Below are 67,385 nucleotides of genomic sequence, written 5' to 3'. Positions count from 1 at the left end.
TAGGGCTTCTGAGGTCCCCAGTTGGGCCTGGGAGGTTTTTTTTTATTATTATTTTTTAAATTACTATTTGTTGGAATTGGCATACTTCTCAGGAGCTCAGGAGACCCTGTGGAGCTGGAACGGAATCCAGGCCTCCCGCATGCAGACCTCCGTCCCTTGAGCCATCTCTCGAACCCTGGGGGAGAGGTCCCGTGGTACCTGATTCCCAGTCTCACCTGAAGAGGCGCGGGCCCTGGTCAGCCAGTGCCCTTCTTGTGGGCAGGGGCGAGGGAGAACACGAAGTCACGTGATGCCTCGAGGGCCACTTCCCTGTTGGCTGGAAGCTCAGTCCTGGCCAGGCCTCTGGGTCATCAAGCTGTTACCTGTCACCCGCTGCGGCCAGCGGCCTTTCCCTCTCGGACCCTTCCCCTGGGACAGGAACCCCTCCCTGTCTGCCCAGCCCTCCTCCCATTCTGCGGGGACATGTCCCATCAAGCAGTCACTCAACAAACAGGGTGCAGGGGCTTGTCTGCTCGGCCCTGCCTGGGGGACTGGGGTCAGTATGGGAGGGCGTGAGGGATGGGGTCCAGCGCAGGCTGCCCTGACCCACGGGGTCCCGCCTTCTGCACAACACTCTCGGTCAGTCTCAGCCAGGGGACGGGAGAGAGGACACATGCGGGGGGGGGGGGGGGGCGTGCCCTGAAGCAGCTCAGCCCTTCCCCCAACTCCCTTGTCCCTGGCCCCGGCCACACCCTGGGTCAGTGGTCAGCATTTCTGAGGCTTGGTCGCAGGGTCCCACACCACAGCTCAGACTTGCCCCATCTGTCCTGTGGGGACGTTTCCTGTCGTCACACCCAGATCAGGCCGTTGCGGGGAAACGACAGCTGAGCAGCTGCCTCTGGATTGCACCTGTGGCAGAGACACGCACACATACGCGCACACACATACATACCCACACACGCACATACACAACGCATGCACACACACATACACATGCACACACGCATACGTCCCACGTGCACACACATGCACACATGCATATGCACAAACATGCATGCATACATACGCACACACACGCATATCCACATATGCACATACACAACGCATGCACACACACATACACATGCACACAGGCACAAACATGCACACACATACGCCACACATGCACACACACATGCACACGCACACACATACCCACACATGCACATACACAATGCATGCACACGCACACATACACATGCACACAGGCACAAACATGCACACGCATACGCCCCACATGCACGCACACATGCACACATGCACACGCATACACCCCACATGCACACACATGCACACGCACACACGTACACATATATGCACACACACACACATATACACACATACACATACAAATGCACACACACACATGCACACACACGTGTGCGCATACACACCATGTATCGCATGTGCTAATGCTTGTTCTAAGAGGTTTGAAGGAACAAATTCACTTAATCCTCCGAGCCACCCTCTAAGGAACTGTGTTCCACTTGCAGATGAGGGGATGGAGGCATGAGAGATTCCCACCCCTCCAGGAAAGCAGTGGCCCCAGGCTGGTCTCAAATGAGCCTCAGGCCTAACCTACGGTCCTAGGCAGCCTCCATGCCCCGTGACTGGCCTGCCGAGGGCCTGGCACTCAAGTGCCCTTCCCGGTACTTTAGAGAACTAGAAACTGAGGCCCCGGCAGTGGCAAAGTGAACTGGAATGTAGTTCTGTTTTTGTTTTCTTCTTGTTCCTTGGCCATGGCTGGGCATTCTCGGAGTCCAGTGCAGGTGTGAGGCTGGACATTGCTCCCCAGCATGCTTGGGTGAACCGTTTGGTGCTGGGGCTTGAACCCGGGACCATGCAAAGCCCATGCTCAGTGCTCTGAGCCCTCTCCCCTGCCCGGAATCCAGATTCATGTCTCCCACGCTTCACCCTGATGGCCACCCCTACCCCTGCTCCCTATCCTTCCTGGGGAAGTCTCTGGAGATGCTCACGGCTCTTGGAATAGGAAAGGAGGACGAGTTGACAGCAGAGGGGAATTTTCTAGAAAACCCACTCAGGCCTCTCAGTACCCCCTGGCACTCACAGAAATCTTTTAAACTGGAGCCAGAGCTCAGCTAATGTTGGCCTTCTGCATTGCTTCACCAGGCAGCCCCTGTGAGCCTCCCTGAGCCTCAGTTTTCCCACCTGCGAGTTGGGAAGATTGCCTTTGAAGTGTCCCCCTTCCTATGTATGGTTAAACACACACACACACACACACACACACACACACACACACCATCATCGTCGTCATCAGGAAACACTCAAGTGCCACTTTTCTCTTTTCCCTCTTTGCTTTCTTTTTTCAGCTTTGGGTCACCTGGTAGTGCTCAGGGCTTCCTCCTGGCTCTGCGCTCAGGGGTCACTCCTGGTAGGCTGGCGGGTGGGCAGGGGGCCGATATTCTCTGGGGTGTCCAGGATCGAACCCAGTTTTAACTGCACGCAAGCCCAACGCCCTGCCTGCAGTCCTGCCGCTCCTGCCCCAGTGCCAGTACTTTCTCATCTTACAGCTCTGAGAGTCCGTGTCCGCTAAACAACAGCCCTCCTGGGTGACCACGGCCCCACTGTTTGTTTTATGAAGTGAGCGCTTGGGATACTGCACATGCCAGGGACGTCCGAGGTATTTGTCTTTAGGTGATTGGCCGGCTTCACCGAGCAGGAGCACGGCCTCAAGTTCACCCACGTGCTGACACAAGATAACCGCCTGACCCGTCAGGCTGAATGATAGTCCTGCAAGTGGACAGCGTTTGTTTACTCACGGGCTATGGTGGAGGATAGGGGATAAGGGCTTGGGGTGGTTGTTTTGCGACCCTGGTTGGATCCCCGGCATTGCATGTGGATCTCTGCGTACCACCAGGAGTGACCCCTGAGCATAGAACCAGGTGTAGCTTGAAAACCTCAAACCCCAAACAAACCCGTAGAATATCAGATATTCGTGTGGGGTTGAACATCTGCTTTGCTTTCCTTTTCCTCTATATTTTTGGTGGTGGTTCCGTGTGTGTGTGTGTGTGTGTGTGTGTGTGTGTGTGTGTGTGTGTGTCTGTGTGTGTCTGTGTGTGAGAGTTTTCATTACTGGGCTACACCTGGTGGTACCGAGGGCTTACTCCTAACCCTGTGCTCAGGAATCTCTCCTGCCAGGGCTCGGGTGTCATATGGGATGCCTGAGACTGAGCCCTGCAAGGCAAGTGTCTTACCCACTGCACTCTCTCTCTGGCCCTAAATTGGTTTTTGTTTGTTTTTAGTTTTGGGGGGGCCAACAACACACCCGAAACCACACTCAGTGCTTAAGGGTTATTCCTAGCTCTGTGCTCAGAAGTGACCCCTGGCCATCCTCTGGGGACCACATGCAATATTGGGGCTTAGAACTGGGGTTACAAGGGAATTTCCTCCTGTACCCTGAGATCTTACTTTCAATTCCCTTAGATACTTGGGGAGGGGGTGGGGAGATGACTGAATCACCTGATCATTCTCTTTGTTTTGGGGTCACACCCAGGACTTAACTCCTGGCTTTATGCTCAGAGATCACTCACGCTGGGACTTGGGGGGGGGGAACCACATGGGATGCCGGGGATTGAACATGGGTCCGCAGCATGCAAGGCAAATGTCCTGCCCACTGTACTATCTCTCTGGCCCCCTCACCCGATACTTCTGTCCTCCTACCGGAAGGCACCTCGCAAACATTATCTCAGTGTTTTCGATCCCACAACCCGAGCCGTGCTCCAGGCCTCTGAGATTTCCACATCCTTGCCAATCTGTTCTGAAAGGACCCAGAACAGGGTCCCCCCCATCCCTCCCCACCTCCACCCCCGCTACGGGCCAATGTGGGCATGTGAATAAGTGGAAAAGGCAACCAGTGAGGCCAACATTCTCCCCGCCCTTCCTTCTGAAGCAGGCAGGCAGGAAACGGGCAGTGAATTTCAGAAAGTCAAAACCCGAGATATGACTCCTCCAAAGGAGGCCCAGCCACTGGCCAGCCCCACCCCCAACGTCAAAGGAGGGTGCCAGCTCCAGCCCTTAGGCTGAGACCCATCAAGGACCCCAGACAGTGACCTGCCTTGCAGAGGACCCTGGGCTGGGGCGGCATGGAAAAGCCTAGAAAAGCAGCTTTGGCCCAAGTCAGCACCTGGGAGGAGGGGGTTGCCCTCACCCTGTTCCTCTGGTCCCTGACTTCTTCCTTTAACTGGAGCGCTTCGTTAGGTGAGGGAGTTACCCCATTCCAACATGGGGTACACATGCGTGAGTCCTTTCAGGGGTGTGTTCTCCCCTTCTCTCTGCTGGCTTCTCTCTCTCCTTCCCTTTCACTTTCTTTTTTCATTGAAAGTTGCTCTCAGGGCTTTTTTTTTTTTAATTTTTATTAGTGAGACATCATGAGGTACAGTTGTAGACGTACAAATTTTTGTGCTTGGGTTTCAATTATACAATGATCCAATACCCATCCCTCCACCAGTGCCCATTTCCCACCACCACGAATCCCAGTATCCCTCCCCCCCATCCCCCCCCATCCCACCCTGCCTCTGTGGCAGGGCATTCCCTTTTGTTCTCTCTCTCTCCTATTGGGTGTTGTGGTTTGCAAAAGAGGCAATGGGGGACAATCACACATGCTAGGGGAAAAGGGAGTTCAGATAGAGAAGGGAACACCAAATAAAGGGTGTTGGGAGGATCCTCCCAGGATGGGAGAAGCATGCTGAAAGTAGACTATAGCTCTCAGGGCTTTTTCTTGGCTCTGTGTGGGATCACTCCTGGCAGGGCTTGGGGGAAACCAATGGGGTGCTGGGATTGAACCCTGACCAGCAAGGCAAGGCCCCTTCCTGCTTGTTTGATCACTGGGACTCCCAGAAATTCTCTTCTGGGATAATAGACTGTGAACGTGGGGCAACTGCCCCCTGCTCATGTGCTCAGGGGGCTGTGGCCAGCACCTGTCCGGTGGCTCCCTGGACACAGGAAGGAGAGAGGGAGGGGCCTGGCCCCAAAGGAGAGCTCAGGGGAGACCCCTGTACAAGGTGACCCATCTGAGGGACCTGTCCTGAGAGGCGCCCCCCTGGTGGGAGGCCAAGGTCCATGTCCTCTCTGTCACACTGCCCACTGCCCACTGGGGTCTCACGTCTCAGTGATCTGTTTTATTATCAGTGCAATAAAAGGTCATGGGACCTGAATGGGCAGCGGTGGGGGACTTCCCAGAAGAGAACCCTCCCTGCGGTCTGCGCTTGCCTTGCTCCCCAGAGCAGGGCTTCCCCGCGGAACTCAGTGGATGCCCTCAGGGGAGTCTCATGCAGCCTAAAGCTCTGGAACTTTCTGTGGCCTCCCCCGATGCCTCTTCCAGCTCCCCAGCACGAGAGGGCCAGGCGTCACCACCCGGCTCAGGGGGTGCTGAACTGAAAATCCGAAGTCCAAGAGCAAAGCCTTGGTCCACACCTGGGCATCCTCTGCAGATCAAAGGCTTAGCCTTGGTGTCCTGACTCCCCCACCCCCACCCCAGCTGGGACTGGGGTGGCCAGCAGGAGTGTGTGCGGGACTGCTCAGGCATCCCTTGGCTCTAGACAGTGGCCGGCAGCCCTGGAGCGAGTGGAGACATCTGTCAGTGACTGCAGGAGGCCTGGGTGGCAGGTCGTGGGCTGGGAGGAGGACCGGGTCAGGGGTGGAGTTGGGGTGACTGGAGGGGATTCCCCCCACACACACCCCCAAGAGAGAAGGGCTCAGCTGGCCGGCCCCTCCTCCCTCCTCTGGGCTCTGTCGTGTTCCCTCCCCCTGCCTAAACCCAACACCCTGGCAATCGCCCTGTGGCAGCTCAGGAATGTCAAGTGGTGCCTCTCCCTTTCCAAGCGGTTTGAGAGGCCTCGCGGCTGGCTGCTGCCCTGCCATGATTTGGGGACAACCGAGTCCCAAGCCCCATCCCCCACCCCACTCTGGGGCTTTTGGCTCCGGCTCTGGGCTCCGGGGTGGCTCAGGGTCCACAGGGGGGTTGAAAGTCTGCCGGGCACGGCGACCTCTGGACACCGAGACGCAGGGCACTGCGGGCCAGTGCTCACTGGGCCGTGGGGAGGCGTGAAGGGCCCGTTTCACCGGAACAACAACCCCTGCCTGCCGGGTGATGTGGCTAGAATGTTTCAGGACCCTGAGTCTGGGCCTCATTGGGGGTGGCAGGTGTGGGCGGGCAGGGTGTGGCTACCTATTGGGGTATATCTGACCCCCCTGAACCCCACAGCCACCACCCACACTTGGCGGAAACCAGGCCCAGGAAGGGCTGCGGGCCATGCCCTGCTGCTGCAGGGGGTGCCAGAGATTTGGGGCCAGGAGGTGCGTTTCCTCTAGGCGCCTCCTTTCCTGTGTAAACAGTCGGCGGGGGCAGTGGTCCCCCACATCAGCCGCCAACTCACTTTCTCCCCAACATGGGGTAGGGGATTCAAAGCCACCCCGTGGGCACGATTCGGGGCCCCACTCACCGGGTGCCAGGGAAGACCCAGAGGGGAACAAGCACTTAGAAGCTGCTGGCAATCAATCCACTGACGGCCCCCAAGACTGACATGCGGAGCCCCGTGCTGGGGCTGGGTGGGCCTGCCACGGTGGGCGGTGGAGGGGGGTCCTGAAAAGAGCCGGGGTGATTCCTGAGACAGTTCAGGGAGACCCCCACTGTTAGGCAAAGCCCCTTTAGCCTGTTCTTGCTGGCTGTGAGCTGAGTTTCAGGAAGGTAAGGGTGTGTGTGTGTGTGTGTGTGTGTGTGTGTGTGTGTGTGTGTGTGTGGACTATAGTCTCCAAAGGTCTTGCATTTATGTGAATAAAGGCAGGACCTGGCACTGGGCGGACCCCCGCTTCAATCTTCAGCACCCCAGCTCTGGCGAGCACCCAGGACTGATCCCTGAGCACAGCGGAGGGAGTTGCAAGCCTTGAGCACCCTGGGGTGTGGCCCCAAATCCTAACCAAAATAAAAAAGAGAGAGAGAGAGAGAGAGTGGGGATGGTGGTGGCCGGGTGTAGGGCACAAGCCACCCAGTCCACCTCGGCAGCGGGGATGGGGGGAGCGCCCCCAGCAGCTCCTCCGCGCGCCCCCCCACCCCCACCCCCACTCCCGACGCACGCCCCACTCCCGACGCTGCAGCACAACAGGAGGGAGGGCCCCCACGCCACGCGCTCCCCGCCCGCCCCTCCGAGCAGAGCAGACGTTGGGCCCTTGTCCGGGAACTGTTGACAGCCGCCTCGGGGGAGAGCCCGGGCCCGGCGCGCTCCTCGGGCACTCGAGGTTCCAGGACGCGCAGCCCGGGCGGGGCCCGGGCGGGGGCCGTGCGCGCGGGGCGCTCGGGGCCGGGGTCCCGGGCGGGGGGGTGGGGGGGAGGCGGGGGGGGGGTGGGAGGGCGGGGGGCGCGGCCGGCGGGGCGGGGCGTGTCCGGCTGGGCCAATGGGGGCGCGGGCGCGCTGTCGGGCCGGGTATAAGGCCGGTCCGGCGGCGCCGGGCAGCGCGCGCTCCTCGCACGGCCGCGGCGCAGGGCGGGGCGCGGGCGGCGGCGGCGGCGGCGGCGGCGGCGGCGGCGGCGGAGCAGCAGCCCCGGAACGCGCTGGGCGCCATGGGCGGCGGCGGCGGCGACCCGCAGCCGTTGCCCACCTTCCGCTGGGAGCAGATCCGTCTGCACAACCTGCCGGGCGACAAGTGGCTGGTCATCGAGCGCCGCGTCTACGACATCAGCCGCTGGGCGCAGCGGCACCCGGGGGGCAGCCGCCTCATCGGCCACCACGGCGCCGAGGACGCCACGGTACGGAGTGGGGGGTGGGGGGGAGTCCCCGAGCATCCTGGCCTCGCGACCACCCCCCGGGCCGCCGGGGGACCCAGCCCTGGCAGCGGGACCCGGCCGCCGCCGAGGCCCGGCCCCGCTGGGCGCGGGGGGAGGGGCGGGTGGGGGAGGGGGCGCCCGGGCCGCGGGGCGCCCCGGTGGGTAACGGCCGCTCCCCTCCCCGGGGCAGCGGGGCTGCGGCGCTCGGGGGGTGGGGGGGTGGCCCCGCCGCCGGGGCGGGTCCCCCGGGGGCGGCCGGGGATGTGTCATGGGACGCGGCGGGGAGGGCGGCGGGCGCAAAGTTTGGGCCCGGCGGGCGGGCGGGCTTTTTCCCACGGGGTGGCCCCGAGACGCGGGGGGCCCTGACTCACCCCTCCGCGCCCAGCCGCGCCTGGGAGAACTTGGCCTCGGGGCTGGGGTGCGGGGCGCCGGGGCCGGAGGGTTAGGGGGGGGACGGGGACGCTGACCCCCCGCGGGACCTGACTTCCCCTTCCCAGCCCCCTGTCTAGACGGACGGGCGCGTCTTGGCCCCCACCCGCACACGCCCCCACCCCCCACCCCGAGGCGGGATGTGGCCTGGTCCAGTGGGACATCTGGCTGGAGGAGACGCCCCCCCACCCCCCCCCACCTCCAATCTGGACAGGAAGTAGGGCGTGGGGCCCCGAAGCTCGCTCATTGGCCACGCACACTTCTAGGTTGGCCACTCTGGGGACCGGGAAGGGCCTGGGATTCCAGGGAACAGATCCCCCACGCGGGGAGGGGAACAGATCCCCCACGCGGGACTGGCTCCTGCCCGGGGAGGGAGTGGGGGGGCGCTGCGTGGCCCAGCTGGGGGTGCCCTCTGCCTTTCCTTCCCCCCTCCGCAGTGGGTGGGCTTCTCTCAGGCTGGGGTGTGTGGGTGGGTGTCTCTGGCGCTGCCCCGCTTCCAGGCCAGTAGGTGGAGGAGGAGAAGAGGTTAGGAGCCTCCTGAAATTCTGGAAAGTGGCAGCCTGGTGGCCACTGCTGAGGGGACAGGTCGTGACCATGCAGCTGAAGCCTGTGCGGGCCTCTGAGTGTGCAAGCCAGTGTCTGGGTGTGCAAACCCGCGGCTGTGGCTGTGCAAACCCAGGCCCCGTAGGTCTTTCCCCATGCACATCTGCCCCGGCCACCCAGGCCTGGCAGAGCCCTGGGACAGGCCCCTGGGTGTCTAGAGGGGCCGCAGAGCGTTGCCTGCTGCGTAGCCATGCAGAGTAGCTGGGGTGTGAGCAACACCTGCCTTGGCTGCTGGGGGGGCCCCGACACCCCGTTTGATGTCCTGTTTATCCCGAGTCCCCGAGGCGTGCGGTCTGTTTGCCCCCGTCCTGCTGGATCCTCTGTCCTCCCTGGGCCCGGGTCCCGGCTCCCGGCTCCGCTGTCAGATCCCATGGGTGACCTCCTTTGCGCCTCAGTTTCCTCATCTGTGAAGTAGGGGAGCTGCGCCCGGGGCCAGGCCTGTGCCATCTCCCCCGGGGTGGGGTGGGGGGGCCGTGATGCAGACGTTCACCGCCCGGCCTCGGCTGGTCTGCCCCGTCCATCTGTATATTAACAGGAAGGCGCGCGGGTCAGTCATCTGCCCGCCTCTCCCAGGCCCCGGCACCCGGCGGCCGAAGTTGCCAGAAAGATGGGTGTGTCCAGGCCAGGGGGGCCGGAGTGGGGGGGTTGACCCTTCTCCGGGAGCCCCGGATTTTGTCCACGATGGCCCCACGGGGCTGACTGGGGCCTGAGACAGCCCGGCGCCTGTCGGGCCAAGCCCGGGCCTGGGCCGAGCCTAGCGCCCCTCCCAGGCCCCGGGGTGCAGGTGGGGGGGGCAGGACCGTGCCACCTCTCGCCCGTCCTGCCGCCCATCAGCTGTTCTCATGTCCAGGCAGCAGAGAACCCTTCCTGCCAGGAAATTCCCAGAGTTCCTGTACCATGAAGTCAGCCTGTGGCCATCCTGGGATACAAAGCCGGGTGCCCTGGGGAGAGTGCTCTGGGCCCTGGGCCAGGTTTGCAAGAGAGTCACAGCGCCAGGCCGGCGTGGAGGCCGCCCCCCCCCCCCCCCCCCGCCTTGGCCATTGGAGGTGCACCCAGGCCGCGCCCACCGCACGCCAGGCACCCCCTGGGCGCTGACCCTTGTCCATCTCCTCCCCAGAGCCCTTGCGGTGCCCGCAGCTGACGGGGCTGCTGATTCCTGCCTGCATGGCCCTTGCAGGGATGGTCACGGGGGCAGAGAGTCACAGCGGTCACTCACGGGGGCAGAGGGTCACAGTCGGGAGCTGGGGTCTGGAGTTTGGGATGGACCGGGCTGCCCGCTGCCGTCCACTCTTGCAGCCCCTTGGGGGCGTCCGTGGGCCCCTTTGTCGGGCCTGGCTGGAGGGCAGAGCCTTGGCACAGGAGCCCACAGGATTCTGGGGTGCAGGCTGGGTGGTCGGGCACAATAGTCACTTCAGCCGGGGGGACAGTGGCCGCTCCCACTGGCTGCTCTGTCCCCAGAGGCCTGGGCCTGCTGGGCATGGGCTAACTCCACCCAGACAAGAGGTCACAAGCTGGATTTGGGGGTGTTGGGGGGGCTGCATGGGGGTGGGGCGGGGCCTCTGCCTCTGGGCTCAGGGAGGGGCCCCTGGGTCATGCTGTCAGTTGGCAGGGCAGGGCAGGGCAGGGCTGGGCAGGCAGGCGGGCAGTCCAAGACTCTGGGATGGCCGGGCCGTGGAGTGCAGGGTGGCCCCTGGCCCAGGACCCCTGCCTCAGGACTCCCCCCCCCACACACAGCGGCCCCTCTGGGTGGGCTGGGTGGTGTGGACAGCCGCATCCCTTCCCCGGGACAGTGGGCAGGGCCTGGGGCCCAGCAGCCCAGCTCTGGCCCTGGTCCCCGGCATCCCCAGCCACCCTGCCTCTGAGCTTGGGGGGTCGTGGGGGGCGGGGCAGGGGGGACTGTCGGGGATCTGGCTGCTTTGGGGACGCTCCAGGCTCAGTGCCCCGTAAGAGCTGTGGGTCGTAGGGACCCGTGTTGTGCTTGGGGCTTGGTGCTATTTGGTCTGTGCCTCCGTTTCCCCACTCTGTGAAATGGGCATAAGGGTGGTGCCCCTGCAGCCTTGGGCCTGTGAGTTGATCTTCCCACCCGGGAGGGTCGGCGGAGGGGTCGGATTCCCAGGTTCCCCGAAGCCGTCTCTTGGGAAAAGCCTCTAGGACCCCGAGGACAGGACCCAGAGCCCCTCTGCCCTCTCCTCCATCCCTGGGCAGGGGTGTATGTGTGGGGGGTCACTGCGTGGCAGGGGCTGCCGAGCCAGGAGCTGCTACCCCTCGGGTTTTTTCCAGCAGGCTGGTGCCAGCGCCCCTGGGGTTCCCCGGGGACCTGGGTGCCCTGATGTCTGGGGGTGGACAGATGTGGGGGCCGTGTCCCCGGCCCCTCCCGCTGCGCTCTCCTGGCTGGGGGGGCCCGCACCCACGTGTGGGCTCTGCTGGTGTTTGGAACCAGGGGCTCTCGTCTACCCAGTTCTGCTCTGGACCTGTCACCAAGGGTGTGACCAGGCCACGGGTGGGCAAGGCGCTCCAAGGGAATCCAGGGCCCTCCCGCTCTGCCCCACCCCACCCCCTGGGCTGCTCAGGGTGGTGACTCGCCCCATGGGAGCACCCTGTGCCCCGCCCAGGGGCCCCCTGACCCCTGACAGGACTGGCCCTGGTGTAATGTGACAGTCGTACGTGACGGTCCTACGTGACTTCCCCCTCCTAGTCTGGTCTGAAGCCGGGCCGGGCCGTGGGAAGGAGAAGAACAGATCTGGCTGGGCCGGTGCCCTCCCAGTCTAAGGGTAGGGACCCCTCAGAACCTCCAGCCGCCTTCCAGGCTGAGCCCGGGGTCACTCCCACCGCAGAGAGTGGGACCCGTCCTGGTTAGCCCAGAACCGCCCTGGCCCCCGAAGCAAAGGCGGCAGCAGGGAAGGGGACCTCCGGGCTGGAGGGTTTGGGGGTCCCTCCCCCTCGGAGCGTGGGGCAGGGCTGGCGGTGAGCTCAGGGCCGGGCCCCTCGCGCCGGAAGCTGCTGGACTCATTAGCAGGAGCACAATGGGAGGACCCAGGTCTCCTCTGCAGGTGCTTCCTGCTGTGGCCCCAGGGGACACCCCCCCCATCACCGCCCAGCAGTGGAGGCTGCTGGGGACCAGAGAACCCCAGCACCGTGGAGTTCGAGCAGCTGTCACCCTTGTCACCCCCGAGTCTGGCCGGTGGCACCCCCAGGCTTCCTGCATATACTTGGGAGACCCCCCCACCCTCCCCACCCCACCATAACAAGACGGAAAGAGAAGCCTGTTGGCTGCAGATCTGAGCCAGCCATGGGGCCAGGCGGACGGGCCCCCCTGGGCAGGTGGGGTTCCCCCACGCTCCATCCGCTCCTGCCCACAGCCCACCCCACCCCACCCCCGGGAAGGCCACGATCATTTCAAACTGACCTTAGACGAAGATGCTGTTTTCTGCTCCGGCTGTTTATTTATTTATGTATTTATTTATTTATTGGTTCTTGGGCCACCTGCGGCCGTGCGCAGGGCTGACTCCTGGCTCAGCCCTGACTTCTCGAGGGCTCGGGGGACCCTAAGGAGTCTCGGAGAGCAAGCCCGGCTAGCCGCGTGCAAGGCCAGCTCCCGGCCTGCTCTACCCTCTCTGTGCCTCTGTCCCTGTTTAAAAAAAAAAAAATCGAGGGCCAGAGTGATAGCACAGCGGGTAGGGCGTTTGACCTGGGTTCGATTCCCAGCATCCCATACAGTCCCCCAAGCACCGCCAGTAGTAATTCCTGAGTACAGAACCAGGAGGAACCCCTGAGCATGGTTGGGTGTGACCTAAAAAACAAACAAACAAAAAAAATCGATGTGATGCTAGTTTGTAAGACAAACTGTGGTGTGAGGGCCAGTTTCTCCCCTCTCTATCCACCTGGGCCGGGACTGTGGTTCCAGTGAGTGCGAGGCCTGGGGGCTTAGTCCCTGATGCCACGTGAACCCCTGACACCACTACTGATGTGACCCTCACTCCCAAGTTCCACCAGATTCCATCTCTATGTAGCACTGTGGCACTGTCCTCCCGTTGTTCGTCAACTTGCTCAATCAGGCACCAGTAACGTCTCACAACAAATTGTGAGACTTGTTGTTACTGTGTTTGGCATATCGAATACGTCCCGGGGAGCTTGCCAGGCTTTGCCGTGCGGGCGACTCTCGGTAGCTTGCCAGGCTCTCTGAGAAGTCCATCTCTATAATCTGTTTTTATTTTTTGATTTCTGTACTACACCTGGCAGTGCTCAGGGCTCACTCCTGGTGGAGCTTGGGGGACCTTATGAGGTGCCAGGGATCCAACCTGGACTGACGCCTGCAAACACCCTACCTGCTGTATTATCGCTCTGGCCTCTCTAAAGCCCAATGTAAAAAAACAGCTGATTGCTAAATGATGGATCACTCCTTCCTTCCTTCCTTTCTTCCTTCCTTCCTTCCTCCCTTCCTCCCTCCTTTCTCCCTCCTTCCCTCCCTCCCTTCCATCCTTCCTTCCTTCCTTCCTTCCTTCCTTCTTCCCTCCCTCCCTCCCACCCTCCTTTCTTCCTCCCTCCCTCCTCCCTCCTTCTTCCCTCCTTCCTTCCTCCCTTCCTTCCTTCTCTCCCTCCCTCCTACCCTCCCTCCCTCACTTCCCTCTTTCCTTCATTCCTTCCTTCTTCCTTCTCTCCCTCCCTTCTTCCTCCCTCCTCCCTCCTTCCTCCCTCCTTCCCTCTCTCCCTCCTTTCTCCCTCCTTCCCTTCCTCACTCCCTCCTTCCCTCCTTCCTCCTTCCTCCCTCCCTCCCTCCCTCCCTCCCTCCCTTCCTTCCTTCCTTCCTTCCTCCCTCCCTCCCTCCCTCCCTCCTTCCCTCCCTCCCTTCCTTCCTTCTTCTCTTCCTCCTTCCATACTGGAGGGCAAACCCAGGGAACCATGTGCAGGGCGAGCACTGTCCCTCCCCACTCACCGTGCTTCTCAGATCAGATGCGTTTCATTCAGCCAGAGACAGTGCAGGGCGCAGTTAGGACGCTTGCCTGGGCTGTGGCCGCCCTAGGTCCAAACCCCGGCACCGCTGGGCACGGTTGCCCCCGAGGGCTGCCCCCAAACGCATTCAAGCCACCGTCCAGGGATCTTCCTCGCGAACCCCAAGAACTCCATTCACGGGGCCCTTGGCTGACCTGCTTTCCCCAGCCCCCGCGCCCCCGGTCCAAGCCTCCCACCCACATCTGACCTAGTGCCGGGTAAACCGATCGCTGCTGGCCCTAGGGCCCCATCTGATAGCAGGCGGACAGCAGGCCACTTCCAGAAGCCCTTTTAGGGACCTGGGCGGCCCCACTCGTGAGAGGGCTCAGTTTCAAGGGCCCAGATTTGCTGCAACGCCCAGGTGTGGAAAAGGGTCCTCCCCACCCCGAGCTCAGGGCAGGTCAGCGGGCTGGGGACCAGAACCCGCCTCCCGGAACCGCCGCCTCGGACTCCTGTCACCTGCTGCTGGCTGCTCTGCCCCGGGCCGACGCACGCTCTAGCCCTCTCCTCTGCCTCCTCCCCCAGGATGCCTTCCGCGCCTTCCACCAGGACCTCACATTCGTCCGCAAGTTCCTGCAGCCGCTGCTGATCGGAGAGTTGGCCCCCGATGAGCCCAGCCAGGATGGACCCCAGAATGTGAGTGGGGGGAGTAGGGACTGGGAAGAAGGGGGTACCGTCTGCAACAGCTCTGGCCATCACTTTGCTCCGAGGGGACGGCATGTTTCCCCCCCCCCCCCACCGCACTCCCTCCCACCACTGCAGGCTCACAGGCCCTGGAGGGGCACCCACCTGGCCCCCCGCCAGCCAGATCTGGCCAGCCCCTCCCCTGCTTTGGGGGCCCTGCACTCCTGCTCACGGGCTGGAACCCGGCTTCCCCCATCCCAGCCGCCTCTCGCTTTTCGGGAAGTCGGGGAGTCCCGGCTCCACCTGGGCACACCGTTGGCATCGTTGGCATTGGGGGGTAGGGGGCGCGGCCCGGGTCTGGCTTCCTCGGCTCACCGGCCGTCCCCCTGCGCCCCGCTCAGGACCAGCTGGTGGAGGACTTCCGGGCCCTGCGCCGGGCGGCCGAGGACATGAAGCTGTTCGACGCCAACGCCTCTTTCTTCGCCTTCCTGCTGGGCCACATCCTGGCCATGGAGGTGCTCGCCTGGCTGCTCATCTACCTCCTGGGCCCCGGCTGGCTGCCCAGCACCCTGGCCGCGCTCATCCTGGCCACCTCCCAGGTGAGCTGGCACTGCCGGAGGCCTCAGGCCAGAGCGGCTGGACGTCCTGATGAGTGAATGGATGGATGGATGAATTTTTTTTTTTCATTTTGACTTTTCGGGTCACACCCGGCGATGCTCAGGGTTTACTCCTGGCTTGGCATGCAGGAATCACTCCTGGCGGTGAGCGGGGGACCCTATGGGATGCCTGAGATTGAACCCGGGTCGGCTGCATACACAGAAAACGCCTTCGCCACTGTGCTATCGCTCTGGCTCCTGGATGATTTTTTTTTTCCCCTTTTTGGGTCACACCCGGCGATGCACAAGGGTCACTGCTGGCTCTGCACTCAGGAATTACCCCTGGCAGTGCTCGGGGGACCAGATGGGATGCTGGGGATCGAACCCGGGTCAGCTGTGTGCAAGGAAAACGCCCTCCCCGCTGTGCTATTGCTCCAGCTCCTGGATGACTTTCTATGTTCCCTTTTTGGTTTGTTTTTGGGTCACACTTGGCAGTGCTCAGGGCTTGCCCCTGGCTCTGTGCTCAGGGATCACTCCCGGCGAGGCTCTGGGAACCCTTTGGGGTGCCGGGGATGGAACCCGGGCTGGCCGTGTGCAAGGCTGCTCGCTGCCCGGGCGCTCGGCCCCTGAGTGAACAGGAACACCGCTCACTTGCTATCCAGAGTAAGGCTTGTATTGGCAGGTCACGCTGCACTTTGGGTCTTTGGGGTTTTGTTTTGTTTTGGTTTGGTTTTGGGCTGGACCGAAAGGCTCTTGGGCTCCCGTGTCGCTGGGATCGGGCCTGGGGCTCCCACAGGCAGAGCCTGGACTCCAGCCCTTTGCACATCTCTCCAGCTGCCTTTCAGGGGTTTGGTGGCCACACCGGGCGGTGCTCAGGGCCCACTCCTGGGGCCACTTTCACCCCTGCATCAGGACTCCCTGCCCCCCCAGGCCGTGTTTTTTTTGGGGGGGCACACCCGGCGATGCACAGGGGTTACTCCTGGCTCATACACTCAGGAATTACTCCTGGCGATGCTCGGGGGACCATATGGGATGCTGGGAATCGACCCGGGTCGGCCGCGTGCAAGGCAAATGCCCTACACGTTGTGCTATCGCTCCAGCCCCCAGGCTGTGTTTTTATGTATATATTTGTGATGAGGCCATACTCGGCGGTGTTCAGGGCTGACTCCTGGCCCTGTGCTCAGGGGACCCTGTGGGATGCCGGGGATTGAACCCGGGCCAGCTTGTACTGTGGTCCGGCATCTCAAACCAGCAGAGGAATTTTCTTAATCTCTTAGTTCCGAGCAAGCACGGGGCAGGGCCAGAAAGAGCTGCCCTCCTTGACCCCCCTGCCGCTGCCAGCCCCCCCAAGACAGATAGGGTCAAGGCTCTCCTCAGAGGGCCGAGTCCGTGCTGACTCCCGGGAGCCCAGGTTCGGCCCCTGTGTCACCTGGTACCCCAGCATGAGCCCCAGGACCACTGGGTGCGGGTCCCCCCTTCAAAGAGCAAACAAGGGAAGGGCTGACCCTTCCCAGGGTGGGAGAGGCACAGAGCAGGGGGGAGGGTATTTGTGGAGGGCTCCGGGGTTCTGAGCTGGATCCTGGGGGTGGTGGGGAGCTGAGCTGGACCTGGGGGGCTGAGCTGGGCTGTGAACTGAACTGGACGCTGGGGAGTGAATCAGACCCTGAAGCTTGACCCCGGAGGCTGAGCTGGACCACGGCGGGTGAGCTGGATCCTGGGGGCTAAGTGCTGAACCCCAGATGCTGAGCTGGATTCGGGGGGCTGAGCCGGATTTGGGGGACTGAGCGCTGGACCCCAGGTGCTGAACCGGACCCCGGGGCCTGAGCCGGGCTGCCCTGCGTCCCCCTCCCAGGCCCAGTGCTGGTGTCTGCAGCACGACCTGGGCCACACGTCTGTCTTCAGGAAGTCCCGGTGGAACCACCTGGCCCAGCAGTTCGTGATGGGGCAGCTGAAGGTGAGGGGTGGGGGCGGGCCGAGCGGGAGGGGGCGCTGGGCCTGCCCTGGTGTGCAGCCGGCCCGGGCCCCCCCCACCCTGAGCCCCGCGCCCGCCCCGCAGGGCTTCTCTGCCCACTGGTGGAACTTCCGGCACTTCCAGCATCACGCCAAGCCCAACATCTTCCACAAGGACCCCGACGTGACCGTGGCGCCCGTCTTCCTCCTGGGGGAGTCGTCTGTTGAGGTGCGTGGGGGCGCTGGGCCCCTCCCGACGCCCTGGCCCGGTTGGGGTAAGGGTGGACTCCCCCTCCTCCCCGCCCGCCCCCTGTCCCTGCCCCTGCCCCTGCAGGGGAGGGGCGCAGTGAGGGCGGCTCTCCCCAGAAGCACCTTGTCTCTACAGTACGGCAAGAAGAAGCGCAGATACCTCCCCTACAACCACCAGCACCTCTACTTCTTCCTGAGTGAGTTCCCGGGGCGCCCCAGGGGGCGGGAGGGAGGGAGGGGTGAGGCGGGGAGGGGCTGGACAGCCTGCAGCCCTTTCTGGGAAAGACGCCAGCTGGCCGGCCGACAGTCCCCAGCCCGCCGCCCCCCTCCCCAGCAGTCGCCCTCCCCCCTTACGCGCAACCTTTGCCCCCGCCTTTTCTTGCCTGCGCCCTCCAGCTGGTGCCTGCCCCCGCCCCAGCCCACCCAGACCCCCGCGGCCACCTTTCTGCTCGCAGCCTGGCCCCCAGAGCATGGGGGCCACTTGGGGGAGCAAGGTGTGAGGAAGGCTGCCCCCACCTCCAGCAAAGGGACCCCGAGGGGTTGTTCCGGGGAGACAGCTTAGGGGTGGTGGTGGGCGCCTCCCCCACCCCCCCAACCCCGCGGGCCCCTCCTGAGCCCTGCCCCTCCCCCCCGCAGTTGGCCCTCCGCTGCTCACACTGGTGAACTTTGAAGTGGAGAATCTGGCGTACATGCTGGTGTGCATGCGGTGGGCGGTGAGTGGCTGCAGGGAGCCGGGTCCTGGGGGGCGGCGGGGGACAGTCCCCGGCCACAGGTGCTCACAGGGGCGCCAGGAGACTGTCGGGAGGGGGCGTGAGTGACATGTAGCTGCAGGCAGATGGCACGTGACTGCAGGCGGGTGGCACCTGACTGCATGTGTCTGACATGTGACTGCAGGGGTGGGACACGTGACTGCAGGCGGGTGGCATGCAACTGCATGTGTCTGACACGTGACTGCAGGCGGGTGGCATGCAACTGCATGTGTCTGACACGTGACTGCCAGTGTGTGGCACGTGACTGCAGGTGGTGACCTGTGACCGCAGGGGACGGGGGTGTGTAGGCAGCACACCACTGGGCATGTCCACCGTCCTCTCCCCTGCATCCCCCTCACCTCCTGGTCAGCCCCATGGAGCTGCCAGGGTCTCCCCGCTGTCCTGCCCGAGAAAGTGGCCCAGAGCATCTGGGCACGGGCTCCGAGACTGAAGGGAGAGGGCAGGGGCCCTGAGCCCCCGCTGGGTGCCCTGAACGCCCCCCCCCCCCCCGCCCTGACCCCCGCCTCCTCCCCACCCCGGCAGGACTTCCTGTGGGCTGCCAGCTTCTACGTCCGCTTCTTCCTGACCTACGTTCCCTTCTACGGAGTCCCAGGGGTGCTGCTGCTGTTTGTGGCTGTCAGGTAGGAGTCGTGGGAGACGGGGGGTGGGGTGGGGAGGCCTAGGGAGGTGACCCACCCTGGGGAGGGGACAGCAGGCAGCAGGCTTTTCTCCCTGGGCGCTGGGGGGGGACGGGGGGGTGGGCGGCCCTGCGTGCCTCCCTCTTCTCACGCTCAGAGAGCTGCTCCCCACCCCCTGCACCAGCGAGTGGGGGAGGGGGGCTTGCCACAGGCCCACGGTGCAGAGAAGGAAACTGAGGCCCGGGTGCAGCCCACATGGGGAGCTGGACGTGGGCAGTGCCTGACCCTCACACAGGGTCCTGGAGAGCCATTGGTTCGTGTGGATCACACAGATGAACCACATCCCTAAGGAGATTGGCCACGAGAAGCACCGGGACTGGGCCAGCTCTCAGGTGAGGCCGCCCGCCGTGAGGGACCTGGCGGGGAGGGGGTGGGGCGGGCGCCCTGGGGGTCTGCGCCCGCCTCCCTCACTGGTGCCTGCCCTCTCCCCCTGCAGCTAGCGGCCACGTGCAACGTGGAGCAGTCCCTCTTCAACGACTGGTTCAGCGGGCACCTCAACTTCCAGATCGAGCACCAGTGCGTGCCGGGGCGGGGTGGGAGGGGGAGAGGGTGTCCCCTGGCCCAGTCTTTCCTCAGGGAGACCAAGATGGGAGGCTCAGGACCTGGGAGGTGCTGGGGTGGGGGGCAGGGCCGCTCACGCAGGTACAGACCCCCCCCCCGCTCCCTCGCAGCCTGTTCCCCACAATGCCTCGTCATAACTACCGCCGCGTGGCCCCCCTGGTGAAGGCGCTGTGTGCCAAGCACGGCATCAGCTACGAGGTGAAGCCCTTCCTCACAGCCCTGGTGGACATCGTTGGGTAAGCCCCTCTTCCCCCGACCAGACCCCCCCAACCTCGAGATCTTTCCATCAGCTTTTTAAAATTTATTTATTTAATTTTTGGGTCATACCCAGCGATGCTCAGGGGTTACTCCTAGCTCTGCACTCAGGAAATCACTCCTGGTGGTGCTCAAGGGACCATATGGGATGCTGGGAATCGAACCCGGGTCGGACGCGTGCAAGGCAAACGCCCTACCCTCTGTGCTATCATTCCAGCCCCTCCATCAGCTCTTTAAAAAAAAAAAAAAAGAACAAAACTATTTATTTTTAGTTTGGGACCACACCAGACAGTGCTCAGGGCTCACTCCTGGCTCGGGGGACCAAATCTGGGTCAGCCTGACTGCCCTCAGTCTGGACCTTCCGGCCACCGTCCCCGGTGCCCAGGCTCCTGGGGTCCTGAAGGCATGAGACACTCCCGAGTCCAGCAGGACCAGGGGTGGGGGGAACGGTCCGTGGAGAAAGAGAGAATGTTGGGGTGCAGGCTAGAGCCCTGGAGGGCTGGGTCGGGGCGCAGTGTTTGGGGGGCGTCGGTGGTGGTTCTGTTCTCGCAGCAGACTGTCCGCATGCAGGGTAGCTGTTGCCTCATCCCTGGTCCCCATCTGTTGTGGGCTGGCGTGGTCTGAGATGGTGATGAAATGGGCAGAGGCGGGACGGCTGGTCTCAGGGGAAGGATGTTCCCTGATGCTCAGGCAAGGGCCGGGGGTGCCATGCCCCGGGGGCAGGGGGGACGGTGCAGCCCTGCCCACTGCGCTCTGGCACCTGGCACTTGCAGTTCCCTGTGCCCGGACGCCCTTCCCTCCCTCCTGCAGTCTCAACCGCTGCTCCTGCCTGCCCAATGAGGGGCTCCTGGAGGGGTCCCATCCCATTGCCCCTCTTGGGGGTCAGGAGGCCCACCCCGGTCCCGGCCGCCGTCCCTGACACCCCCTCCCGTCCCCAGGTCCCTGAAGAAGTCTGGTGACATCTGGCTGGAAGCCTACCTCCACCAGTAGGGGTGGCACCCAGGGCCCCCCAGCTGGGGGCCCCCCGTCTTCCCGGTTCTGCTGCCGTCCCCTCAGCCCCCACCGTCTGCTCACAGCCCCCCCGGGGCCAGGGCTCGGGGCCAGGCCTCAGGCCACTTGGTGAGCATATGACGTGTCTCCCTAGAGCCAGCACGGGGGGGAAGCTGTTATTTTTATATTAAAGAAAAATCAGCTGTTCTGTAGAGTGTGGACTTTGTGTGGACTCTGGGGCCGGCGTCCCGGGGCTTGTGGGGCCCCTGGGCCCCTGGGAGTGTTGAGGGCTGCAGGCTCACAGCAGCCTGGACGGAACTCAGGTGCCCCGGCTTGGTCCTCCCTTGGCAGTGGACAGAACAGAGCTGAGGGTGCCCATTGCTGGCCTGTCCCCCGCTCTCCCTGCATCCCCCACGGTAAGTGCCTGGGAGGGGGGTTGATCAGAGAGCCCCAGCGGAGGGCCCAGCCCACCAGCACCAGGCCTGGGGGGCGGGGTGGCAGCAGGGTCACCGGAAGTGGGGCATGTCCATCCGCCGCTCTGCCCCTCACTGAGCCTTGCGCCCCTGATCTGGAAAGTGGGCTTTCCAGATGGTTGTGGGCTTTTCTGATGGTTCTGGGGAGCTTTCTCTTGGGGCTTCTCAAGGTGGGAAATGGGAGGTGGGCAGTAGTACCCGCCACCCCAGCCCCCCTCTACACAGACACACAGACACACACAGACACACACACACACACACCCCAAACACCTGTTGGATATTGCCACCTGCTGGGATCTGAGACCAGACCTTTGCCCTGGCCTGCAGAAAGCCCACTGTCCTGGGGAAACCCAGGTTGCCAGTGCAGCTGAGGCAGCAGCGGGACCCTCCGTCCTAACCGGGCAGAGCGGGCCTAGGCACCTCCATGGCTGGCAACACTCCTAACAACCCCCCCCCCCCCACGGGAAACCATGGCCTCTAGCACCACCCAGAGGCTCCCAGGGGCTCTGCATGGATGTGGCAGCCACGCCGCGTGCGCCCCTAGCGGTGGCCTGGGGGAGCGCATGCAACCTCTCCCCTCCTCCCCCCCCCCCCCCCCCCCCTTCCCCGATCCATCTGCCTGGCCTGGATCCTGAACTCAGGGTCTCTGCTCTGCCCCACAGCGCCTGCCACGCAACTTAGGGCCGGATTTGTGAGGGGAAGGAGGGCAGGGCCCGGGGGAAGCCTGAGAGGCCGATCCACAAGAACCAGCAAGTGTGGAGTGTCACGAGTGGGTCTGTGACTGAACTTTTACACACATACTCACAGACACACATTCACATACATATTCACACACGTTCACTCACGCAAACATACACACATGCACAAACACATTCACACACATTGACTCACACACGTATATTCACACAGTCACATAAACACATTCACACATGCACAAACACATCCACGCATTCACTCACATACACACACATACACATTCATATACATTCAGTCACACAAATACACATTCACTTACGCACGCACACATACACATATACATTCACTCACACACACATACACACGCACTCACATCACACCCCTTAGGCCCTCGCTGCCTCCCTCTTTCACGAATTCTCCAGGAGCAACAACTGGAGGGGATGGACAGGGGTGTGTGTGTGTGGGGGGGGGAGCCAGACACAGTAGTCCTCGGACTCAGGCCTGCGGGCACTTGGACCACAGCGCCCTGCCACGTGTGCTCCGGGAAGCTGCGTGGCCCAGAGAGGGCCCCTCTCCCGGGCCGTAGCGGGGGACAATCCCCAATCCCCGTCTCCAATGGCCTGGGGGCAGCTGTCCCGGCCTCCACGGACCCCATGCCCAGAGGCCTGCTGGACGCCCGGGAAATAACTGCCGGGCCTGTCTTGGGGGCTGTAGGGTCACCCACAGCTCTGCGTGCTGCCCCCACCCCCACTTCAGGCTCAAGCATCTGGTGCTCCTGTGCCAGTGCCAAGACTGCCCAGCCCCTCACTCTGCAGTGACCCCTGCTCTTTCCCTCTCTGGCCCAGTGCTGGACATGGGTGTGAGCTTGCAGGGGAGGGACCTACTCTACAACTTCCCCAGAAGCTTCCCTGAGGTGGGAGGCAGGTGTGGTCCCCAACCGCCTGCCTGGGGGAACAGGTGGCAGGCATGGAACTGTATCCTGGGACCCTAGAGCCCTCATGGTACAAGGGGGAGCCCCGAGAATTAGAAGGGCCAAGCACTCAGATCTCAGCCCCTGGGGACCAGCTCCAGGGATTCTGCTGTCCAGGCCGGCTCTCAGGGGCCCAGGAAAAGGGAGGCCAGGGTCCACCCTCGAGCTTCTGGCCCGGAGACCCCGTTTGGGGCCCCCGGCCATCCCCTGCTCCTTCCCCAGGCTCAGGCATTGAGGGTTGAGGGACTGAAGTGATAGTGCAACTGGGGGGGCGGGAGGGGGGTGAGGAAGGAGGACGGGCATTTGCCCTGCATGCGGCCAGCCTGGGTTCAATCCCCAGTACCCCATCTGGTCCTCCGAGTCCCACCAGGGGCAACTCCTGAGTATGGAGCCAGGAGTAAGCCCCGAGCATCGAGCATTGCCCAAAAACCAACAACAACAACAACAAAATTTGAGTGTCAGACCAGCCACTGTGCCACTACTTAGAGACCTGAGACATTAGGCCAGGACTGGGCACGCAGCCCACCCCCAAATCGCTAAGCAGGAAGTGGTGGCCTTCAGGGCACAGCCCCTTGGAGGCCAGGGCATCCCTTGCCCCTAGAACCCAGTCCTGAGACACACCGAGGCTCAGCCAGCCCTGCTCCCCCAGACAACGCCCAGAAAGTTTCTGGGTCCAGGGGTGCTGGGCTGCGCCTGGGGGGACTGGGGGAGTGGCCGGACCACGGAGCGGGAGGTCAGGCAGGAAACCACAGGGTGGAGTGGGGGGGTAGCAGGGGGCACCCCCAGCACCGAGACACAAGCCCAGCGAAGGCATGAGAATAAAATTACTTCTTTATTTCCTGAAAATCACAGAGCGGGGTGGGGAACCGAGTGATAATGAAGGGCGGGTCCCGGCCAGTTCCGGGTAGAGGGCACGGCGGCTTCAAGGCTGGGGTGTTCCTGGCAGGGGCCCTCCCAGAGCAGCTACCGCTAAGGGGGTGGGGGGGTCATCTCACTGTGACCCCCGAGGCGCTGTCACCCGAAGGCCCCCCCATGCTCAGTGCTGTCTCCCGGGCTCCAGCCCAAGTTACAAACGGGTTAGTGGGGTTAGATCCCAGGGCACCCCTGGGCCCTGGCCCCGGGTCTCCTCACGTCACCCCCCACTTCCTTCCTCAGCATCCCTGGGTCACTTCCTCCCCCCCCCCCCACACCCGGGGCGAGCCTGCTGGTGGCAGAAGGTAAGATTGTCAGAGGCCCAGCACCCAGCATCCCCGCCTGATGTCAGGAGAGATGCTACAGCAAAAAAAGGGTTACCAAACCAGAAAAAAGGTGTGAGTGCAGAAGGCAGTGAGAAGGGGTGTGCCTAGCCGTGGGGGGTGGGATGGGGTGGGGTGGGGTGGATTCCACTGAGCCCCAGGCTCTGAAGGGGTCCCAGGGGGCACCTGCTAGGGCCCCCACTCAGAGCCTCTGAGGAAGAATTGGGGGAGGAGGGGCTGTAGGCCCCGGGGGGGGGGGGGATGGGGCGGAACCAGAGGCGCAGGAGGGGAGAAGGGACGGGAAGAGGGGGGACGGGGCCAAGCCTGCTGTGGCCGCCAGCTGCCGCCCTGCCCCCGCCAGGCCGCGGCTTCACTTGTGGAGGTATGCATCCAGCCAGAGCTCTCCCGACTTCTTCAGGGACCTGCACAGATGGAGCGGTCAGGGGGCCGGGCAGGGGTGGGCACTGAGTCAGCGCAACGGGTGAGAGCCCCCCAGGAGCCCTGCACAGGACACACGGGAGGGCTGCCACCCCCGCCCCCTCCCCCGCGGCCCACCACCCCACCCCGGGCCACCCACTTGACAATATCCTGCAGGGCCCTGAGCAGCGGCTTCTCCTGGTAGTCGATGCCATGCTTGGCACACAGGGATCTCACTAGCGGTGCCACCTTGTGGTAGTTGTGGCGGGGCATGGTGGGGAACAGGCTGCAGACAGAGGGGCGGGGGCACGGTCAGTCCAGGGTGGGAGCAAGTCCCTGGAGAAGGGGCGGGGCAGGGGAGGGCGTGAGACGGGCCAACAGGGCACCCCACCCCCTCCCCCGCCGCCAGCCCCGGGGAACTCACTGGTGCTCGATCTGGAAGTTGAGGTGTCCGCTAAACCAGTCGTTGAAGAAGGATTGCTCCACGTTGCACGTGGCCGCCAGCTAGGGGGGAGGCAGTGGTGGGCAGTGAGTGGCCCTGGGGCCAGACCACATGCCCCCTGGCCTGTCCATCCCCACAGGGCTGCCATGCCAGGGGCCGGGCTCTGGACCTCACCTGGCTGCTGAACCAGTCCCGATAGGGCTCCCGGTCAATCTCCATGACGATGTGGTTCATTTGCGTGACCCACACGAACCAGTGGCTCTCCAGGAACCTGCAGGCATGGGTGGCTCAGTTCCCTGCAGGGGCTCGCCCCCCGCCCTACCCCCCTCATCCCCACCGGCCCTCCTTCCCGGGTTGAGCTGGCACCTGATTAAGTTGAGGAAGAGCAAGGCCCCCAAGACGCCGTAGAAGGGGGTGTAGGTGATGAAGAAGCGGGTGTAGTAGCTGATGGCCCAGGCCAGGTCCTGCGGGGGGGGGGTGGGGGGGGACACGGACACTGGATGAGGCTGGCTGCCCCAGGCACCTGCAGGCAGTGGGTGGGCACATGGGCGACTCTGCAGGCTACAGTGGCCCTTGTAAAGGCAGGGGCGGGGCTGGAGTGATAGCACAGTGGGGAGGGCATTTTTGCCTTGCAGGCAGCCGACCCGAGTTTGATTCCCAGCATCCCCTATGGTCCCCTGAGCACCGCCAGGAGTAATCCCTGTGCATCACCAGATGTGACCCAAAAAGAAAAGAAAAAGAAGAAAAGGCAGGGGCTGGCTCTGGGGGATGCGGGAGGGAGGGTGGTTTCTGAAGGTGCCAGTGACCATCGACACATGGCCCTGACATGGGGCAGGCCCCCAAGCTGCCCTTTAGCCCTGCCCGGGGTTCCTTCTGCCCTGCAGCGGGACAGCGTGGCAGGGCAAAGGCCAGTGGGTGCCCCTGAGCCCACACTGCCCACCCGCCTGCTCCCCATGACGCCCCTCGGGGAGGGGAGGGATTTGCTTCCTGGCAGGTACCGGGTCCCAGCGCACCTGCTGGACACGGTTGCAGCTCCACACTGGCCTGCTGCTCCCCTGTGGGCACCCCGGAGCCTGGACTACCCTCCGGAGCTCAAGATGGCCCTGATCCCCACCACTGTGACCTACCTGGACGAGCCTGTCTTGTGTAGTGGGAGGGGGTGTGATATTTGTGTGTGTGTGTGTGTGTGTGTGTGTGTGTGTGTGCATGGTGGAAAGACTGTGCATGCAGTAGGGGGTGTGTGTGTGTGCAGCAGGGGGATTTGTGTATCAGAAGGGGTGTGTGTGTGTGAATGTGTGTGTGTGCGTGCGCGCGTGTGCATGGTGGAAAGGCTGTGTGTGCGCACAGCAGGAGGATTTGTGTATCAAGTATCGGGAGGGGTGTGTGTGTGTATGTATACACAGTGCAAAGACAGTGTGTGCAGTGTGCAGTAGTTATGTGTGTGTGTGTGTGTGTGTGTGTGTGTGTGTATGTGCGGTGCCTGCGTGAATCTGGGGAGGACTGCGCTCACACATTCCCACCGGCTCAGTCCACGAGGGCCTCCACTGGCCCATAGGCCCTACCCCCTGGCCCCTCCCCCTGCCCCCGTGCGGCAGGAAGAGCACCAACAGATGCACCCAAATGGTCTTACTAGTTTCCTGCCAACTGTTGATGCAGACACCAGGCTATTTCAGTCTCTCGGGCAGGAAATGACCAGGGGGTGGGAGGGACCCCTGAACCAGGCAGCCCCCAGCCCCCCAGCCAGTGAGGAGAGAGACTCTAGGCTGATCCAGGGGCAGAGGCTGCGGCATGGTACCCCCCCACCCCCCACCACTCCAGGCATCGGCGGCTCAGCTGAGAGTGAGGACAGAGCAGTGGGCAGGGCTGGGGGCCACTGGCCAACCTGGGCCCTACCACTTCCCCCAGGAGTGAGGTGAACAGCAGGGCTGGGCTGCTTAGGGGAGAATTTTCAGAGGACGGGGGGAGGGAACCCCCCAGGATGGAACCCCCAGGACGGGTCCCGGGGTCTGTGGGGCTCAGCCTGAGACGCTTTGGGGGTTGCTCGACCCTCACACAGCCAGGGAGGATAATTCTTATCCATGGGGGGCGGGGTGGCCTGACCTGGGCTTGCTGTGCCACCTGCCTGGTCAAATGCCTGCTAGAGAGAAGCACACCCCCCCATCCCCCGATAGGCACCAGCAAAGCTGCCTGGGGCCGGAGGCAGAACCAGAGCATTAGCTGATCCCGGTTCGATCCCCGGCACCACAGAGGGTCGGTCCCCAGAGCCCCACCGGGAGTGACCCCTGGACGCAGAGCCGGGAGTAAGCCCTGAGCATCGCCAGGTACGGCCCAGACTTCCCTCCCTCCAAATAAAAACCTGTCTTTAGATACTGCCATATGGCCGTCACAACTGTCTTCCTGCGACTGCCCACCCAGGTGCCCACAGTGCGGGCGGCTGACTCAGAGGACAGAGCGTGCCTTTGCCTGTGTGGGCACAGGCAGGGATACGAGGAGCCCCAAGTCTTTGCACAGGCCATGGGGGGGGGGGCGACAGCAGGGAACAGCCACACAGGAAACAGAGGCCCTCCCATGTGGCCCCACTGCCCTGCCGGGCGAGGGCAGGGCCCAGGGCCCCCAGAGGGCTGAGGGGCCGATCATATTCCCTGGTTTTGCCACCTGAGCCTCTGAGTGTCTGAATTTCCTCCCCCACCATTGGAGGCTTTGTTCCTCAGGGAAGGAGCAGAGGAAGAAAAAAAAAATAAATGAAATATTCATGTCCAGAATCATTTGTCATGAAAGCCGATTAAAATATCCCCAGCCTCCTCCCCGCCCCCACAGCAGGCCCGGGCGGCCACTGCAACTGCCGGCCTGGGCTCGAGTTTCCTCCATCGAGCTCACCGCGACCACACAGCCTCTCGCCCGGGCCCTGCACCCCTGGGGTTCAAGAACTGAGCCAGGCTGGCAGCGCCTGGCTGTTCCTGGCACATGTATGTCCCGCGGGAAACAGCGCGTCCTAGAAGTGAGGTTACATGGGTTCACCTGGGCCGGGCCTGGCTCAGTGTCCAGGGAGCCTAGGGGTCACCACGGAGCGTCACTCAGCAGGGGCAGCCTGAACTTCATGTTTTTGTAGGAGGGGGCTACTCTGTGCCCCACCCCCCACCCCCCTCCGCAACCACGACTATGGTGCCAGGGCCGAAGCCCCGGATGGGAGGTCAATCCACCCCGGGGCGCATTGCGCTGGCCCCGAAGGCCTTATTTTTAGGGCCAGTCCATAAAAGTACTCGGAAGCCCTTCAAATGTCAAGGCCGGCGGGAGGCACTGAGGTGTGGGGGGGAATCAGAAACATCCATGTGGTCACGTAGGAAGAGAGGCAGAGGGACAGAGAGGGAGGGACAGGCAGGGCTAGCAGGGGGAAGCCAGCAGGCTGCAGCTTTGCGTGGGGAAAACTCGGGTCCCTTCCCCAACGCCAAGCACGGGGTGCCCCCAGGCCAAGAGTGGCCTCCCAGGAGGCCCCGAATCCAAACCCACACCGGCACAGAGCAGCCAAACTGACGGAGGCTCTGGGGCATCTGCTGGGCCCTGAGACCCACTTCCAGCCTCGGAAACTCACCCAGGACAAAAGTCAGGGACAAGCTCCGCCCTCTCGGCCCCTCACTCACACCCCACATGTCTGTAGACCCCCCAGGAGGCACATAAGCCCCCCACTGTTCAAGGAGCACCCCCCCCTACCAGGAGCAGAAGACTTGCTCAGATGCTGCCAAGCCTGGGCTAGAGTGTCCCCACCCATTCCCCGCCAATCCCCAGCACACACGTCCTGAGCCCCAGATTGCAGTGGGGTCCCTGTAGAGGGGACCAGAGCAGGGGGAGGTCTGCAGGAAACTCCCCCCACTCTGGCCCAGTGTCCTTAGGAAAGGGGCGTCCGGATGCAAAGCCAGACATGCAGGGGCGGCTGGTGGCCCTGTAATCTTGGGATCCCCCATCCCGACACCCCCCAGGACACAGTATCCGTGTATAAGGCTGGGAGGAGCCAGAGCCGCCCGCTGCCCACCCTGCCCCAGCCCAAGACTCACCACCCAGTCCTTGCGCACGATCATGGTCATGATGATCTGGTACTGGAAGTACATGGGGATGAGCAGCGGGGGCCCGACTGCAGGGGGGAGAGATGGGTGCTGGGGCGTGTCCACGTGTCCGAAAACTCGGGGAGGAGGCAGGGCGGGCGGCAGCGAGGGAGCTGTCGCTCAGGTGGATGAGCGGGACGGGGCCGGTGAGGATGGGAACCCCCCCACCCTCCCCACACACACGCAGTCGGGGCCTGGGGGTAATTCTGGAGTGTCCCGTCCCCCCATCCCACCCGGTGGGGTGGGTGGGTGGGGTCCATGCAGGGCGTGGCTGTGGCCCCACCCGACGGGGCGTGAGGGGCACCAACGGCGGGGGTCCTGGCACTCACTCAGGAAGAAGTACTCATGCTGGCGGTTGTAGGGCAGATACTTCAGCTTCTTCTTGCCGTACTGAGGAGAGATGGAGACCCTGAGCTGGGCGCCCCCAGACCCCACCCCACACACCTGCCCTGGACTGGCCGGGTCCCTCCCTGACTCCCTTTCACCCAGGACCGGGACCACCTGTATCCCTCCACACCCCATCAGCTCTGAGAGCAGGAGATGCTGTTCCTGTCAGAATGTTGGGGGCAGGGGACGGGTCTGTACCCCGCCTCTCACTGAGCCCCATGGTCCACCTGATCACAGACTACTAAGAGGAGCTCCTGAACCCAAGGGTGCTTGACCCCTGCTGAGGGGCCACAGTGAGCTGCGGGGCTGCTTACGGCCAATGGTGGGGCAGGAAAGACAGCCCCACCCCGGGTGGGAGCGCTACAATGCACATCCCACCTGCAGCTCAGCCTGGTGAGACCCCCGGCATCCTCTCTGGTACCCGGAGCATGGCCAGGGGTCACTCTGGTGGTGAGTGGCCAGAAGTAAACCCTGAGTCACTCTGGGTGTGGCCCCACAGCCCAACATCCCCCGCCCCCCCATCCCCAAAAGGAGCCGTGGGGGCCCACGCTGGGCTGGCTCTGAGCAGGGTCACGCGTCCCCAAGCCAAGGCTGGCGGCAGGAGGGGGGGGGCCCCCGCCACCCCTGAACTTCGCCTGGCACAGACTCGGGCTCTTGATAAACCTCCAGCTTCGGAACAAAATGTCTGAGGAAGACAAGAGTGTTCCTTGTCCTATTGCTTGTCTCCTGCTCGCCAGGAAACCACAAATACAAGGGGGCAACAAGGGCCCCCACACCGGGCAGGAGGCTCTGTAGGGGGCGGGGCCCGACCAAGGGCCCGTTGCCAGGGACACGGGGACATCGGTTAGGACAGCCCGAGGCCCTGCCACACGGCCTCCGGGAAAGCGGAGCTTTTGTCTCACTTATCAGAAGGACGAGGGGATCACTGTGATCAGCTGGGACACCATAAAAGTGGCCGCTGACCAGCTGTTCCCTGGCACCCAAGAGCCAGCATGTGTGTGGGCCCGGGGGCTTCCCAAGGCCCCAGGCTCGGCTCTTGAACTCTGACGTGACAAACCTCAGTGGAAAATCCCAGATTTCTGGGCAAGATTTCCCTGGAGGTAGGCTCCAAATACTAGGGGTCTCACCACACAACACCTCACACCACCTCACACAAAACTAAAGTTTTAGTTTTCCTCAAAAACTAAAATATGGGGAGAATTTGTTTTTTTGGGGGGAAGGTAGGGGTCACAGCCAGTGATGCTCAGGGCTTACTCCTGGCTCTGCACTCGGGGATCACTCCTGGTGGTATGGGGGATTGAACCCGGGTTGGTCGTGTGCAAGATAAACATCCTACTCACTATATCATCTCTCTGGCCCTGGGGGAGGATTTTTTTCATCAGGCTGGGAGGTGGGTCAGAGGGCTGGAGGGGGCTTCCCATGCGGTATGATCCTTGGTACCAGGCGGTCCCATAAGAACCAAAAGGTGGGGCTGGAGTGAGAGCTCAGTGGGTAGGGCGTTTGCCTTGCACGCGGCCGACCCGGGTTTGATTCCTAGCATCCCATATGGTTCCCTGAGTAATTCCTGAGTGCAGAACCAGGAGTAACCCCTGTGTACTGCTGGTGTGACCCCCCCCCCCAAAAAAAAAACCCAAAAGGAGTCAGCACATCAACGGCCTTGATCCAGAGACTCCCAAATTAATCTCAAAATGGATTAGCTAGCTCCCTACAGTGATGTCTCTGGACCCCAACCATTCACAATTTTATTTTTATTTTTGCTTTTTGGGTCACACCTGGTGATGCTCAGGGGTTCCTCCAGGCTCTGCACTCAGGAATTACTCCTGGTGGTGCTCAGGGGACCATATGGGATGCTGGGAATTGAACCCAGGTTGGACGCATGCAAGGCAAACGCCCTACCCGCTGTGCTATCGCTCCAGCCCCAACCATTTACAATTTTAGAATCTAGAAGCTCTCATGATATTCATAATAAGCAATAGAAAATAAATGATCTAGCATCTGCCCCTGGCAGGCAGGCTTGAATGGTGGTGGGAACATTTGAAATAATGGTGGTGGGACAGTGTCAGGGTGGTGGGATTGGTGTTGAAATATTGAATGTAATCGATTAATGTGAACAACCTTATGAAAATATAATAAAAAAAAGAAAAAAGAACTGCGAGGAGAGACCCTCTTGCTCCCCCCATCCTCCCTTCCCCGACATAGAAGCCCTCCAATGAAGGCTGTCCCCCACACTCATCAAGATCAGATTTTCCTCTTTCCAAAGAGGGGGCGGACACTGCCCACCCTCCTCTCTGGTGAGGAGGCAAGGGGCAGAACGGAAACATCTAATTCACTTTTTTTTGCTTCTCAACAAAAAATAAGAGCAGATTTCTACAAATGTCACAGAAACGATCTGGAAGGCCACACAGCATGGTGTCCCCAGGGGCCTGCAGGTGACAAAGAGTGGGTGCTTGCGGCACAACTTCTGGTGGTCAGAGATGGTCAGTTTGAGAGAGAGAGGAGAAAAATGGGGGAAGGGAGGGAAACTGGGGACATTGGTGGTGGGAAACTGCACTGGGGAAGAGAGAGTGTTGGAACATTGTATCACTGAAATCCAATCATGAGCAACTTTGTAACTATGTATCTCAGCGATAGGGCATCAGGCAGGATGCTTGCACAGGGCATGGCTTGCTTTGCAAACAGCACTCTGGGTTCCATTCCTGCCATTCCACACGGTCTCCTGAGCCCGCCAGGAGCGATCCCTGAGAGCAGAGCCAGGAGTAGCCCCCCGGCAGCATCCCATACAGTTCCCTAAGCCCCATCAGGAGTGATTCCTCAGTGCAGAGCTAAGGGTAACCCCTGCACATCACTGGGTGTGACGCCCAAACCGTAATAAATATATTCTTTTTTTTTGTTTTTTGTTTTTTGGGTCACACCCGGCGATGTTCAGGGGTTACTCTTGGTTCTGTACTCAGGAATTACTCCCGACAGTGCTCAGGGGACCATATAGGATGCTGGGAATTGAACCGGGGTTGGCTGCGTGCAAGGCAAATGCCTTACCTGCTGTGCTATCACTCCAGCCTCTAAATACATTTAAAAAAAAATGTCAGTTTTGTCGATTTCTGAACAAGTAACTGCCACACATGAATTTCTGAACCACTTACACATCTGCTTCTGAACCAATACGTGCTACAAACATGTTTCCATAATGAAAGTGACTGCAGGAGAGTAGTTGCCCCTGGCAGATTCCCTGCAGCTGGCCCATGGGCCCCCAGTTCCCTCCCCCCTGGGGAGGACAGGCCCTCAGAGGCCGCAGAGACTCGGCCTGAATAATTCAGGGCGTCCTGGATGGGTTTCCGCGTCCACATCGGAACCAGCTGTCTCTGCCAATGCACCCCAGGGCTCCTGGCTCCCTGCCCAGGCCTTACCCGTCCCCTGGCCCCTACCTCGACGGGCTGCCACTCGCCCAGCACGAACACGTGCAGCATGTTCACGTCGGGGTCCTTGTGGAAGATGTTGGGCTTGGCGTGGTGCTGGAAGTGACGGTGGTTCCACCAGTTCGCCGAGGCGCCCTGCGGGGGAGGACAGGTGAGCGGGCAGCGGGCGGCCTTGAGGTGGCCCTGGCACCTGACATACCCAACGCCCACTCCCCCCCCACACACACACGGTCTCGGGTCCGAGAGTCCAGAGATGACCCTACCAGGGTTCCGAGTGCCGAAAGGTACCCCAGCCCGATCCCCAGGAGGGAGGAGAGAGGCCCATCGGGGAGGAATTCTGTGGGTTATGGGGAGGGGCCCTGTGCTCCGCTGACCCCAACCAGGCCAGGGGATCCCCGGGTGACTGTGGGCAGGGCAGGGCTGTAGGACAGGGAAGTGTCATGGTTTAAACAGAAACAGACAGGCCCAATGCTCACTGGCAAAGGCGTAATATATGGGTCTATGCTGAGGCCAGGGGGAAATGAGAGCCGGAGCAGTGTCAAACATGAGCATTCCCGGGGGTCCCCACGAGCAAGGCTTCAAAACAACCGAACATGGAGACGGGCCCACCCGCCCAGAAGCGAACCCACCTGACCAGGAATGAACCCGCCCAGCCAGATATGGAGGGTCCATTAACCACGGGCTGGAACAACCTGCAGGAATGGACCCCCTCACCCAGGGACGGACCCACTTACTAAGGGATGGACCCACTCACTAAGGGATGGACCCATTCACTAAAGGATGGACCTATTCACTAAGGGATGGACCCACGTGCCCAGGGATGGACCCACTCACCCAGAGACGGACCCACTCACCCAGGGACCCATTCACTAAAGGATGGACTATTCACTAAGGGATAGACCCACGAGCCCAGGGATGGACCCACTCACTAAGGGATGGACCCATTCACTAAGGGATGGACCTATTCACTAAGGGACGGACCCATGCGCCCAGGGATGGACCCACTCACCCAGAGACGGACCCACTCACCCAGAGACGGACCCACTCACCCAGGGACGGACCCACTCACTAAGGGATGGACCCATTCACTAAAGGATGGACCTATTCACTAAGGGATGGACCCATTCACTAAGGGATGGACCTATTCACTAAGGGACGGACCCACGCGCCCAGGGATGGACCCACTCACCCAGAGATGGACCCACTCACCCAGGGACGGACCCACTCACTAAGGGATGGACCCATTCACTAAAGGATGGACCTATTCACTAAGGGATGGACCCACGTGCCCAGGGATGGACCCACTCACCCAGGGACGGACCCACTCACTAAGGGATGGACCCACCTGCCCAGGGATGGATCCACCCACCCAGGGATGGACCCACTCACTAAAGGATGGAGCCATTCACTAAGGGATGGACCCACTCACTAAGGGATGGACCCATTCACTAAAGGATGGACCTATTCACTAAGGGATGGACCCACGTGCCCAGGGATGGACCCACTCACCCAGGGACGGACACACTTACTAAGGATGGACCCATTCACTAAGGGATGGACCTATTCACTAAGGGATGGACCCACGCGCCCAGGGATGGACCCACTCACTAAGGGATGGACCCATTCACTAAAGGATGGACCTATTCACTAAGGGATGGACCCACGCGCCCAGGGATGGACCCACTCACTAAGGGATGGACCCATTCACTAAAGGATGGACCTATTCACTAAGGGATGGACCCACGCGCCCAGGGATGGACCCACTCACTAAGGGATGGACCCACTCACTAAAGGATGGAGCCATTCACTAAGGGATGGACCCACTCACTAGGGGATGGATCTGCCCGCCCAGAGACAAGGGGACCGCTGCGGAAACAGAGGCTTTAGGGGCCAGACAGAGAGGACAGGGCACAAGCTGAGTCCAGTTCGGTCCCCGCCACCACATAAGCTCCCCCGAACACCACCAGGAGTGATCCCTGAGCACCGCTGGTTGTGACCCCCAAACCTAAATGAGCGGAACAGATGGTTTATTACCAGAGGAGGCTGCAGGTGGGAGGAGCTCAGGCAGCAGCAGGCTCTGGGGTGACCCCAGACCCCCGCTAAGCAGGAGGGGAATGTCAATAGCCCTCAGGGCCAACAGTCAGCAGAGCCTTCCGGGTGTGGGCTGCCTCCACCGCAAGAACCAAACTCTGGAGGGATGGGGGGATTGGGGGGGGTCCCAGCACTGCCTCTGGCTGTGAGCCTTCTGCCCTCCCAGAACCCTGGTCCGTCAGCCCCGAGGCCGGTGTGCCAGTCTCCCCTACCCAGAACAGCAAATGGGATGCAGTGAAAGGCAGGGGTGATGAAACAGAATGCTCTAGTGTGACTGACTGGCAAATCCACACCGGCACCCATCTCATCTCCCGGAATTCTGGAAAGAAACCAGATTTTGCGGCCATGGCCACAGGCCAAGTCAACCACCCACAGTGAACTGGCCTCAAGTTCAAGAGCGGGTCAACCCCAGGAGGGACTAGTTTAACCCTGATGCCAAGCTTTCCCCATGCCAGGGAGGGACATCTGGAGGTCCAGGTCCTCTACGGGACAGCTGGGCCCCGGACACAAAGCTTCCTGGAGGAGGCTCGGGTCCCAGGACTGACTTCCCAAAGCAATGAGAACATGTACCTCTCTGCTGGGCATGAGGGCCCTGACCTCCTGTCCCTCATCCACACGGAGGATGCTCTGTGTGTGTGTGTGTGTGTGTGTGTGTGTGTGTGTGTGTGTGATTTAAATGTGTGTGTATTTTTTTTTCTTTTTGGGTCACACCCGGTGATGCTCAGGGGTTACTCCTGGCTCATGCCTCAGGAGTTACTCCTGGTGGTACTCGGGGGACCATATGGGATGCCCTTCTGAGCTCTCAACACCTCTCGTTCTGTCTCCTCCTCGTGCTGCTGATGACCCCTTCTCGAAGGACCGTGAGAACAAACCCTACTTTTCCTGCCTCTCCCACCCCAAATACTTCCCAAGGGGGCCTGCGGGGGTCTGTGGGGAAAAGATTCCTAAGAACCAGAACTGTTCCAGGCTGGAGCTAGAGTGAGGAGGGCGCTGGCCTTGCACACTGGCCCCCTCCTCCCCGGAGCCCTCCAGGAGTGATCCCTGAACACAGAGCCAGGAGCCAGCCCTGAGCACTGCTGGGTGTGGCCCCCCAAACAAAACAATAACAACAATAAGAATGGTTCTCAGGAGATATGGAAGGAAAGAAACTGGAACGGGAGGGAGGGTCTGCAGAAGCAGCAGGAAGCCGTCAGATGGAGCCCCGACCAATCTCATTGATGTTTTCCACCCTCTGCCCAGGGAGAGAAAGGAGCCAGGGAGACCCCGGATGGCTCGTGTGACCCCGAGGGAGTTACCCCATCAACAGAGCTCTTCTTCCAGACCCCAAAGGAAAAGAAAGGGACCAGTTAAACCCTCACCCGAGAGCTGCGAGGGGGCAGGAAGCCCATGAACACTGGAGGGGGGTCCCCGAGACACGGAGACGGGGTGCAGAAGCTGTGAGAAGTGGAGAACCCGAGAGGCAGGAGTGACAGTGCAGGGGCCGGAACGATAGCACAGTGGGGAGGGCATTTGCCTTGCAGGTGGCCGACCCAGGTTCGATCCCTGATATCCCATATGGTCCGCTGAGCACCCCCAGGAGTAATTCCTGAGCGCAGAGCCAGGAGTAAGCCCTGAGCATCACCAATTATGACCCGTCCCCCCACCCAAAAAAAAAGCCACACACATACACATTTAAATCACACACACACACACACACACACACACACACACACACACACACACACACACACGCCTTCTACACAGCCTTCTACACAGTTCAATCCCCGCCCCCCCGCCCCTACCTGAACCCCATTAGGAGTGATCCCGGAGCACAGAGCCAGGAGTAAAAGCTCTGAGCAGGGCTCACCAATGAGAAGATGGAAAAGGAGGAGGGTTCAGGGCCCCACCCCACCCCTGCATGGAGAAAGGAAGATGCCGTGGCCCCGAGCTGGGACGGTTGCCCCCTACCTTCATGTGGCCGATTATGAACTTGTGCATGAAGTGATTCCACCTGGACTTGGAGTGGACCGACAAGTGGCCATAGTCATGCTGCAACCATCCAGCCTGGGCCTGGGGATAGGGCACCACAGCCTCAGCCCCGGGGCTCCTGGGCACCCGGGCAGGGGGGTGGGGAGGGGAAGTGGGGGACTGGCAGCGAGCAGCCAGGGGACACGCCCCCCTCCGCCTCGCCTCACCTGAGAGGTAGCGAGGATGAAGGCCGTGATGAGGGTCGGGATCCAGCCGTTGCCGAAGTAGGAGAGGGTGAACCAGCCGATGCTCTCCAGGACGAAGATGTGTGCGAGGTGCATCAGGAAGAAGAGGTGGTTGCTCTTGAACAGGTTCATGTCCTCCGCCGTCTTCTGCAGGGCCCGGAAGTCCTCGGTGATCTGAGACTGCAACACGGAACAACGGTGGGCCTGGGCCCTCTGGGGAAACCGAGGCGCCTTGGGGGGAGGAGGGGCCAAGCGGTGTCCTCAACACCCACAGGGCAGCCCCCCAAGATGCTCTGGCAAAAGGGGCTGGAGCAATAGCACAGCGGGGAGGGCGTTTGCCTGGCACACGGCCGACCCAGGTTCGACCCCCGGCATCCCATAGCCGGGTCCCCTGAGCACTGTCAGGAGTAATTCCTGAGTGTAGAGCCAGAGGTAACCCCTGTGCATCGCTGGGTGTGACCCAAAAAGCAAAAAATAAATAAAAGAAGCTCTGGCAAGAGTGGGCCACACCAGCAGGCACCTACGGCCGCACTACCCAGACCCACTGCCCTTCCGGTGTCTGGCACCATCCCAGAAATGACGGGTTGGTTCTCAGCTGGCTCAGGGCAGAGAGGAGGCGTTTGCTGCTGGCAAAACCTCCTCTCGGGGCTGGAGGGATAGCACAGCGGGTAGGGCCTTTGCCTTGCACGTGGCTGACCCAGGTTCGATTCCCAGCGTCCCGTATGTTCCCCTGAACACCACCAGGAGTAATTCCTGAGTGCAGAGCCAGGAGGAACCCCTGTGCATTGCCGGGTGTGACCCCAAAAGCAAAAACAAAACGAAACAAAACCCTCCTCCCAAGCTATGTTCCCCCATTCCCCGGGGGCACCAAAGAAAGGGGCCAGGCTCCCTGGGGTCTGTCCAGAGATGGGTGGGGTGGCTGGGGCAGGGACAAATGCTCAGATGGCTGGGGTGCAAATCTTGCATGGTTTTTGCTTTTTTTTTTTCTTTTTTAAATTCTTGGGCCAAGGCTTCCTCCTGGTTCTGCGCTCAGGGATCACTCCTGGCAGGGCTCCGGGGACCCTGTGGGGTACTGGTAACTGAGCCTGGGTCGGCTGCATGCAAACCAATGCCCTTTCTGCTGTGCTAAGGCTTTGGCCTGGGTCTTGCACGCTTGAGGCCCTGGGTTTGGACTCCAGTGCCTCATGACATGCCCGAGCACTGCTGGGTGTGGCCCCACTGGTCCCCCAGAACCTCCCCACACCCCCACCAGCAAAAAATAGAAAGGAGGGGCCGGAGCGATAGCACAACGGGTAGGGTGTTTGCCTTGCACATGGCCGACCTGGGTTCAATCCCTGGAGTCTCATCTGGTCCCCCAAGCACCGCCAGGAGTAATTCCTGAGTGCAGAGCCAGGAATAACCCCTGAGCATCACTGGGTGTGACCCAAAAAGAAAAAAAAATAGAAAGGAAATAGTGACCCAGGTCACCTATGGATGGACTCCAGACCCAGGTCACCAAGTGAGTTGGAGTCAGGGCCGGGCACAGACATGGCCAGGGTTCCTTCAAGGAGGTGCCAAGAGACGGCCCATCCATACACAGGGAGCAGAGCCGCGTTCTTAAGTGGGGGGAGGGGAGTGGGGCAGCGTCTTCGGGGGAGGGGGGCTTGGAGCAGAGTTTTAGTTTGGGGCAGTGCCACACGTGGGTGATCACTGTGCTCAGAAACACAGAAATAGAGGTGCAGATGGCTACTGAGGCTGAGATGGAATCCACCTTGCCATGCCCACACATGGGCCTTCCACTCCCCCATGGCACCTCTCATCCTCAGCATGGGGGAGGGAGGTGGTGGGCAGCACACAAGGCCCTGGGGGCTCCAGGGAGTGGGAGGAGCTGTGATGGGGTGGGGGGTGTGGGCAGAATGGGCAGGGCCGGGCAGGGATGGGCAGGGCAGCAAAGCTCGCAGGGAGGGGGTGGGGGGAGCCTGCAGGAGGAGGAAGAGGGGGCTTCGAGAAGGGGCCTGGAGGCAAATGCCATCTCCTGGGGGTCGTGGGGTGAGTCTAGGACATGGACATACACATACACACACACACACACACACACACACACACACACACACACACGCACCAGCCTGGCCAGCCTGAGGGGAGTGAGTGAGTCATTCTAGGGGGCATGACATGCAGCTGGCAAGACAGGACCCTCTCTACCACCACCATCCCCCTTGCTCCCCGGCAGGGCCTGGGTTCTTACGTTCTTGTTCCGGTCCTGGCTGGGCTCGTCGGCCGCCAGCTCCCCGATGAGCAGAGGCTTCAAGAACTTCCCCACCAAGTTCAGGTCCCGGTGAAAGGCACGGAAGGCATCCTGGTGGGCGGGAAGGAGGGAAGTGGTGAATGGGGGACTGACTGCGAGCCCAGATCCCGACCTCAGGGGCCCCCTGTCCACCACGCAGGGTGCTAGCTCATTTGCCCAGAGAACGCCGAATCCTTCTGTGAGTTTCAGTAAACTCACACACTAACATTCCCGACCTTCTTCTAATGAGCAAATACGAATACATTTGTCCCCACTTAACATACAAATCTGTTTGTCCCGAGGGGAAACCAGGGGTTTTCCTGTTGTGGGCAGGTCTAGGGCACCAAAGCCCACTTTTACCTTGCAGAACGCCCCCATTTGATTCAGGAGGCCCCCTTAAAATCACACCTATTTCTCTTTCATGCATGCACCGCCCCCCCCCCCACAAGAGCAGACCCACACTGGTACCCAGGGGAGAGCATCTCACTTCGATGTCCCAACAACAGCAGCCCCACAAGCCATGAAGTAAGGACCAAAAGCTGCTATTCTGAGTGCGGGGAAGTCTGTCCCCTGGGCCACAAGAACTACAGGGACCCCAGAAACAGCCTCTGAAACTTCCAACTTGACTTCCTTCCTGGGGTACCGATAAGACCTAGGTTCCAGGTGACCTCACCTCCCAGGAACCAAGCCACCACTGATTTTTATTTTTTCCCCACACTGCTGGGGGTGGGGTGGGGGGAGTTAGGCTACATTTGTAAGGATCACTCCTGGCGGCGTTCAGTGGGGGCTAGGTCATGCCTAGGATGTTGCTAGGGTCAGCTGTATGCCACGTTGTATGCCTTAACCCTTGTACTTTTTCTCAGAATCAAATATTTCTCTTTTTTTTTCTTTTTGGAGTAACCCCTATTATTATTTGGAGTAATCGCCAGGGGTTACTCCTGGCTCTGCACTCAGGAGTTACTCCTAGTGGTGCCCAGGGGACCATATGGGATGCTGGGAATCAAACCCGGGTTGGCCGCGTGCAAGACAAATGCCCTACCCGCAGTGCTATCTCTCCAGCCCCAAATATCCCTTTTTCTTATAGGGAAGGAGTCTGGGCCACGTCTGGCGGTGTTCAAGAGCAGACTCCTGACTCCGTGCTCAGGAATCACTCCTGGTGGGAACAAAACCAAGGTCTGCCTCATGCAAGGCAAGCAAGCACCTTACCCACTGTACTATCTCCCCGGCCCCCATGGCCTCTCTTAGGGGCATCAAAGGTACTCAGTGTATGTTAGAAGCTCTTGTTCATGAGAGGAAATAGGATGATGAGGCAGCGTTAAGATATGACTTTTGGGGGCTGGAGTGATAGTACAGTGAGTAGGGTGTTTCCCTTGCATGCGGCCGACCTGGGTTCGATCCCCAGCATTCCATATGGTTACCCGAGCATCTCCAGGAGTAATTCCTGGAGTGCAGAGCCAGGAGTAACCCCTGTGCATTACTGGGTGTGACCCCAAAAGCCAATATATATATATTTATACATATATTACATAATACATATATATATACATAATACATATATATTACTTTTTTGGGGGGAGGGGCAGTGCTCAGGGCTTCCTCCTGGCTCTGTGCTCAGGGATCACTCCTGGTGGTGTGTGGGCACAGGGGTTACTCCTGGCTCTGCACTCAGAAGTTACTCCTGGCGGTGCTCAGGGGACCATATGGGATGCTGGGAATCAAACCCGGGTCCGCCGCGTGCAAGGCAAACGCCCTACCCGCTGTGCTATCTCTCCAGCCCCAGCCCGAGTTTTTTAAAAAGGGGAGAATAGGGCCAGAGCGATAGCACAGTGGGTAGGCCATTTGCCTTGCATGCGGCCGACCTGGGTTTGATCCCCGGCATCCCATATGGTCCCCCAAGCACCGCCAGGAGTAATTTCTGAGTGCAGAGCCAGGAATAACCCCTGAGCATCACTGGGTGTGACTAAAAAGTAAAAATTTTTAAAAAAAGGGGGGAAAATAGATGAAATCTGGATAATTAACTATCACCACCCCCAGGTTCATTGCCAAGTGTCCCCATTTCCTGGACCCAGTCACCAAGAAAACGCAGCCTAAGAAAAGCATTCTTAGCATGGGGACACAAAGCACCAGGGTGCAGAGGAAAGCCACCAGAGTTTCAAAATTTCTGGGCCCACCCCCCACCCCAATTATAGCCAACTGAACTAAGAGACCATGGGAGGTTTTTTTGTTTTGTTTTGTTTTGGATAGAAAGAGCTTTATGGGTATCATGTAGCCAAGGGGAATTTTTTCTCTTTTTTTTTTTTTTTCAGTTGAGTGGAGAGTTTTATGGGCACCACACAGGCAGGGAGACTTTTATATTTTAACTTTTGATGAGAAAGTTTTATGGGTACTATGTGGGCAGGTTTTTCTTTTTGGGGGGTGGGTGCGGAGTAAGTCAAGAAAGAGCTTTATAGACCCAGAGCAATAGTCCAGCAGGGAGGATGTTTGCTTTGCAGGTGGCCGATCCGGACTCGATCCCCAATATCCCTGATAGTCCCCTGAGCACCGCCAGGAGTAATTCCTGAGTGCAGAGCCAGGAACAACCCCTGATAACCCCTGAGCATTGCCGACTGTGACCCCAAAAGCAAAAAAAAAAAAAAAACCCCACAAACACACACAAAGAGACTTTATGAAAAGTTAATAAATAAATACAAAAAAAAAGTAAAGAAAGAGCTTTATGGGCACCAGGTAGGCAGGCTGGAGGGTGGACGACTCATGCCCTGGCAAGGTTGGGAAACCACCATCATGCCCTCCCCATGGCAAGGAAGGAAAGAGCAGAGAAGATGGCATGGATTGGAGATCCACAGCTGGTGCCATACGCAGCCTCCTCTTATCTAGGAAGCTAAACAAGGAAAGAATAAACTGACGCAACCGCCCTTATCTTTAGGGTCTGGGGGGGGCAGGGGAAGGTTGGGGAGTAAGACAAGGACCATTGTTCTAGGTGGAGCTTGCGGTGCCTGACTTCTCTGGGGCGGTTTCAAACCTTTCATCAGATTTTTACCCACTTCTTTAAAAAAAAAAAAAATTTGATGAATCACCGTGAGGTGGTTACAGACTTACAAACTTTCGTGCTGCTTCTGTTTCAGTCACAGAATGATCGAGTACCCATCCCTCCACCAGTGCCCATTCTCCATCACCAATGTTCCCAGTATCCCTCCCACCACTCCCAGATTTTCATCTGTTTCTATGGACATCGGGGCACTGGGTCAAAATTTGCTGTTTCCTGGGCTGGAGCGATGGTTAAGGGCGCCTGCCTGGTCCACAGCCAGCCTGGGTTCAATCCCCTGAACCCCCTGAACCTTGCCAGGAGTGATCCCTGAGCACAGAGCCAGGAGTTTAAGCCCTGAACAAACTGCCGGTTGTGACCCAAACTCCCACCCCTCAAAAAAAATAGGGGGGGGGGCTGCTTCCCTCCAAAAGAAATCTTATTTTTGGGCTGGAGTGATAGCATAGCAGGTAGGGCGTTTGCCTTGCACACAGCCGACCTGAGTTCAATCTCCGGCCTCCCATATGGTCCCCCAAGTACCGCCAGGGATAATTTCTGAATGCAGAACCAGGAGTAACCCCTGAGCATTGCTGGGTGTGATGCAAAAAAAAAAAATCTTATTTTTTTCCTTTTTTGTAGGGGGAAAACTGGAATCCATGAGAGATTTCCTTTTTCTGCACATTCTTTTAGTCCCTAATGTTCATGGGATACCGAGTGGGAAGGCATGAGTGGGCAGGCGCTCGCCCTGAAAAACTGCTGACCCCAGTCCCACACCCCCGATCTACACATGCTTCCCAAGCATCGTCAGGAATAAGCCCTGTGTCCCCCACCCCCTCAGAAGAAAAGAGAGGTGTCGCTTCCTCCAGAGCTGGTCATTTCCTGCAGTATGGGGTCGCCATGGGAGGGTGTAGAGTCGAACAAACCCCTGCCTTCAGGATCCCCGGGACTCGAGCTGGAGAGATAACGGGTAGGGCGTTTGTCTTGCACACGGTTGACCTGGGTTCAATTCCCAGCATCTCATATAGTTTCCCCAAGCAACTGGAGTAATTCCTGAGTGCATGAGCCAGGAGTAACCCCTGTGCATCACCAGGTATGGACCACCCCCCTTCCAAAAAAAGGATTCCTGGGACTCAAGATTTACTTCGGGGGGGGGGGGGGGTCACAGAACTTTGCAATCCCTCCTTTGAAATTGCTAGCTACTCCCTAGGAACATCTCAAGGACACAGTGGAGCCTGTCAGGGGCTGTGTCTAAATCACATCAAAGGGCCCTGGAGGGCAAGGAGGGTCCAGTCCAGTGCTGAGCAGTCCTGTCCATGCAGGCGGCCCCAGGCCAGTGTCCTCTGCAAAGTGCATCTCCCAGCCAGTGCTCGGGGGGTCTGGAGGAGGAACACAGGGAGCACCGGGGTCCACTCAGAGGGTAAAGGGCCTTTTATTCATTGGTTCTCCTCACTTCAAACCACCAGGCCCTGGAGGACCTTGATAAAGCAGGTTCCTGGGCAGAACGGCCTGATAACATAATCAGAGGCAAACTACAGGGGTCTGTGTGTGTGTGTGTGTGTGTGTGTTTGCACACACAGATCCCTGGAGGTTGAGTCTCTTCTTGTTTTTAGAGCCACAGCCGGTGGTGCTCAGGGCTTACTCCTGGCTCTGTGCTCAGGAATCACTCCCAGTAGGGCACGAGGAGGGACCATAGGAGATGTCAGGGTCCGAACCCAGGTCAACCACGTGCAAAGCAAGTGCCTGCCTGCTGCCCTATCTCTCCAGCCCCCTGAGTCCATCGAGAAGGTTCTGGGCCTCTCTTCCCTCCAGCCAGGTGAAGGGAGGGCGCTGGTGGTTTAGAAAACCCCAGACCCGCGCTCTAGCTTACGAGGAGCAAATGGCCCCGGACCCTGGGTCACCTGGCACACTCCTGCAGACTCAGAGAAGCCGAGCAATGGGAATAAAAAGATGGGAGACACAGCTCCCTGTCCAGATCTGACCATGGATCCCCACTTCCTGCATCCCGGAGCTCCCCACCCCTTGGAAACAGTATGGCCGAGGTCCTGCACATTCTCTGGACGGCACCCCTGTTTTGAAGCTTCCTTTAGTTTGGGGGCAGTGCCCAGTGATGTTCAGGGTCATTCCTGGTGGTGTTCAGAACACCATATAGGGTCCTCGGGAATCAAACCCACTCCTCTCCACATGGCCCGGTTTTATCCACCCATGTCAGGCTGGAGGGATAGCACTGCGGTAGGGCGTTGGCCTCGTGCACAGCTGGCCTGGCCGAGCCAGGTTCGATTCCTCCGCCCCTCTCGGAGAGCCCGGCAAGCTACTGAGAGTATCTTGCCTGCATGGCAGAGCCTGGCAAGCTACTCGTGACGTATTGGATATGCCAAACACAGTAACAACAAGTCTCACAATGCAGACGTTACTGGGCCTGCTCGAGCAAATTGATGAACGATGGGAGGACCGTGATATATAGTGCTACATGTCTGGCTCGCTCACCAATGCATGATTCTCCCCCACACGAGGAAAGGCCATGTGACTCCTGCTCTTGGTGACACCTCCCTACACACACACACACACACACACACACACACACACACACACACGGGAAGTGTAGCTCAGTGGTGGGGTATCCCCTATCACGGGGAAAGGCCACATAGTTCTGCTCTTGGTGACACCTCCCTACACACACACACACACACACACACACACACACACACACACACACGGGAACTGTAGCTGAGTGGTGGAGTATCTGCCTGGTGAGTATGAAGCCCTGGGTTCAGTTTGTAGCATCCCACACATGTACAACTGGAAAATAAAAAAGAAAGAAAAAAGAAATCTTGGACTGGACAAAGAACAGCTGGGAAGATATGACCCAGGTTTGACCCCAGGCACTCTGTATGGTCCCAAAGCCGTGCCAGGAGTCAGTTTTGAGCACCGCTGGGCACGGCCTGTTCAAGTTCTTCTCTCGGCTCCACCCTTGCCCGTTTCCAAATTCCTGTGGCACAAGCAGGAAGCCTGAGCCTGAGGCGGGGGTGGGGGGAACACCCCACTTAGGGGAGGCTGGGCCTAATCCTCCATTTCACAGACCTGGAAGGGAGGCTGGGGAAGAGCTGCTCCTAAGACTTCGGCAGGAAGGGCTGGAGCGATAGCACAGAGGGGAGGGCGTTTGCCTTGCATGCGGCCGACCTGGGTTCGATTCCCAGCACCCCATATGGTCCCTCAAGCACCGCCAGGAGTAACTCCTGAGTGCAGAGCCAGGAGTTACTCCTGGCAGTAACCCCTGTGCAACGCTGGGTGTGACCCAAAAAAGCAATAAATAAATAGATAGATAGATAAAAGACTTTAGCAGGTTGGCTGCTCAGTCCCAGGGCCTGGCCCTGCTTGAAGGAGCCAGCCAGGATGACAGCAAGCTTGTGCCCAGGCATCGCAGGGAGGAGGCCAGAAAGCTGGAACAAACCGACCCTCCCTGGCTTCAAGGAGGAAAAGATGCAGAAGTTTCTGAGACTGGGGAGTGGGGCCAGGGGTAGTAGGTAATAGAGAGATAGATAGAGAGAGAGAGAGAGAGAGAGAGAGAGAGAGAGAGAGAGAGAGAGAAAGGTACTGCCTGCATTTTATTTTATTTTGCTTTTGGGACCATACGCGGCAATGCTCAGGGATTACTCCTGGCGGTGCTCAAGGGACCATATGGGACGCCAGGGATCGAACCCAGGTTGGCTGCGTGCATGGCAAATGTCCTCCTACCTGCTGGACTATCGCTCCAGCACCCCCCGCCCTCCCCACCTGCATTTTCCACCCAGGGCCTCGCTCAGAGTCACCCTGGTCCCCCTTACGGAGGATTGTGTCTTGCAGAGCAAGTGTGAGTGTGCGGAGTCCTACAGGCCTGGGATGACCGTGCATTGGACAGCACCGACCAAGCATGGCAAAGACCAGAGACACCCCAGGGGCAAGGAGGGACAAGATCCTTGGGTGGGGGTAAGGACTTGGGGGAGGGAGCAGGTCTAAGCCGGATGCCTTTAAGCTGCTGAGCCATAAGACAGTGACACGGGGTGGTCCCTGCACGAGGAAGCCCCTTTCAGCTCAACAGGCAGGTCCTGGCAGTGAGGGTCTGTGGCCCCCACCATTAGGGCCTTCCAGGAAGAGGTTGGATGGGTTCTGAGCTCTTTCCTCCAGAAACAGGAACTCACCGGAACCCTACACCTCCATTAGCGGCTGCAGGAAAGCACTGGAGAGTGGGCTACACCCCCCTACCCACCCCGTGTTTTGCCCCAGGAAGTATGCGTGAGGAACTAGGGTTCTCTTCACATCCTGTTATCCTAAAGCTGGTGGAGACTTCACGCGTTCCTTCTCGCTGCCTTATTTCTGCAGGCGAGGGCTGTGCCACTGACCACCCAGATGCCTCCCCGGCCGCCCGTCTCACCCCTTGCTTGGCCTCCAGGCTTGGACTCCCCCCACCCTTCCCACCCCATCTCACTTGGTCCCACTTGTCTGAGAGCAGCAACCACCGCAGGGACCTAGGGTTGGAAGTTCCCACCACACCGGACGAGATGTTTCTCCAGCATGGGGGGAAGTAGGAAAACGATGCGTTTATTGATCCAGATCAGAATAATCCGACCCATCCTGCCTGATGAACTTTTCCTGCTGGGAAAACTTGTGCGGTGAGGAACCAACCTGGGGTGGGAGGGAATCTTTCTAGAATTTACCTACTGGGGATCAGGAAGAGACTGGAAGATCAGGAAGAGACTGCACCTTCCACATGGAAGAGTGGAAGGTCCACAACCAGGGGTCCCAAAGCCACCCTCAGTCTCCCTTGCGCAAGGGTGCAAAGGTCCCAGGGAAATTCTGCACGCCCCCCCCCCCCAAACCAAGTTGGAACATGGGAATCCCACTAGGGGTCACCATCCTAGTGCATGAGGCATAGACCGATCCTGCATATGCTTGAACCCTGTTCCCCAAACGGGCCTGGCAGTTCCCCTAGAAGTTTGCTCCCCTACAGGCTGTCCAGGGCTGTTGCGAACGTCAGTTTCCTGTGCGATCGGCAACCCCCAGGAGGAAAGGGCCGCTCCCCTGGCCTCTGGCCCCTCTCCCGTTCCCCAACCATCCACCAGCCTGGCTCCCAGCTCACCCACACCCTCCCTCCCCCGCTTTGGACCCGCGGCGTTTTCTTTTTCAACGTAAGGTTGGAAGACGGTTGAGTCGGATGCCATGGAAGCAAAGCGTCACAGGTTTGGGGCCAGTCCGGGGGGTGGGGGGGAAGTGGGGTGGGGGGGCTGGCTGCGAGGGCCGGCCGCGGCGCCCCCACCGTGCCAGGCCAAGGCGGCAAGGCAAGGGCATTCCTGGCAGCGTTCAGGAACAGAAGCCCATTGAGTTGCACGTCCCAGAGTAACCTCGGGTCCAAGCTGGACCTGTGGCCACGCCAGCAGAGGGCGGCGAAATGCACCCGCGGTGGTCGCCAGCTCCGGCCCCCAGCCCAGTCCCCCCAAGGCGGGGGGGTGGGCTGAGGGGTAGCGGGGTATCCCGGCGACCCCTCGCTCGCTCTCCGTCCCCGCCTGCCCACCAATGCCCGGGCCGGCCATCTTCCATGCTGGGGGCGCCGAAGCCCTGCATCCCGAGGAGCGCCCCCTGGGGGAGTGCCTGGCCCCACTCGGCAGCGCGAGCCGGGCGCGGGCGCGTGCGTGCGTGCTGGGGCGCGCGCTCACCCCGAGGTCCCGGCGCCGGGATCCCCCGCGCCCCAACACACACCGTCAAGTTGGCGCTGCAATCCCAGAGGACGGAGACTAGGGGGGTCGGGGTGGGGTGTGGGAGGGGGTCCAGGAGAGCCGCGAAAACACCTTTCCTGCAGCCCCCCAGCTCCAAGTAGCGCTGGGGGGTCAGGGTGGAAGGGTCGGGGGTTTGGGTCCGTGCGGTGCCCGGGGACCTCTCGGACTCGGAACTGCCCCGCCGCGACCGGGGCTGGTGGCGGGGGGCGCCCCCACCCCCGAGACCCTTACCGTGGCATCTTCCCCCGCGTAGTGCCCGAGGACCCGCTGGCCCCCCGGGTGCCGGAGGGACCACTTGGTGACGTTGTAGACCTTGCGGTCGATGACCAGCCACCTGTCGGCGCGCAGGTTGTGCTTCTGAATCTCCTCCCAGCGGAAGGTGGGCATGGGCGCCTCGCGCTCGATCGCCCCCTCGCCCTGGTTCCCGCCCTTGCCCATGGTGGCGGTCCCCAAGCCCGGTGCGCTGCGGCCTGCACGAGTCGCGGCAGCCCTGTGCGGCCCTAGCCCTCCTCGCTTGGGGCTTTTGTCTTCTCCTCCTCCTCCTCCTCCTCCCACCGCGCCCCCTCCCCCCGCCCGCTCCCCCACGCCCCGGAGGATCCCTGCCCGCGCCGCGCCGACCGCCCCGCCGCCCCGCGCCCCAGGCCCGGCCCTGCCCCCGCCCCTCCCTCCGCCCACCCAGCCCGCCCCGGACTTTCGCCTCCAGTGAGCGGCCGCGGGCAGCCGCCCCCGCCCGCCCCCGCGGCTCCCCCCGCCCCGGCTCCGCATCCTCCCGCGCTGCGCGCCGGCCGGGCTTCCCCGCGATCAGCAGAGCGCCCCCACCAATCCGCGCGCCGCGCCCCGCCTGTCATTGGCCCGGGACGATCTTTCGAAGGCCGGCGGGCCGCCGCGGCGGCGGCGGTCCCGGCCCCCACCCCCCGTGCGTCCCCGCCCGGGCCGGGCCCCAGCCCCAGCCGCCGACGTGTCCCACCTCCTCCTCCTCCTCCTCCTCTTCCTCCCTCCGCCTCGCTCCCCGCCCCCCAGCCGGCCCCGGGCGCCGGGCGGAGCCGACGACCCCCCACACTTCGCGCGCGCGTCGGCCGCCCCGCGCGCGCGCTCTCGGGACTCTGCACCTGATGCCGGCACAAAAGGGGGATCGGGCCGGCGTGGGGTGGGGGGAGAGTTTCCCACCCCACCCCCCCTCCATCCCTTCCCCCCACCCCCCACCTTCCGATCGGCTCGGCCCAGGGGCCGCCCTTCGGCTTTGCTCTGGCCGCACGTTGTCCGCGCTCTCGGCGGGCGCGCGCGCCTGCAGCCTCCCGGGCCTCCTCCCGTCCCGGGCTGGGAACGCTGTAATCGGAAGATCTTAAGGACTGAAGGATGCACGTCTGCTGCGCTGCCTGTTCAGGCCGCCATGGTTGTGGGGAGGGGATAGGGGGGCTGCGGATCGGACAGGGCCCTGGCCTGGACCCCCGGAGCACCCGGGCTCCCGAGGGAGCCGGATCGGGTGGCACTTACCGGAGATTTGGGCCGAGGTGCCTGCTGACTCCGGAAATGAAGGTGGACGGAGAGAAGGAATTAGGGAAGGGGTGTTTTTGTTTGTTTGTTCGGGTGCTCAAGGCTTACTCCTGCCCCTGCACTCGGGGATCACTCCTGGCAGGCTTGGAGAACCTTCCGGAGTGCCAGGGATGGAACCCAGGCCAGCCGCGTGCAAGGAACGAGCCCCCTCCCCCCACCTCGCTGTTCTAGTGCTCCAACCCCGCGTGGGTGGCTTTTCAAGACTTAGGGACCCCAGCTGGACTAGGCTGCCCTGGTTCGGAACTTTGAAAGGACTGGCTGAACCCAAGGTCCGATCGGGGCGTGGAGTTTTGGGCATGTGAATCTAACAAAGAGCGCGCCCCGTTTCGGGAGACAGTTCCAGGTGCCTAAGTGATTGAACACACCCGGCTTCTCAGCCCACCTGGAGGCAAACAACAGCCTTTGGCCGGATAGCTAATGGAGGTGTGGAAAGGCTGAAATTTAAGGATGAATGTGGGGGTGGCTGGAGAGATAGTGTAACCAGGAGGGTGTTTGCCAGTGGATTTCTGAGAAGGAGCACTGCCAGGAGTAATTCCTAAGTGCAGAGCCAGTAGTCACCCTTGAGCATCTCCAGGTGTGGCTCCCAAGTAAACTAACCAAAAAATGGGCCAGGGAGATTCCTCTGATTAGCCCAGGCCACATCCAGTATATTCTGGGCCTCTAAGGAGACCCGTGGAAAGGGACATAGCTTTGCTGAGACATTCTGGGAGCAATAGCACAGCGGGTAGGGCGTTCGCCTTACACGCGGCCAACATGGCTGACCCGAGTTCGATTCCTCCACCCCTCTCGGAGAGCCCGGCAAGCTACCGAGAGTATTCGATATGCCAGACACAGTAACAACAAAGTCTCCAATGGAGACGTTACTGGGCCCGCTCGAGCAAATCGACGATCAACGGGAGGGCCTTTACCTTTACCTTTACCTTTAACCAACCTGGTGTCTGTCCAGAGAATCCAAACACACCATCCTAGGGCTGGAGCAATAATACAGCAAGTAGGGCACTTGCCTTGCAAGTGGCTGGCCTGGGTTTGTTCAATCCCTGGCACCCGGTCTGGTCCCCTGAGCTCCATCAGAGCCAGGAGTAAGCCCTGAGCACCACTGGGTGTGGCCCCAAAGCAAATGAGAATACAAAGACCTCTGCAACAAAAAGTATAGTCTAAGGCAACGTGAATTGCAGTAGTGAAGATGTGGGAGGCTGGAGCGATAGCACAGCGGGTAGGGCGTTTGCCTTGCACGCAGCCAACATGGCCGACCCGGGTTCGATTCCCAGCATCCCATATGGTCCCCCGAGGACTGCCAGGAGTAATTCCTGAGTGCATGAGCCAGGAGTAACCCCTAAGCATCACCGGGTGTGACCCAAAAAGCAAAAAAAAAAAAAAAAAAAGATATGGAACAACTCTGGTGGCCATCTGTAGCACTGTAGCACTGTCCTCCCGTTGTTCATCGATTTGCTCGAGCGGGCACCAGTAACGTCTCCATTGTGAGACTTGTTATTGTTTTTGGCATATCGAATACATCACGGGTAGCTTGCCAAGCTTTGCCGTGCAGGCGGAATACTCGGTAGCTTGCTGGCCTCTCCGAGAGGGGTGGAGGAATCGAACCCAGGTCGGTCAGCTGCGTGCAAAGCAAATGCCCTACCCCCTGTGTTATCGCTCCAGCCCCAGCCCGGTAGCCATCTATGATTGTATAAAAAAAAAAAATGTGATTTTATGCAGTGGAATACTATTCAAGGAGACAGTTCCAGGTGCCTACGTGATTAAACAAACCAGCTTTTGTGTTAATCTGCTTTTCAAAAAAAAAAAGAGAGAGAGAGAGATTTTACCACTGGCAACAAAATGGAACTTGGGAATTATGCAAAGTGAAATCTGTCAAAAGGGGTAAGGCAAGTGTTGGGTGAGTTCACCTGTGTATGAAATGTAAGATAAAAAATTTATGAGCAATAGCACAGCTGGTAGGGCGTTTGCCTTGCACGCGGCCAACCCGGGTTCGATTCCCAGCATCCCATATGGTCTGCAGAGCCAGGAGTAACACCTGTGCATTGCCGGGTGTGACCCAAAAAGCAAAAAATGAATTTAAAAAAATTTATGAACTGGGGCTGAAGGGATAATCGGGGGGTGGGAGGGGAGGGTACTGGCCTTACACACGATCCACCTGGGTGAGCTGGATTCCCGGCATCCCATGTGATGCCCCGACCACTGCCAGTTACAATGCCTGCGTGCAGAGCCCAGAGTATCACCGGGTGTGACCCAAAAAAAAAACAAAGGAGATAATCTCAGAGAGCAACAAGGTTCCCCTGACTTCCCCCTCTCTGCACCCCAGAATCCCTTCACAGGCCCCAGTACCCTCAGAATCCCGCCAGGATCCTCGGGACCAGAGCCCTTTATTAGGGACAAAAGGACCAGCCTTGGAAATGGCTCAGAGCCCAGGAAAGCTTTGTCCGCCAAGTGGGTGAAAGGCTGGGCAGAAAGGAGAGGTGCTGAGAAGGCCCAGAGAGAGGGGACACAGGCCGAGTGTCCCCCCTCTGGAGGGGTGCAGAGGCTCTGTCTCTCGTCCTCAGAAGCCTGAGGTCTGGAGGGGAGACCCACACCTTGTAAAATTTGGTCGTGACGCTGGCTTGGATATTTAGCTCTACCTCTCATTTGTGAGGAAAAAAAAAGTTGTTAAGAGGACAAAGAACCTCCGAACCTCTGGCTCCTTTTCTTTTCTTTTTTTTAACTCCATTCTTCCTGCATTAACCTATGCTTCAGAGACCTGGGACCTAGGAAAACAGGATGAGAACGTTATTCCGATCACCCAAAGAGGAATCGAAAGAGCTATGCTTGGAGTATCACGCTTCACTCAAGTGAGAGAACGAATCCGGAGTTCCGACCTTCATTGACGATCAAAGATCGGGGATGCTGCCTCGTTTGCCAAGGTGTCGAAAATCAGATGGGCCGGACATGTAGTGCAATTTGGAGACGACTGCTGGACTAGAGCCGTTACTGACTGAATTCCACGGGATGTCCAAAGAACACTCGGCTGCCCACCTATGAGATGGTCGGACTTCTTCGTCAAGACTCTGAACAAAGGGTTTGATGCTCTTCGTGTTCCTGGAGTGAGCAGACGCCATTTGGCTACATCAGCACACGAAAGAAAGGGTCGAATGGAGATGTCACTGGCTCCCCCTCGAGCAAATCCAAGAACAACAGGATGACAAGTGATTTCCTCTCCTTTGTGCTATAGCACAGCGGGGAGGGTGTTTGCCTTGCACTTAGCCGACCAGGGTTTGATTCCTCCATCCCTCTTGGAGAGCCCGGCATCCTGCCTGCATGGCAGAGCCTGGCAAGCTCCCCGTGGCGTATCCGATATGCCCAAAACAGTAACAAGTCTCACCATGGAAACGTTACTGATGCCCACTCGAGCAAATGGATGAACAACGGGAGGACAGTGCTATAGTGGGTCACACCCAGCAATGCTCAGGGATTACTCCTGGCGGTGCTTGGGGGACCAAATGGGATGCTGGGACTCGAACCCAGGTCGCCTGCGTGCAAAGCAGACGCCCTACCTGCTGTGCTATTGCTCTGGCCCCGGGTGCTTACTCGTACTGGGCTCAGCGTGAGCAGACAGGCAGACCAGGAGGTCCTTACCCCAGAGGAAGAAGAGCCAGACTGGGGACCTTGGGTTTCACTCTCCATTTTTCTGCCTTCAAATGCACTTACTCATTTCCTCATTTGGTTATTTTGTGTGTGTGTGGGGGGGGGTGCACTGGCGATTCTCTGCCAGGGGGTCAGCAGTTCAATGCCAGGATCTGAGAGTGTGTTGCTGCTGGGGCCTACCCAGTCCAGTCCAGGGGTGCCGAGGGCTTCCAGAGGCACACTGGCCAGTGCTGGGACCCTCAGAGCGACGCCCAGTGGTGCTCTGGGCATCATTTGGTGCCAGGAATCGAACCCAGGTCCGGTGCATGCTAGGCCTAGTCTTCCCCTAATCGTTGTACTATCTCCCGCTTCCCTCAATATCATAGTTCCTTTTTTTTTTTTTGCTCTTTTTTGGGTCACACCCGGCGATGCTCAGGGGTTACTCCTGGCTCTGCACTCAGCAATTACTCCTGGCAGTGCTCAGGGGACCATATGGGATGCAGGGATTCGAACCCGGGTCGGCCACATGCAAGGCGAACTCCCTACCCACTGTGCTATCACTCCAGCCCCCCAGTATCATAGTTTCTTAGAGCTGAAAGGACCTCATTTGGTTTTTGCTTTTTGGTTTGGAGCCACGCTCAGTGATGCTCAGGGGTGACTCTGAACTCAAGAACTTCTCCTGGCAGTGCACGGGGAAACTTCTGGGATGCCAGGGATCAAATCCGGGTCAACTGCATACAAGGCAGATGCCCTCCCTGCGGCCCTGTCACTCCAGGAAAGGGCCTCTTTTTCCTGACTACGGAGCCAAGGCTTGTGAGGATCAGGCCATGGGGCCCATTAATAACAGAACAAGGAAGACAAAGCCAGGTTTTCTGACCTGAAGGTCAGTGCCCTTTCCTCTTTGATCTGGTGACTGACAACAAACAGGCCCAGCACCACAGGGCAGGCTGAGAGCCCCAGGGACACGCAGGGCCAGCCCGACCCCTGCCCCGTCCCTCCTCCTCTGCCTCCCGTCCCTGGAGAGACCACAGTTAGCAGGCTGAATCCCCAGGGGGCCCCTGCTTGTGTCTGCTCCTGCACCCCGCTCTGGCTGCGTGGGATCAGGGGCTCAGAGGCGCCCAGAGCCATGCAGAGACATGGGATCGTCTCTGCCTTCTTGTGGGGGAGCAGGACCCCACGCGAGAAGCAGCAGGAAGTGATGGGTAGAACCCGGATTGGAGGTCGGGTCTGATTCCAAAGGACAAGCCTTTCCTTTCTTCATTTATTTTATTTTCTTTTATTTTTGCTTTGGGGACCATACCCAGCGATGCTCTGGGGTTACTCCTGGCTCTACACTCAGGAATTACTTCTGGCGGTGCTGAAGGGGGGGGGGACCCTATAGGATGCGGAGGATGGAACTCGGGTCTTGCCGTGTGCAAGGCCAACCCCCTCCCCACGTACACTGCACTGTCGCTCGGGTCCTGCAAGCTCTCTCCGAGGCAGCCTGCCTGCCTGCCGTATCCAGGCGACCCATACAACCCTCTGGAGCTGCTTCCCACGTGGCAAAAGGAAATCCAGACGTGGCCTGACCTCCGCTGGGCTGGCTGAGCCGTCACGTCACTGACGTGGCCCTGAGGGACAGGTGGATGATGAGTGAGTGCCAGTGGGTCTGTGCTTGTGGTGTCTGAGTTACTCCTGCTCTGGGCTTGGGGGCAGATCCCTCCCCGTGGTCCATGGGGGTCACCCAGTGCCCGCGCCCTCACACCCAGGACTCCTGCATGCCAAGTCTGTGTGCCCGCCCAAGGAACTCTTGCATCTCCCTCTCTCTCCCTCTCTCCATCTCTCCCTCTCTCCCTCCCCCCTCTCTTTTTCTCTCCCCCTCTCTCCTCTCTCCCTCCCTCTTCTCTCTTCTCTCTCCCTCTCCCTCTCTCCCTCTCTTTCCCTACCCCCTCTCTCCTTCTCTCCCTCTTCCTCTCTCCCTCTCTCTCTCCTTCTCTGTCTCTGTCTTCGTCTCTCCCTCTCCCCCCTCTCTGTCTCTCTCTGTCTCTTTGTCTCTCTCTCTCCCTCTCTGTCTCTCTCTCTCCCTCTCTCTCTCCCTCTCTCCCTCCCTCTCTCCCTCTCCCTCCCTCTCTCCCTCTCCCTCCCCCTCTCTCCCTCTCCCTCTCAACCCCTCTCTCCCTCTCTTTCCCTCTCTTTCCCTCCCCTCCCTCCCCTCCCTCTCTCCCTCTCTCTCTCACTTTTCCTCTCTCCCTCTCCATCTTTCTTTCTCCCTCTCTCTCTCCCTCTGTCTCTCTGTCTCTCCCTCTCTCTCTGTCCATCACAGGGCAGTAGGAGTAAGCATTGGCCCTTCTCTGCAGGAGGACCTGTCCACCGGGTTTTGGATCGGCTCAGCAGGGATCTCTGTGCCCCCTTGGACACACTTGGCAGCTCCCAGAGGAGGAGGCTGCCTCCAGCTCACCACAAAGCTAGCTCGGTCCTCCGCTCTGCCTCCAGAGTAAAGAGATGGAGGTCAAGGTTCCCTATCCTTCTATCTTTCTGGGGCAGGGGCACACCTGGCAGTGCCCAGGGATCACTCCTGGCTCTGCACTCAGGAATTACTCCTGGCGGTGCTCGGGGGACCATATGGGATGCTGCGGATCGAACCCGGGTCGGCCACGTGCAAGGCAAATGCCCTACCTGCTGTGCTATCGCTCCGGCCCTTCTTTTTTCTTTTTGCCTTTAGTGGATTTCCTTAGGGGGAGCTTGGGGAGGCCTTTGAAGCAGGAACCACTCTTGTTGATACTTGGCAAAATGACCAACCATGGTTCAAAGCTAGGGGCCGAGGCTATGGTGTCGTTTGGGTTCTGCCTGTAGTACCAGGAACTACTGGGTCACCCCAACATTCTGTGGGATTCGTGCAGTGCTTGGGATCAAACCAAGGTCAGGTACATGCACCCTAACCCCAGTGCTAGCTCCCGGTCCCCCTCTCAGCGCTTTTATATATTTATTTTGGTTCTGGGGCCACGTGTGGTGGTGGTGCTCAGCGCCTGACTCTTGGTTCTATGTTCAGGGACTACTCCTGGCAGGGCCCGGGGACCCTATGTGGGGTTGGGATAGAATCTGGGTTGGATACATGCAAGGCAAATGCCTTCACCTCTTACGACAATCTCTCTGGATTCCTTCTTTAGTTCTAGTTATTTTAATGCAAGCTCTGGCCAGTTCAATTAAAGACAAATGTTGTGGAAACTCCATATGATACAGTGATACCACTCCTCGACATTGGTTGAGAGGTAGGAGGGGGCCAGATAGAGGAGTGGGTAGGGCATTTGCCTTGCATGCTATCAAACTGGGTTCAACCCCTGGCATCCCATATGGTCCCCTGGCTGTGCTCAGGTGTAATTCCTGAGTGCAGAGCTACAAGTAACCCCTGAGTATCTCCAGGTGAGCCCCCTCCCCATCATAAAGAATAGAATTCTCGGGGGCTGGAGTGATAGTAGAGCCGGTAGGGCGTTTGCCTTGCTTGCGGCCAACCCGGGTTAAATTCCCAGCATCCCATATGGTCCCCTGAGCACCGCCAGGAGTAATTTCTCAGTGCATGAACCAGGAGTAATCCCTGTGCATCGCCAGGTGTGACCCAAAAATTTTTTTAAAAAAAGAGAATTCTCATGTGAAAGGTTGTCCTTATCACCACCCCACAGGGATCCTGGTGCATTTGGGGTTGATAACCATCCCTCCAGGATGAAGGAGCTGCAGGTTATTAACTCATGATACTATACTCAAATCCATCAGGATTAATAACGTGGGCAAATTTTCTTTTCTTTTCTTTTTTTTATAAATTTATTTATTGAGTCACTGTGAGAACAATCACAAAGTTTTCGGATTTAAGCCTCAGTCATACAATGATCGAACACCCATCCCTTCACCAGTGTACATTTTCCACCACCAAAAACCCCCATCCCACCCCTACCCCTGCCTGTGTGGCAGATAATTTCCACACTACTCTCTCTCTACTTTGATCACATTCAATATTTTGACAACAGTCCCACCGTTATTATTTGGAATTTCCCCCCAACACTCAGACCTGTTGAAAAGGCAACCTTAGACCATTTATTTTCTATTGCTGATTATGAATAGCATATGATGTTGCGGCTGTGTGATCTTAGAATTCTGAAATTTTAATAATTAAGTCTGGAGAGATTTCTGCCAAAAGCCACTCTGTTCCGAGATTCATTTGTGTGTCTCTGGGGTCATGACCATTAAGGAGCTTAATAAGTAGCCAGAGGGGCTGTTTGTGGATGGTGTCTCGGCAGGGTGGGGGAGGAGAAGGACCGGCTCCACCCCTATCCCGTGAGGCCCTGCGTGTCTTGTCACTGCTGACCTGTACCTGGAATGTCCAATGGGCTCTGGAAGATGGAGGCCACCGAGCTGCCAGGGGGAAATTTTCATACTGAACTCCTGGGAGTTTTTCATTAATACTCAATCTCATCCTGAAGGGCAAGAATGTCTTGACATATATTTCCCTTTAAATCCTGCAAATGGTACCAAATTCGGTCCTAAAGAGGAGCAGGCATATTATACCTATGGGAGGGTTAGACACAAAAGAGGAACTATTCCTAGTCACAAAACAGTCTCAATTGTTGCTCCAAGACTGCGAGCGCCCCTTGACCCAGAGGAGCGCTTGTTGTGAAGTGTTTAATTGTTGCTCAACATAGTGATCGATCCTGGCCTGCCCGGTCCGGAGGTGGTGATTCAAAACACTTTGCCATGTTTTGATGAAATCCCGTGCCTGAATCCAGGTTTGAGGCTCTTACCTGCAATAGCAGCCATGGAGATGACAGCAGTGAGTCCTGGGGAGCAACTCTTGAGAGTCTGATGGATTGCAGGGAGCACCAGGGTCAGTGTCACGACCTCTGTCCCGGGCCCTTCAGCAGGGGGACGCTGCCATTCTGTAGTCAGGTTCACGGGCAGCCGTACATGTGACCTGGCTTTGTGTGTGAGGAAAGACACTTATTGTAAATGGTCAGAGGAGGTGAGCATCGGGGGTACAAGGCCACGCCTCGGGAAGGAGAGAAAGATGGGGAGAAACTCCAATACAAGCGCCGTCCAGAGAGTATCCTAGAGCGAAATTAAAGTTAAAGAAATTCAAATTCAAGGGAATAGAGCGATAGTACAGTAGGTAGGGCATTTGCTTTGTAAGTGGCTGACGGGGGTTCGATTCCCAGAATCCCATATGGTTCCCCAAACACCTCCAGGAGTAATTCCTGAGTGCATAAGCCAGGAGTAACTCCTGAGCATCTCTGGGTCTGATCCCAGCAATAGAAAAGAAAAAAGGAAAAAAGAAATTAAAATTCAGAAGCTTAGGAAGTTTAGGAGAAAGTTTCCTGTTACACTTTTTGTCAAATTTTTTTTTCTTTTTGGGTCATACTCAGTGATGCACAGGGGTTACTCCTGGCTCTGCACTGCACTCAGGAATCACCCCTGGCGGTGCTCAGGGGACCATATGGGATGCTGGGAATTGAACCTGGGTCGGCTGCATGCAAGGCAAACACCCTACCTGCTGTGCTATTGCTCCAGCCCCTTTTTGTCAATTTTAACCCCAATAAGAGAATTAATTTTTTCCTGAGCAGGGGCACATACCCACATTTCTGTTTTTTATAACTGTAGTGAAAGCCATAATTTTTCTTCAGGAGAAAACCTAAAAAGATGGGATTTCTTGGAACCAGTCTAGAAAAAAAATCTAACTCCTCTGAGCCCCAGGTGTCAACTGTCCTGTACCACTGATAGCAGAGTCCCCCTCAAGGGTGAGACACAGGGCTGGAGCAATAGCACAGTGAGGACGGCGTTTGCCTTGCATGCTGTTGACCTGGGTTTGATCCCTGGCATCGCTGTGGTCCGTCCTGCCCCCCCCCAAAAAAGATGAGATATAGGTTAAGATCCGAGTTGGAATTCTGGGAGGGGGTGGACCCAATTAATGTCTCCCTGCTGTTTTCGAAAATCATTAAGAGTTTTGAGATTTTTATACAATCTCTGGAGCTCTCACTCATTAAAACACCCAAGCAAGATATTATCTATGAGGCCAAGACTGAAGGTGGAGCTATTTACAATTCCCTGTGGCAGGATGCTCCATTGATATCTGGTTGTAGGCCTGAAATGACTTAGTTAATGATAAAAGAGAGCATTATTATGTTGACCTCTAGAGCTCAACATACAGAATATATATACAACAGTTAAACAACAATGTGATGTTTCCTTGGTTCTTTAAGTTCCATGCGAAAAATCTTGATTGACTAAATTCAAAGTTTTCTAAGAGTACTCATTTTCAATAATTAATTTATAATCTGGAGTATCTATCTAAGGCCCTTCTTTACCTACTTTCTCAAAATATGAATAAATAGTGGAACAGTTCTGGAGATATAATTTAAAGTTTTTATATCAATTTTTATATATTAAATTTTCTCATAGGGTAATTTAAAATTTCCTTATACCAATCTAGTTTGAACCATACATTTTTTCCTCATATGTAACTTTTATTTATTCAAATTTACAACCAGTTTCACTGCAAAAGAATGTCCCCTCCACCCTGACTTGTATAGGGCAAGAGTCTTTCACAAATCACCAGAATTATGGTGGGGCTATGAGCCCCTTCTTTAAAGCCCTGCTGAAAACATTCACTTATCACTTATCACTTAACTTCCCGTTAGTCGTCGATTTGCTCGAGCGGGCGCCAGTAACGTCTCCATTTGTCCCTGTCGCGTGCTAGTGTAGCCCAATGGCATCTCTTCGCTCCGGGAACATGGAGGGCCTCAAACCGATCGTTCATGATCTTGACAAAGAAGTCTGACCATCTGGTAGGTGGGCGGCCACGCGGTCTCTTGACATCCCGTGGAATCCAATCAGTAACAGCTCTAGTCCAACGGTCGTCTTTAAATCTCATTACGTGACCAGCCCATCTGATTTTCGACACCTTGGCATATGAGACAGCGTCCCTGATCCTTGATCGTCGACGGATGTCAGAACTCCGGATTCGTTCTCTCATTTGAGTGAAACATGTTATTCCAAGCATAGCTCTTTCTATTCTTCTTTGGGAGACCTGAATGGCGTTCTCATCTTGTTTGCGTAGGGCCCAGGTCTCTGAGGCATATGTTAATGCAGGAAGAACAGTGGAATCAAAGAGATGTGCCCGGAGCCGGAGGTTCTTCGTCCTCTTAGCTATTTCTTCGACGTTCTTGAAGGCTTTCCAAGCCGCTCTCTTCCTCCTGCGCAGCTCGGGTGCCAGGTCATTTCTCATGTTGACCTCTCGACCTAGGTACACATAGCTGTTGCATTCGGAGATGGTCGTTCCATTGAGAGCGAATGGGGCGTCAGGAACAAGGCTGTTTCTCATAAACATTGTCTTCGTAAGATTCAGCTGTAGTCCTACCTTTCCACACTCACGGTCAAAGTCGGCCAGCATTTGTGCCGCTTGGCTGATGTTTGGTGTTATTAAAACAATGTCATCAGCAAAGCGGAGGTGGTGTAGTTGCCGACCATCTATCTTCACTCCCATTCCTTCCCATTCCAGTCGTCGCATGATGTTCTCGAGGGTGGCACTGAAGAGTTTCGGTGAAATGGTATCACCCTGCTGAACCCCTCTCTTGACATCAACGATCACTTCTTTGTAGAATGGTGAGATCCTGGTAGTGAATCCGCAATACAGCTCACGGAGGATCCTGATGTATTGGGCTTGAATGCCCTGATTGGCTAGGGCTTCAATGACCGCTTCCGTCTCAACAGAATCAAAGGCCTTCTTTAAATCAATGAACGTTAAGCAGAGCGGCATCTTGAAAACATTAACCTTGACCTTTTCCCAAACCCTGGTCTCCAAAGTTCTCTTATCTGGAAGCCAAGGATTAAATTTGTAGACAATTTTAAAGCAAGACCAGAGTTGGTCCAGGGAAAAACAATTTCTAGTTTCACACGAGAAATGCTCAAATTAATAAAGGCCTAGCTCGTTCAGTCAGCACAAAAGGCATTGAAGGGCTTGGCATGGCACTGTCTCTGTCCCATCTTAGTGCAGGGACAGTCACGGTCACGGTCCTCCCGTTATTCATCGATTTGCTTGAGTGGGCCCGGTAATGTCTCCATCGTGAGACTTGTTGTTACTGTGTTTGGCATATCGAATACGTCACGAGTAGCTTGCCAGGCCTTTTCGTGCGGGCAAGATACTCTCGGTAGCTTGCTGGGCTCTGGCTAGGATTCTAAGTCTCCAGTAGCCCAAGGAATCTGTTATGCCACTCACTCCTCTGAGTGGGGTACGGCAAGGAGTCTGACTCCCCAGTACCCTGAAGATCCTGGTATCTCACTTACTTCTTTAAATGAGGGTCCAGGAAACACTGTGCTTCTGCCTTCAGAATCCCTGTTTAGGCACCAGATGTTAAATCCCTCTTTGGGCACATTTGTCTGAATTCTGACGCTTCCCTGTTTTGGGTCCTTGTCTAAGTTCTGAGGTGCCAGATATCATGTCATTGTCACCATCCTGCAGTGACCAGGGTCCCCTGGTGTATTTGGGGCTAATGACCATTTCCCCAGCCCGCCATCACCCGCCAATAAAGGAACAAGGCCCCAGGTTGGTAACTGTCACTGTCACTGTCCTCCCGTTGTTCATCGATTTGCTCAAGCGTGCCTAGTAACGTCTCCATTGGAGACTTTGTTGTTACTGTGTTTGGCATATCAAATACATCACGGGGAGCTTGCCAGGCTCTGCCGTGGGGGCAAGATACTCCCGGTAGCTTGCCGGGCTCTCCGAGAGGGGCAGAGGAATCGAACTCGGGTCAGCCATGTTGGCTGCGTGCAAGGCAAACACCCTGCCGCTGTGCTATTGCTCCAGCCCAGGTTGGTAACTAGTGACTCTTTATTGAATTCCATCAGGATTTTCTTAGAGAAGTCATGAAGGACTGGGGCAGCAAGTACACCTAGTTGTGGCTGAACAGATGGAAAGCCCCTCCTTCAGGGGAACTTCTAGGAGATCCACCCAAGGGCAGAATTCCATCTCGGGCCATATTGCTTTCTCCTTTCCTTTACTGGAAATGCATTTAAACAATCACAAAATCTCCTTCTTAGTAACATTTCGAGTCATTTTGTATGAACACAGTAAGAGATATAGGCTTTTATCTAGACCCTAGATTAAGCTTAAATGGTCTCTCTGGACTCATAGTAAAGGGTGGAATCTCACGATATTTCCCAGACTACCGTCCTCAGGCCAGGTCAGATTTTCCTGATCCCAATAGGGTCCTTCTTTCTGGGTCATGTCAGAGTTTGTTCCATGACCATGATTTATTATATTTCTTATGACATTTAGGCTGACCCATAAAGAAACCAGGGTAGCTTACAGCTTGCCCCAGGTCCATGCAAGTGCCCTGGAGGAACCCACTTTTGGGGTGTAAGGAATTAAGGTCAATCTATGGACAACTGAGGCTTTTGTCAAAGAATTATGACACATGCCCAGGAACAAATATTATTCAAAGGCAATTAGGTCCCATATTACAAAAGCACAGCACTTGTCTTCCTGTGTCTGTACATAAAAGATATTAATAAAATATCTTTTTATTAATAAAAAGATCCTAGAATAAAAATATACAAAGGACATAAAGGAAAGAGAGAAGCAATATTTCACTTACATATTCAAACTCCAGAGCCATCAGAAGGTTTGACTTTACAGGTGACAGTGTCTGATTTGGAGCTATTTGTGACTAACATGTAGGGGAAGAAGAGCACCACGGAGAGGTTAAAGATAAACACAGAGAATTGGGAGTGCCGTGATGAAATTGGGGGTGCTTTGGAGCACTGTCATGGGTCAATGTCCTCCCGTTGTTCATTGATTTGCTCAAGCGGGCCCAGTAACATCTCCATCGCGAGGCTTGTAGTTACTGTGTTTGGCATATTGGATACGTCATGGAGAGCTTGCCAGGCTTTGCCGTGGGGGTAAGATACTCTCGGTAGCTTGCTGGGCTCTCTGAGAGGGGCGGAGGAATCGAACTCGGGTCAGCCATGTTGGCTGTGTGCAAGGCCAGCGCCCTACTCGCTGTGCTATCGCTCCAGCCCGCTGTCATAGGTATAATTCAATTAACCTAAGCTCCCTGTGGAGGGAGAAAGGACAACCCAATGTTAAGCCTAAAATGCTGGACTTATAATTCAACATCTCCCCCTTTTTTGTTTGCAAAGTGCAAAAAATTGAAATACGTTTCACACCCTCATCTTTGGCTCTTCTTTTCCACAAGAAGCAGGATCCTATCATCATAAAATGGACGTGATAAGTAAGGCCAGACCAGGGGCTAGAGCGATAGCACAGCGGGTAGGGCGTTTGCCTTGCACGTGGCCGACCTGGGTTCGATTCCCAGCATCCCATATGGTCCCCTGAACACTACCAGGAGTAATACCTGAGTGCATGAGCCAGGAGTAACCCCCTGTGCAAAGCCGGGTGTGACCCAAAAAGAAAAAAAAAAAAGTAAGGCCAGATCAGCGCTGCCAACGGAGTGGGTGATACTTTGCCACCCTGAACTCGGTTGAGGCCCTGTAATGCATCCACAATAACCTGGACTAAATTCTCATACTGATCTCCTGGGAGTTTTTCATTAATACTCAAAACAATCTCATCCTCAAGGGCAAGAATGTCTAGAGACGTATTTCCCTTTAAATCCCATGAATGGTATCAAATTTAGTCCCAAAGATGAATGGGCCCATTATACCTATGGGAGGGTTTGACACAAAAGAGGGACTATTCCAGTCACGAAACAGTCTCGTTTGCAGCTCCAAGACCGCGAGCACCCCTTGACCCAGAGGAGCGCTTGTTGTAAAGTGTTTAATTGTTGCTCAATTTGATTGATTGCTCAGATTGATCCTGGTCTTCCCAGTCCAGAGGAGGTGAGAGTCACTTTGCCATGTTTTGATGAAATACCGTGTCTGGATCCAGCTTTGAGGTTTGAGGTGCTGCAATGGCAGCTGTGAAGATGATAGCAATAAATTCTGGGGAGCAAGTCTTGGGATTTTGACGGATTGCAGGGAGCACCGGAGTGGGTGTCACAACCTCTGTCATGGGCCCTTCAGCAGGGGGACACTGCCATTCCGTAGTCAGGTCCACGGGCAGCTGTATATGTGACCTGGCTTTTTTTTTCTTTTTGGGTCACACCCGGCGATGCACGGGGGTTACTCCTGGCTCTGCACTCAGGAATTTCTCCTGGTGGTTCTTGGAGGACCGTATGGGATGCTGGGAATCGAACCTGGGTTGACCGTGTGCAAGGCAAACGCTAGCCCGCTGTGCTATCGCTCCAGCCCTACCTTTCTGTGTGAGAAAAGACACTTTTTGTAAGTGGTCAGAGGAGGTGAGCATTGGGGGCTTGGTACAAGGCCATGCCTCGGGAGGGAGAGAAAGACGTTGGGGGGAAACTCCAATACAAATGCCATCCAGAGAGTATCCTAGAAAGAAATTAAAGTTAAAGAAACTCAGGGGCTGGGGGCTGAAGCAATTGCACAGCATTTGCCTTGCACGCGGCCAACTCAGGTTCGATTCCCAGCATCCCATATGGTCCCCCAAGCACCAACAGGAGTAATTTCTGAGTGTAGAGCCAGGAGTAACCCCTGAGCTTTGCTGGGTGTGACCCAAAAAGCAAAAAAAAAAGAAACAAAAACAAAAGAAACTCGGGCTGGAACGATAGTACAGTGGGTAGGGTGTTTGCCTTGCATGCGGCCAACCCGGGTTCAATTCCCAGCATATGGTCCCCTGAGCATTGCCAGGAGTGATTCCTGAGTTCAAAGCCTGGAGTAACCCCCGTGCATTGCCGGATGTGACCCCCCCCAAAAAAAAAAAGAGTTAAATTCAAATTCAGAAGCTGAGGCAGCTGTGAATCCCAAGGAGTGGGTAAAAGGAAGGAATTGTTGGTCCAAACACGGGGTCCTGGCATTGTCCAATTAACAACCTGTAAAAGGAGGAGAAGGAGTGTTCTTTTTTTTTTTTTTTTTTTTAATTTATTTATTGAATCACTGTGGGAAAGGTTACAAAGCTTTCAGGTTTATGTCTCAGTCATGCAAATATCAAACACATTTCCCTTTACCAATACTTATTTTTTACCATGAAGAACCCCAATAAAACCCCACCCCCCACCCCTCCCCGTCCCTGTGAAGCAGATGAATTCTAGTTAACACTCTATCTGCTTTGATTAGATTCATCGTTTCAATAAAAGATTCACCACTATTATTTAGAGTTTACCCCCCCCCCCAAATCAGACATGCTGAAAAAGCATTGTGAAGTGATTTGCTTTCTACGGCTGGGTTCAAGAATTAAATGTTGGTTTTGGATTTCTGCTCTTTTACCTATTGACCCTGGAAGTATTTCTACTGAAAGTCAGATAGTTAAGAAATTGGTTTCTGTGTTCTGGAGTCCTGGCCGTGCTGGAGAGCCGCTCGCGGGGGGCAACCGGTGGCCTCGGTAGGGCGTGAAGGGCGGACCGAAACGCCCCCCTTCCCATGAGGTTTTAGTCGCCCCCACACTCCCGGCTCATACCTGCTGTCCACAAGGCTCCCATGTGGCCGCCATCTTTCTTTCCAAAGAGGAGAGGGCGAATGGGGCAACACCCTTTCCCCTCCGGCAGACTTGATGGCCTGGATCAATGCAGAGTCCGTTCACTTTTCTGCTCCAAGCTGCTGGGTTCTGCATTAAGTCCTTGTGCTTCTGGGGCCGTGGCCGTGCTGGAGAGCCGCTCGCGGGGGGCAACTGGTGACCTCGGTAGGGCGTGAAGGACGGACCAGAACGCCCCCCTTCCCATGAGGTTTTAGTCGCCCCCACGCCCCCGGCTCATACCTGCTGTCCACAAGGCTCCCATGTGGCCGCCATCTTTCTTTCCAGAGAGGAGAGGGCGAATGGGGCAACACCCTTTCCCCTCTGGGCAGAAATGATTGCCTGGATCAACGCATAGTCCTTTCACTTTTCTGCTCCAAGCTGCTGGGTTCTGCATTAGGTCATTGTGCTTCTGGGGCTGTGGCCGTGCTGGAGAGCCGCTCGTGGGGGCAACTGGTGGCCTCAGTAGGGCGTGAAGGGCGGACCGAAACGCTCCCCTTCCCATGAGGTTTTAGTCGCCCCCACACGAAGGAGTGTTCTTGATGTGACCACATGATGTGTCAAAGGAGTGATGCTGGCTGATGCATCCTCTGACGCTGCCTTCTTTTCTGATTTTCTTGTGACTTCTAGCCCAGATCAGTTTGGTGATGGCTCAGGGCTGGAGCGTGGAGGATGGTGGAATCTCCAGTGGTCTGAGCGCCTAGTGAGGTGAATGGATTGGACTCCCGATGAGGCTTAGAGGGACCCAGTTTCTTGGGGTGGGAGTTTAGCAGCTGTTGAAACATTGTAACATAAGCACAACCTTTTCTTCCTATGGGGACGTTTCCCATGACACTCTTGTCAATTTTATCTTGTCAATTTTAACCCAAATAGGAGAACTAAATCTTTTCCTGAGCAGGGGGCACATACCCACTTTTCTGTTTTTTATAACTGTAGCAGCTATCAAAAAAAAAAAAAACCACTGTCCTCCCGTTGTTCATCGATTTGCTCGAGCGGGCCCAGAAATGGCTCCATTTTGAGACTTGTTGTTACTGTGTTTGGCATAGTGAATACTCTCCGTAGCTTGCCGGGCTCTCCAAGAGGGGTGGAGGAATCGAACTGGCTCGACTGGGCTGGCTGTGCACAAGGCAAACGCCCTACCTCTGTGCTATCGCTCCAGCCAACTGTAGTAGCAAAAGCCATAATTTTTCTTCAGGAGCAAACGTAGAAAAGATGGGATTTCTGGAGCCAGTCTAGAAAAAATATCTAACTCCCCTGAGCCCCAGGTATCAACTGCCCTGTACCACTGAGGGCAGAGTCCCCCTCAAGGGTGAGGCATAGGGCCAGAGCAATAGCACAGTGGGAAGGGCGTTTGCCTTGCATGCTGCCGACCCAGGTTCGATTCCTGGCATTCCATGTGGTGCCCCAAACACCATCAGCAATAATTCCTGAGTACAGAGCCAGGAGTAACCACTGAACATTGCCGGGTGTGACCCAGAAAGGAAAAAAAAAAAGGGGTGAGACACAGGTTAAGATCTGAGTTGGAATGCTGAGAGAGGGGTGGACCCAATTAATGTCTCCCTGCTGTTTTTGAAAATCATCAAGCGTTTTGGGGGCCAGAGTGGTAGTACAGCCAGTAGGGCGTTTGCCTTGCACGTGGCCAACCTGGATTCCATCCCTGGCATCCCATATCGTCACCCAAGCACTGCCAGGAGTAATTCCTGAGTACAGAGTCAGGAGTAATCCCTGAGCATCGC

At 58.1% G+C, this 67,385-nt stretch overlaps 2 protein-coding genes across 2 annotated transcripts; one reads left to right on the top strand and one right to left on the bottom strand.

The window, feature by feature from the left end:
* The first annotated feature begins 7,514 nt into the window (after window positions 1–7,514).
* On the top strand, window positions 7,515–20,703 carry FADS3 (fatty acid desaturase 3). Its single transcript, XM_056132065.1, has 12 exons — window positions 7,515–7,780; window positions 14,345–14,455; window positions 14,845–15,042; window positions 16,892–16,993; window positions 17,096–17,218; window positions 17,375–17,435; window positions 17,875–17,951; window positions 18,531–18,628; window positions 18,921–19,017; window positions 19,122–19,201; window positions 19,357–19,482; window positions 20,440–20,703. The coding sequence occupies exons 1-12, from the start codon at window positions 7,595–7,597 to the stop codon at window positions 20,489–20,491; spliced, it is 1,311 nt and encodes a 436-aa protein (XP_055988040.1). The 5' UTR covers window positions 7,515–7,594; the 3' UTR covers window positions 20,492–20,703.
* Window positions 20,704–23,443: 2,740 nt separating this feature from the next.
* On the bottom strand, window positions 23,444–48,475 carry FADS2 (fatty acid desaturase 2). Its single transcript, XM_056132063.1, has 12 exons — window positions 48,168–48,475; window positions 39,129–39,239; window positions 36,887–37,084; window positions 36,660–36,761; window positions 32,631–32,756; window positions 29,151–29,211; window positions 28,774–28,850; window positions 25,091–25,188; window positions 24,899–24,995; window positions 24,707–24,786; window positions 24,443–24,568; window positions 23,444–24,287 (listed from the first exon to the last, which is right to left on the bottom strand). Exons 1-12 carry the CDS (start codon window positions 48,372–48,374, stop codon window positions 24,236–24,238), a joined length of 1,335 nt encoding a protein of 444 aa, XP_055988038.1. The 5' UTR covers window positions 48,375–48,475; the 3' UTR covers window positions 23,444–24,235.
* Window positions 48,476–67,385: the final 18,910 nt, after the last annotated feature.

Source organism: Sorex fumeus, unplaced genomic scaffold (genome assembly GCF_029834395.1).
Source record: "Sorex fumeus unplaced genomic scaffold, SorFum_2.1 ptg000093l, whole genome shotgun sequence".
Taxonomy (NCBI): Eukaryota; Metazoa; Chordata; class Mammalia; order Eulipotyphla; family Soricidae; genus Sorex; species Sorex fumeus.
Note: the sequence above shows the minus strand (reverse complement) of the source record. Positions and strands in the feature narration are given on the sequence as shown.

What these genes read in the sequence shown, in the direction of transcription:
- FADS3 (XM_056132065.1), top strand. Translation starts at nt 7,595, where the DNA reads ATGGGCGGCGGCGGCGGCGACCCGCAGCCGTTGCCCACCTTCCGCTGG. An exon ending in TCGTGATGGGGCAGCTGAAG is followed by an intron (nt 16,994 to 17,095) that starts GTGAGGGGTGGG and finishes CCCGCCCCGCAG; the next exon opens with GGCTTCTCTGCCCACTGGTG. An exon ending in AACTTCCAGATCGAGCACCA is followed by an intron (nt 19,202 to 19,356) that starts GTGCGTGCCGGG and finishes GCTCCCTCGCAG; the next exon opens with CCTGTTCCCCACAATGCCTC.
- FADS2 (XM_056132063.1), bottom strand. Translation starts at nt 48,374, where the DNA reads ATGGGCAAGGGCGGGAACCAGGGCGAGGGGGCGATCGAGCGCGAGGCG. An exon ending in GCCAGGACCGGAACAAGAAC is followed by an intron (nt 37,085 to 39,128) that starts GTAAGAACCCAG and finishes TCCGTGTTGCAG; the next exon opens with TCTCAGATCACCGAGGACTT. An exon ending in TCATCCTCGCTACCTCTCAG is followed by an intron (nt 36,762 to 36,886) that starts GTGAGGCGAGGC and finishes CCCTATCCCCAG; the next exon opens with GCCCAGGCTGGATGGTTGCA.